This window comes from Scardinius erythrophthalmus, assembly GCF_964197995.2.
Source record: "Scardinius erythrophthalmus genome assembly, chromosome: 18".
Taxonomy (NCBI): Eukaryota; Metazoa; Chordata; class Actinopteri; order Cypriniformes; family Leuciscidae; genus Scardinius; species Scardinius erythrophthalmus.
Genome location: NC_138238.1, coordinates 16,995,779 through 17,067,867, shown reverse-complemented (window position 1 = coordinate 17,067,867; position 72,089 = coordinate 16,995,779).

Genomic DNA, 72,089 nt, shown 5'->3' with positions numbered 1-72,089 from the left:
ACAGCACAGTAGTGCTATTGCAAAAGGAAACAAGTCCAGAGAAATTTCATGTCGGCACGTTTTTTTTTTAGCGGACTTTGCCTTTCCGGTGAGTGTGAGCAGAGCTCGCTACACAAACACACACACACACACACACACACACACACACACACGGAGGTTGCTCGCGGAACATTGAGCAGAACGCGCTGTGAACACGGAGCGGAGAGCACAGCGCACACACACAGCGGAACGCGCTTATAAGTTATGCATCTTCGGAAGCGGACTCGCACGCAAAGTATTAAAACACACTGAGCCAAACCATCTGAGTCAAACCATCGCCGAACACGGAGGGGTGCGGCGGCTTTTTAGTATCTTTCGGCCAAAAAACGAAAATGTTATTTTCGGCCGAAAATTTACGGCAGCCTAAATTTCGTTGCATCCCTAATTTTAAGACACCCATATGCTCTCGCGGGCCATATAAAATAATGTGGCGGGCCGGATTAGGCCCGCGGGCCTTGAGTTTGACACATGTGCTGTAATGCGTTATTAGCCGGTTGTCCTGCATCCTCAATAAAGAAGCTACAGTTAGTCCAAAATGCCGCCGCTAGAGTTCTAACTAGATCAAGAAAATATGATCATATAACACCGATTTTATCATCACTACATTGGTTACCTATAAAGTCCCGTATTAATTACAAGGTATTGCTACTGACTTAAAAGCCCTAAACGGCTTAGCTCCAGTCTATTTAACGGATCTTCTATCGCCCTATAATCCATCTCTTATTCTCTTTTTGGGCTACTAGCTGAACAGATCACTAGGAGAAAATGACAACATTGAGCTACCACATACACATCTGACAGGGTGCAAAGTTTTAGTTTATAGGATGAGAGTAGGCCTAGCGCAAAGAGAAAGCAAAAAAAAAATTTGGTGTTGGTGGTATAAAGTGTCACTAAGAGGACAGGAAACAAGAATCAGGCTGACAGAAAAATCCTGTCACCCATCACACACATGGCTAATGAGCAAGACAATGTCAAATCAACCCTTCATTCTTAGACATAGAGTACATAGCCTATTATATACACATCATTGCCCCCCGCCCACAACACCGTGTTTGTTACACGTTTGAAGACAGCAAATGGATTTCTCACTCTGATATGAACAATGCATTTCTGCATGTTCTTGCCTCTAATGAGAGTCACCCTCCCACTCATATGGACATTGATGCCTAGGTTTGTAGCAGTAAGGGGTGGGTACCAGTTAGCACTGAACAAGATATAGTGCATAATGAGAATACTAGAGGTGATCAGAGACCAGAAGCCTCTCTGGAGACACCTTGCTTCAGCATACTCTGTCATTTTGTCCACCACATCCATAGTTCCCTTCCTACACATTATTGTTACCACTCTTCGGATCAGACGCAATAGACAGAATGCTGCGAATCATGTCCTATTGGCTGACTCCTTTATTTGTCTGTATCTTACTCTTCTTTCAGCAGACTCGCCACACAGGGTGAGTTAAATGACTTGCTAAGCCTTTTCACCGTTGTCAGTGCGATTCAGATCTTGGCATCTGGTTGATCTTTGTTTGAGCTTGCGTGTTGAGCCAGAGCTGCTGTGCTGGTGTGATACAGCATGCTTGTAGAATTGACAGGAAAAGGCGATGTGCCATCTCAAGGCATGACAGATAGAACTCAAAGTGAATAGATGTTGTGCCAGTCATGTAACATGTCACTGTGCTTAAACCTTTGTCCAGCTGAGATTTCTCACAACCTAAGCCTCAGGTTAAAAAATAACATTCACACACACACACACACACACACACACACACACACACACACACACACACACACACACACACACACACACACACACACACACAGAGAGAGACTAGGCCCCATATATGGATTACTGAGTTATCTGAATTTAATTGTTTAGGATTTTATGCAATCTTGAGTTAGCCTACTCCATTTTTTGAAACTCATTTCGGACATGTTGTCAAAGCAACAGGTCCATAAGTTCAAACCAGGTCAGAATCAGGATGAACTGAATATGGAATTAGATTTTAGCGGTTTAAGCACCACCCCACTGAACCATTTTACTCAGATTTGACTCACAGAATAATTAAAGCGGTAAGACGACATTCACACTGATATCAAACACTCCATGCTTCCATTCAGTAGTTATAACAATTGCATGACTTATGTGTGGTCTAAGCATAATGATCACATATAAATATTGAAGACAAGATATAGAATTATGCAGTGTGAATGAATTTTAATTAATCAACTTTAATTAATCAACTAACATTTGTTTTTCTTGCAGGAACAACATTCATATACTTTTAATGTGTCAAAACTCTTTGGGGAAAAACTTGTGACTAACTGTATGTGTGTATAAATAACATAGTTTTGGGAAATGAAACTAGACAGTCTGTTAGAATCTTGTGATTAACGAATGAAGTCATCATTAAGATCAGAGTTTGCTTTTGCCAGTGACAGAGGAAAAGGGTTGGGGCTTTTGAATCAATTGAACCAATCATATTGAAGGTGACATGTTAGTCTTATTTGTTTTCTCGAGTGTATAAAAACTTGTATATGTATTTTTCGGTGGGATTCTCAATGGAATTTGTCTGAGATCCTCCGGCCTTGCTTCTTGGGAGAGATTCCCTGAGAACTGCTCGGGAAGATCTCCTGGCCGTGATTAAAGCATTTAAAGGACATTTGCAGGTCTGTTTGTCAATTTATTCCTGCGCAGGAAGCTAGTTTAGGAAGCTAGTTTAGGAAGTAAGTTAGTTTAGGGGAACAAGTTAATACTGAGTTTAGGGAAAAATCTACCCAAGTGGGGACTTCGATTTGGAGACGAGACCCAGGTAGTTAGACTAGGTGAAATACCCAAGTGAGGACGTCGCCAGGAGACGAGACTCAGGTATCAGGTACCCAAGTGGGGACGTCGCCAGGAGACGAGACCCAGGTACAGAGTTGGGTGTCCATTTGGAGACATCCCAGATAGTTAGGTTTAGAGAAAAAATCTACCACAGCAGTTAAACGATGTTTAGTCATAAGTCCGTCTAGCATTGTTTTGGAATGATCTGATGCATTTGATCATGTAAAAAAAAGTCTCTGTTTTTTTTTTTCCCTGTGGATTTCAATCCTTGTGTTTAAGAGGTCACTCTGAGGTCTTTAAGAAGAGGAAGGTCTGTTTTGCATCTCCGTCATTGGGGTCAAACAACCTCTGGCATTAACCCATGGTTTTCCTCGTGCGAGTCATGGTGTCTCCGTCTCGTCATTTTGACCATCAGTCATGGGTTAACTGCCTAACGTTGACAATGTTCTTCCTTTAGCTAGGATCATCTCTTACCAGCGTGCATGGCCATAAGGTACTTAGCTGGGGGTTTCTAGACTGAATGGCGTCCCAAATTTCAGATCATCTGATTTAGGGTGTCAACACTCAGGGTGTTAATCCGGATACATTTGAAAACGGCGTTTTTGTTTATAAATGCTCTCCGTCCACACTAGCGCTTTCAGGCGTTTTCGGACATTTCAGTGTGGATGAGAAACTTTTGAAAAACGGCTGTAAACGCTAAATTCACATTACTGTCATGCTGAATTATGAGAAAGCAATTCTGCGAGTGAAACAGTCTCTTTATTGAGTAAACAATGTGTGAAGAACAAAGCAGCAACACGATGGCGATGAGTGGCGCAGGGACCTCGACGGACAACACAGATGAAGGTGGTAAAGTGATGAATCCGCTGGTGAATGAGTGAAGTAATCCAGACACAGAACGAGGAACACAGCAACACCAAACGGAACACTGACTCACGAACACCAGACAGCAGCAAGGATCAGGAACGCCAACAGGAACGGGGAACAAGAGACAGCACGTGAAGACATCAACAAACGATCTGACAATGGAGAGGAGAAACCAGTGAGTATTTGAAGGTGAGTTGATGAGCTGCAGTTGGTGCCGCTAACGAGACTCAGCTGTGTCGCTGATCAGCGGTAATGACTTGGTCACGCCCACACACACATGCACCCACACACACATAACAATGACACGAGACGAGAAGGAAACAATGAATTAGTGAACCGTGACAGTACCCCCCCTCCTAGGAACGCCTCCTGGCGTTCCCAGGCTCCCTTACCTGTCGATTGTAATCATCGATAAGAGAGTGATCTAGTATGTCTCTAGCAGGCACCCAACTTCTCTCCTCCGGACCGTAACCCTCCCAGTCCACCAAGTACTGAAATCCGCGTCCCCTCCGTCTTGAGTCCAGAATATGATTTACCGAATATGTGGGTTCCCCATCTACGAGTCCCGGCGGAGGGGGAACCGGGGCTGGCGGATTAATAGGAGAACGGAAGACGGGTTTAATTTTAGATACATGAAAGACGGGATGAATCCTTCTGTACACCGGAGGAAGGTTGAGGCGGACTGCCACCGGTCTAATGATCTTGGTGACAGCGAACGGGCCAATAAATTTGGGAGCAAGTTTATTAGAAACATAGCGGAGAGGAATGTTCTTGGTTGAAAGCCACACTTTTTGACCAACGACGTATACGGGAGGCTTAGACCGGTGGCAATCGGCTTTAGCCTTGGTGCGCGCCCCCACTTGGAGTAGAGTCTCACGGGCTCGAGTCCAAGTGCAGTGACACCTCTGGACGAAGGCGTGAGCGGAGGGAACCGCGACTTCGGATTCCAGACTGGGAAAAATTGGTGGCTGGTAACCTAAACTACACTCAAACGGAGATAGGCCCGTGGATGACACTGGCAACACATTGTGGGCGTACTCCACCATTGACAGTTGTTGGCTCCATGAGGAAGGATTCTTGGAGACCAAACATCGCAACACTCTCTCCAAATCTTGGTTGGCTCTCTCGGTTTGGCCATTGCTCTGTGGATGAAACCCTGAGGACAGACTAATAGTCGCTCCCAGTAATTTACAAAATTCTTGCCAAAATTTGGACACAAACTGGGGTCCTCTGTCGGAGACCACGTCCACCGGGAGGCCATGTAAGCGAAAGACTTGGTGTACGACTGTCAACGCTGTCTCCTTGGCTAAGGGTAATTTGGGCAAGGGAATGAAATGGGCCGCCTTCGAGAACCGGTCCACCACGGTCAAAACTACCGTGTTGCCCTGGTAATACAATCTAGCGCAATATGGGACCAGGGTCTCGAAGGGACAGGCAGCGGCTAAAGTAACCTATCTGGGGGTCGATTGGAAGTCTTACCAGTGGCGCAAACCGAGCAAGCCAAAACAAAACTGTGAATATCGCGAGCCATAAGTGGCCACCAAAATCGTTGCTTGACCAAAAAACTAGTGCGATTGACTCCTGGATGACAAGCCACGTTGGAACAATGCCCCCACTGAATGACGTCAGACCGTAATCCCTCCGGCACAAATAACCGATTCGGTGGGCAACCGGACGGAGGCGTTACCCCTTCTAAGGCCGTCTTGACCTTCGATTCTACCTCCCATGTGAGTGTCGAGACAAATAGGGTCTCGGGTAAAATGCACTCGGGAGTAGACGGGCGTTCGGAACGGTCAAAAATACGCGATAAAGAATCGGGTTTGATGGTTTTGGAACCCGGGCGGTACGAGAGAGAAAAATCAAAACGACCGAAAAAAAGTGACCACCGAGCCTGCCTGGAGTTCAATCTTTTGGCGGTTCTGATATATTGCAGGTTCTTGTGATCGGTCCAGACAATAAAAGGTACCCCCAACCCTTCGAACCAGTGACGCCATTCTTCAAACGCTAAATTGACTGCCAACAACTCCCTGTTACCAATGTCGTAGTTACGTTCGGCCGGGGATAAACGATGGGACAAAAACGCGCAGGGATGCATCTTGTCGTCTGTAGAAGAACGTTGGGATAGCACTGCGCTTACCCCTACCTCTGATGCGTCGACCTCCACCACAAACTGACGTGAAGGATCAGGGGCTATAAGGATGGGGGCTGAAACAAAGCGGCCTTTCAGTTTGTGTCTGACCACCTGAACGTAGTTCTGGGGGAGATCAAGGCAGTCAGAGGTGCGGCTAGTTGGCTGAAGTTGCGGATAAAACGCCGGTAGAAGTTGGCGAACCCCAGAAACCTCTGTAGGGCCTTACGGGAATCTGGACTTGGCCACTCTACCACAGCCTTAACCTTCTCAGGATCCATGCGCACTCCCTCAGACGAAATGATGTACCCTAGGAAAGGAACAGACTGTGCATGAAAAGCGCATTTCTCCGCCTTGACAAAAAGTCCATTCTCTAGCAACCTCTGAAGCACTCGTCTGATGTGCTGAACGTGTTCCTGGAGAGACGAAGAAAAAATCAATATGTCATCCAGGTAGACATATATGAACTGGTCTACCATGTCTCTCAGCACGTCATTAACGAGTGCCTGGAAAACCGCTGGGGAGTTGGACAGCCCGAAAGGCGTGACCAAATATTCAAAGTGCCCCCTGGGGGTGTTGAATGCGGTTTTCCATTCATCCCCCTTCCTGATGTGAACCAAATGATAAGCATTATGTAAATCCAGTTTTGTGAAGATTGACGCTCCCTGCAACCTCTCGAAGGCTGAAGACATTAACGGCAAAGGATAAGTATTCTTTACCGTGACGCTGTTCAGTCCTCGGTAATCGATACAAGGTCGCAGAGAACCGTCCCTCTTCCCCACAAAAAAGTACCCCGCCCCCGCTGGAGAAGAGGAAGGGCAGATGAACTTCGTTGCTAGCGAATCATAAATATATTTCTCCATAGCCTCCCTTTCTGGAACAGAAAGCGAATATAACTTGCCTTTAGGCGGAGACTTACCTGGCAGTAAATCTATGGCACAGTCGTAAGGACGATGCGGAGGAAGAGAAGCAGCACGAGACTTTCTGAACAGTTCCTTTAGGTCACGGTACTCTGCGGGCACGTTAGACAAATCCACTGCCTCCTCCTGAAAAACAGAAACAGAAACAGACGGACATGCAGACACTAGACAGGACTCATGACATTTATTGCTCCAAGCCACAATGGATCTCTGATGCCAGTCTATTTTGGGATTGTGACAGATGAGCCAGGGGTGACCGAGAACGACAGGTGCAAGGGGAGAGTCCATGATCAAGAATGAGATAGTTTTCGTATGATTGCCTGATGTGATGAGAGTGACGGGTCCAGTGGTAAATGAAATGGTGGGTAGTTCTTGACCGTTGAGAGCGTGGACGGAAATCTTGTGTGTCAGTGGTCTGATGGGAATCTGAAGTCTGTGTGCAAAAGTGCAGTCCATGAAATTACCCTCCGCCCCGAAGTCCAGTAGTGCTTGACAGTCATGTGTGTGTGTTGTCCATCTCAGTCTTACCGGGAGGAGCGTAGATGTTGATGAGGTCTTCTCGGCGGAGATCCTACCCGACAGTAGCCTCATAGTTACTGTCGGGCTTGACCCTTTTACTGGGCAGGCGTTAAGATAGTGCCCTGCCCCTCCACAGTAAAGGCAGAGTCCCTGGGATCTCCGCCTTTCCTTCTCCTCCCGGGAAAGCCGAGCTCGCCCTACCTGCATGGGCTCATGATCGTAGGTAGGGCTGACCGCATCCCCGCCGCTGAACCGCTGACTCTCAGCTCCTCCAGGTACTCGGCTGGGAAGGACAGGTTGCTCAACTCTTGACAGTCGTGCATCTACTTTTAAAGCCAGATCAACGAGTCTATTGAGTGTAGTTGGGAGGTCCAGGACGTAGATCTCCTTCTGGACGCGGTCAGCGAGCCCATGCAGGAACATGTCCCACTGCGCCTCCTCGTTCCAGTCAGTGACACTCTGCCGCTAAGGTCCGGAATTCGATAGAATAGTCCGAAACCGATCTCTCACCCTGGCAAAGGTCGGCAAGTATTCTGGCCGCCACCCTCCCAGTGACGGCACGATCAAATACTCGCCTCATCTCAGCGGAGAGTGCCTGAAACGAGGCGCAGCATGGATCTTGGTTCTCCTACACCGCCGTTCCCCATAACGCCGCTCTTCCGGTCAATAGCGTTAGAACAAACGCGACCTTGGCTTGTTCAGTATTGAAGGTTCTTGGTTGCAGAGAGAAGTGCATGGAGCACCGTGTGATGAAGGCTCTGCAAAAACTGGGCTCTCCGGAGTAGGACTCGGGAACAGGCAGATGAGGTTCCGACTGGAAGAGGGTCTCAGGTGGTGTGGGGGGAACCGGCGGCGTGGGCGGCGCAGTGGGGACTCGCAGATGTTGGGATTGGGGAGCTCGGACACCTGCGCCACTAGAGCCTGAATAGCACGACCCGTGTTATTCAGACTCTCTTCCTGGGAATCCATCCTGTTGATACTCTGGGCGTTGAATGCCTCCAGGGAATTCGCTGAGGCACTCGCTGCTTCCATTGACTGGTCAGATCGTTCTGTCATGCTGAATTATGAGGAAGCAATTCTGCGAGTGAAACAGTCTCTTTATTGAGTAAACAATGTGTGAAGAAACAAGCAGCAACACAATGGCGATGAGTGGCGCAGGGACCTTGACGGACAACACAGATGAAGGTGGTGAAGTGATGAATCCGCTGTTGATTGAGTGAAGTAATCCAGACACAGAACGAGGAACACAGCAACACCAAACGGAACACCGACTCATGAACACCAAACAGCAGCAAGGATCAGGAACGCCAACAGGAACGGTGAACAAGAGACAGCACATGAAGACATTAACAAACGATCTGACAATGGAGAGGAGAAACCGGTGAGTATTTGAAGGTGAGTTGATGAGCTGCAGCTGGTGCCGCTAACGAGACTCAGCTGTGTCGCTGATCAGCGGTAATGACTCGGTCACGCCCACACACACATGCACCCACACACACATAACAACAATGACACAAGACGAGAAGGAAACAATGAATTAGTGAACCATGACAATTACTGCGCATGCGTAAAACCACACAAAAGATGACTGATATGATTCAGATGGAAAAATAAATAAAGAAGTTATCGCGCAATTCTTCTGACAGGATAATTTTATTTAGTAAAATATCTCACCATTCACTGACGCGGTCCAGGTCGCACGCAGTCACCATATGTTTGGTCTAAAACGCTACTGCTCTCATGTATTACCGCAGGACAGCAAATGTGAGTAAATTCTGTCTTCTTTGCAGGACTGTGATATGAAGAGTGTGCAATGTAGAATATTTTTAGCAACCGTGTGAAAGTGAACAATACTGGTATTAACACGAATATCTATTGGTCATCGTTTTTAAATACCACCGGTTTCACAGTCCACACTACAACGTGAAAACAGCGTTTTCAAATGTATCCACTTTGGAGTGCGTTTTCAAAAAGATTCGTTTTCATTAATAAAAACGCCGTCTCAGTGTGGACGGAAGGCCAAAACGGAGAGAAAAATATGCGTTTTCAAACTAAAACGTATTACATGGCCTAAGTCTATCTACTGCTCCATTCACTCTTAAAAATAAAAGTCCTTTATTGGCATTTATGGTTTCATGAAGAACATTTAATATATTTAAAAATGTCAATATTTAAAAATGTCAAACTAGCAAGTCCATATATTCGTTTATGTCCAAGACATAATATGGTATATGGTCAGCCGAATATTGTTTACATATATTATAGACATCACTTCTGTTAGAAAAAATTTACCAATTTAGCATTGCATTAGACGAGCATGTCTAGCAAAGATGGATGAGAACTGCACTAGACTAAGAATATACTAATAATATATATGCATATTATTAGGATATTGGCTCTTTATTAGTAGCTACTTATACTTAGAAAAGTACATTAATGCCTTATTCTGCATGACCATATTCTACAGTCGAAAGTCATAGTTAATAGTAAGTTAATAGTGAGAATTGGACCCCATGTGTCAGGAAATAACGCAAATGCAAAAAAGTCAGTTTATTTATGAACAGACAATAGTCAAGCAAGATGGTCAGAATCGTAGGTAGAAGATGGTGAATGGCAGGCGTTGGCAGTGAGGTAGATAGTCCAACGAGAAATCCAGTGAAGTGATGCAGAGATAATCCAGACACGAACAGGGAGCTAAACAAATGGCACAGAGAACTGGAAACAAAACTGGACTGGGAGAAACAGCAGACATGAACACAAAAACGATCTGACAAAAGACAAGAGCAAACGCCACATTTAAAGGCAGTACTGACTAGCTTCAGGTGAGATGAGCTGATTAACACATCAGCTGAGAAGTGTTGCCCAGCAACGCCAGCCGCCAACAGGTGACAGAAAACACAACAAGACAAGCAAGATGAACACACAGACCTGCAAACCGTGACAACCTAATCTAAAGTGTGTTCGAATATTCTTCCACCGATCTTTGGAAATGTAAATGCCCAAGTAATGCTCCCTTTTAGAGAGTCAGTGGAGTGGATTTTTTTTACAAGCAAATGGGCTGATTCCTATAGTGGTAGCTGATTTTTTTTCTTTCTTTCTTACATTTTTTTTTATTTGTTTATTTGCTATATAACAGGCTTAAACAAAAACAATTCTGAAGCCATTTGAAATTAGAGGCAACCACTGCATTTTAATCATGCTCCAAACAAAGATGCTACACACATGTAGCATGAGCAGTTTTAAGTTGGCTTGAGAGAAAATGAGAAAAGTTGGCTCATAAATGAGATTGTTTAATTATAAGATTTAAAGTAAAAACAGAATGGTCTTACTATGGCTTTGTGAAATTATGCATATCTGAACGAAAACAGCAAATGGACTGAAAGAAAATGCAAATTCACTCTCTGACAGTAGGTGGCGCTTACATTTTCTTGGTTACTGCTGTCCACAAAGCAGCGCTGCACTTATAAACACTACTTTAAAGGCATTATACGGAGGTTAAAGGAAAAGAAAATGGCATCAACATTTTTTCCCATTCAGCCATTCTCATACAAACCCTCACCCTCAAATCTATATTTATATTTTTCTTCCAATATTTTGAGCATCACAAACAGTGAGCTTGCTTAGCCTATTTTCTGTGCTTTCCCCCCTTTTTCTTCAGCATGTCCCGTTTCTGTCCTGTGTTAACATCCTGTTTACAGGCTTTGTTATACTGTATTTCCACACAAATTACACTTTGGGAAATGATTGCAATGCAGTTTGTGTGCATGTGTGGATCAGAGGTCGGCCAAAATAAAACAAAAAAACAAACCGGCCAGTTCCGATTGATGGCTAGTCAACTGTTGCATACCTAGTCAAGGGTGAAATACCAACTGAGTTCAGACTAGGGCTGAACGATGAATCGAAATCGAATCACAATCAGCGTGCCATTTATATGACAAAAATAGTTTTTTGCGTGCATATGATACACATTTTATGGCATGTAATACGCACCCCTAATCCTACCCAATGGGTTTACAGTGCGTAGCATATGGACGCAAAAAACATTTTGGCGTTTAAATGGCACGAGAAATAAAATTTGTGGTATAGATACGCACTTTAATGAGATCGTGTTGCAATAACTGCACTTGTGCAGCTCAGACAATAAGTCTTTTTTGCTGTTGTTTTAATAGAAAAACATTTAAAGTAATTTGGAATTATTGGATCACTAGGAATTTCACTGTTTTCATTTTTGAGTGAAGTTTCTTGTTTTACCGGTAGGTCAATAATAAATAATAAAACAAAAAGAAACTAGATGAGGTAAAATAAACCATGCACTTGGGCTGGCATTCTCTTAATTTTTGCTTATAGGTGAAAGTGCAATAATTCTGCTGAAATGTAAAAATACATTTCTCAAATGACAACAATTGTTATGATTAGAATTTTGAGCAAAATAATCGGGAATTATCAATTTAACCATTATGCAGCATGACGAGTTTTCATTGACGAAATCTAGACTAAAATGCTCAGACATTGTTGACTAAAACTTGATTAAATAAAAATAGGACAAGGTTGAGTAAATATGATACCAACTAAAAAGTACATTTGACACAGGACTAAGACTAAATAAAAAATAAATAAAATAGCTGACAAAATGAACACTAATAGAAAGACACACTGCATCTGCTAGACTACAAAGTTGTGGAGGGGTCTACAGTTAAAAAGGCATCTTGTACTCCTTTAATTTAGAGTGTGTGCTGCACACTATTGAGAATGTTATCCGTGAATAGTACAGAAAATGTACTGTTGATATACAGAATTTTCCGTTTTAGAGTTGAATGTAACAGAAAATGTCCTGGTAATTTTCTGCCACACTACATTATCTGTTTTTTACGGAATTATTTTTTTACAGTGTAGAGCTGAAGCTTGACTTTACAAATTTAAAATGCAAATAAAATCGCAATCGCAATATCAGTCAGAAGAATCACAATTAGATATTTTTACCAAATCGCACAGCCCTAGTTCAGACTTATAAATGTATGTATTTTATCACATTGGTCTTGGCTCCAATCGCTACATTGCTGATCACGATTTTCCGTATTGATATATGCAGCCTTTGATGCAATTGAGCACGCAATTTTCACACACAACTCAGTCCAGATATTATAATCTAATCAACACATTTTATGCGTTTGAATAACTGAATTAGCCAGAGAGGCATATGTCATACTATCTTGAGACCTGATGTAAATTGATATTCAGTAGAAAACATTTTACAAAGAGAGGCTATTAGAATAAAAAACACAGGGAATGAGGTGTGTCCTGCAGTTGTATGGCTCGAACAATCTGCCATGTGACTGAGCTTGAGGTGTTGCTAATGGTCTGCAGTCATTTTAAGCTAATTAGAGTGTCTAAGTGTTTAACCCCCCTTGGGTTTATCACATTTTATTATGTTACAGCAGTGAACATTGTATTTAATTAAGAATATTTGGTACTCATGCTACAAAAGTGTTCATTATGTTTCACATGGTTTCACAATAAAGACAACATTGTACGGCAGAACACCCACACATTTTCAAGGAAACAGAGCAATAAAGAACTGGGAACATTCAACTCTAGTCTGAGACAAGGTCCTTTAAAAAAAAAAAAAAAGACCAGTCAGCAAAAGGGTAAAAGAAACACATATACCTTGAAGCACAGGGAACTCCTAAGTCATTAAAAAATATGGAACAAAATATGTTCATCCATCAAATCTTAGTGTCCAAGCAAGAAGGGCTGAGGTAAAGGGGGCCACCAAGAGGCCTGAATAAGCTGTGAAGGAGTTACGAACCTCCATAACTGAAATGGGAGATACTGTGCATGAGACAACAATAGTTCACAGCCTCCGTAAATTGGCTTGTGTGATGGGAATGGCAAAAAGAAAACTTTCTGTTGAGAACATTTCTTATCATGACTGGAGTTCATCCAAAGACATGTGAGAGATTCTATTTAGGGGAACATTCAATGGTGAGACCAAAATGGAAGTCTGTGAAATTTTGCGGTAGAAACCTCATGACAAAAATAAAGATAAAAAGTGTATTTTGTGAGGAAAACAATCTGCATTCTTATACACCGGGCCCATACATTATCTGGACACCTTAATAAAAATGTATGAATGTCATTGTTCCATCCATCCATCCATCCATTCTAATTACAGCAATATATATCATATTGTGAGTGTACTGTATTGACTTGTACTACAATGTCAAATGGTTCACTAACACCTTTCCATCAGCTGGATAAAAGTAACTGGAAAATACTTCAGTGAAGTTAGTCCTGAGAAAATGTATGGCATTTGTTTACTGAAATGTAGTGTACAAATACTTTTTGGGGCATCTGTAAGAACCATGTTGACTTTAAAGACAATTCATCTTGGAACAGGACAGCCATCCATAATTCAAGTCACAGTTCAATGACTTAAAACCAAAGAAAAATCAATTATCAAAACCCTGACCTCTGTCCAATTGTGCATTTGTGGAATGACCAAAAAAAATCTTTTTTTTTTTTTTTTTTATGTCCAACTTGATGGAGCTTAAGCAATTGCCTTAATTCCAGTATCACGTGTAGCAGTCGTAATTACTTAAAACGTCATCGTTCCCAGCTGTAACACAACTATATTTGACTGTTATTTTAATTTAGCCATTCATAAAAACTTGCATGAATCTCATCTTTTCACTTCCTGTGTAGACCACCACATACCTGTTTCTTCTTTTGACATAAGAACCTTTCTTTTCCTCCATCACTCAGCAACAAGACAAAAAAATTAAATGTGGTGTACACACAAATGTATTTTTGAGAATATGTTTCCATAGGTAGGCATGTGTTTTAAGTGTATGCGACTGTGCACATTATTAGTTCAGCTAAAGGGGTTTTCTGGATTTGTTTTTGCCTACTTTAGATTGTTTGTGTATGAAGCCAACTCGGCCTCGCTCAAACCGCCATTGTGGAGTCGATGTGAGGAGAAAGCTTTACAGAGGGAGCTGCTGTTTGCTGTGTGTTTCACATAACAATCTGCCTGGAGTCACAGATAAAAGAGACTTTCCAAACCCTCACGTATGTATGTATCCGGGTAAAAAACGCAAAAGCAATCCTTTATCCTCAACTCACACACTTCAGCTTCACTCTTTTTCACCTCTTAAGTAATCTAAAATAACAGTGTTGCCATAGTGTAGGTGACGAGCGCAGACAACGGAAATATTATATAAAAATGTTTAAAACACTCATTGATTTTAAGAATTCAAAAAAGTTAAACAAATACGTAATATTTGAATTCAGAAATGAAATTGTACTTTATTACCTCAAAAAAATTATATTTTAAAGCTCCAGTATGCGACTTTGGTATTTGACCACAAGAGGGCGCAGTTTCCAACAATAACAAAGGCGAAGCTTGATGACGCTATGAAGGAGGTGACGATGGGAGATGTCGTTTTTAATGCGTTTTCACCATCTAGCGATATATCTACATGGAATTAATGAATCATGATCACGGATGAGGTAATTTATTTGTTTTTGTATTACCTGTATGTCTGATCGTATTATTTTATGTCATCATAATTAATGAACTGCAAGGAACGTGAAATGTTATGCTATATTATCCCGTTACAACATACAGCTATTTGTCAAATGATTTGTTTGGTTAATGTTGTGCAGTTTTACGTTTTTATGGTTAATGCCGTGTTGTTTAACGTGTTCAAACCAATATCTAAAAGTAAATTTGAACGAACATTTGCAAGTAATGACTAAATATATTTTTTTAACATCATATCCGATTGTATTTAATTGTACTGCCATAATCTCGGTCACCACACGTGATAAAAAGCCTTACCAAAGTAAAAAGAGCAATATAGCTTTGTTTATAAGTGCTATTATTGACAGTTGCATGTCTTACCTGTCTATCAATACACTCGCGAGAGAGTCTCTGTCAAGTCCAAGATAGTCGCGCAGCTCTCTCCATCTCGAAAACGCCTGGCCGATATTTATCCGGGTTTTATTCCTCCGTTTGTCACACAGTCTGCGTGTATCAGAATATGGACGCTTCCGTTTTGTTGGCACTTCAATACTCGCCAAAGAGTTCGTGATCCATAACAGCTATAACCATACAGTCTATAGCTGTGTCCAAATTCAGGGTCTACATCCTTCGGAGTACTCATTTGAAGAATGTTACGTCACAGCACCGCGACGAAGGCTGTCCAAATTCGTAGGATCCTTCAAATGCGGCCCACAAATACGTCCTCCTTTTCCCCGAATTGGAAGGATGGGAGTGGTGGATCCAAGCGGCAACCTCCCCGTCTCTCCCTTGAAACCAACACGGAAGTGAGTTAAACTGTAATTCGTTGACTGGCCGCTTGAGGCTGTTGTCAGAAGTGAGTCAAATCTGTATCTCCCCCATGTTAAAATGACCAACTTTACAGCAGAAAAAAACGTGTTTAAAGCCTGGTGTCTGTATGTGGATTTGGTCTATACAGCTAATTTTGCCCTTCATAACAACTGTGAGGGGGGTGAATTATTTTATAACTCGTCCGTTTAGTTGATTAATATTTAAATTTAAGGGTGTGGCCAAGCCACTTGAGTGACAGATGGATTGCCGCTATCAGTGCTAGCCGTTTGTCTGCTGTTACTAGCAGTCACTTCACCTCAGCAATGTTAGCTGCTGAACTTGCCATCTCTGCAGTGTTTGTGCTTTTTTTCAGGATTATCATTTCATACAATTTTAATACTTGGGTAACGTTACAAAGCTCACGTCTTTGGATTCCGTCGTTATCGTTCGAGAGAACAACCAGCGCTGTATTTCAGTTGTTTTCCTCTGTGAACATGCACTAATGGATGTCTGACAATTTCGTTGCTTTTTGGGGTTTTCAAATTTAAAACGTCAATAAATGCTCGTTCGTTCTGCTCCCATGGAACAGATGGAATATAATATGCTTATGTAGGTTACCGTCAGATGAAATCATGCGGGCGTCGGCGCTTTCTCCGTCCGTGAATGAGCGCGGATTTTCTAGCGCATTTACTTGCACTTCAAAGGCAATATATCTATGGTTTAACGGTTAAACCATAACCCATTTGAGAGACGGCCAACATCAGAATTTAAAATGGACTGAATAAGCTCTCTACGAACTTGAGCAATGCCGCGCTGACGGACCGTGAAAGAGTGACGGACATGTATGCACATAAATCACTGTCACACACAAACACTCTCGAAGTAATACACAGTCTCACTTGTAGCCATGTCTTTTAACTATTATAATATTTCGAAGGGCAAAAATAGGAACGTTTAATTGGTTTTACATCATCAGCTAACTCGATCACGTCGAGCTAGGAGATTTCAGATAGCCAGGCCAGGCTCCTCAGCTCCACTCACGCCCCCCCCCCCCCCCCCGCCTGTTTGTCCATTTTCTGTTATCCGGGAGTGACGCCAGGCCAAGATGGCGACGGCCGGCTCCGCCCACTTTAGGCTTCAAAAATGCTCTTCAGAAACCTACGGGTGACGTCACGGACACTACGTCCATATTTTTTTACAGTCTATGGGTGGATCCTTTCCCGTCCTACCTATCCCATAATTCTTTTCGGCAGAGCGTAATGGCGGACGAAGCATGCGGTAGCGGAGTGGGAGAGGAGTATGCTTTTCGATGTAAGTTTTTTAAAAACTGGCTTTTCAAAAAAAAATATTTTTTCAGTGGTTGAAATTTTTTTTTTTTTTTTTTTTTATAAGGAATGGTCAAAGCTCAGGCTTGTCATGTATTTGGCTTTTCATTCTTGGATAAGAATTGTGAACACCCCCATACTGAGATATAATTTAATTTTCACATTAAATTAAATAAAGTTTTCTTATTGTGGGAAAAGCCTATTCTGTCATTGACCCGATTTTAGCAATAACAAAGATAACTGATGGATCCTTTATAATACATATGATATGGTACAACTACAGTGCAATGCAAATAGTAAATATAAGATAAAGTGAGAGGTAGGCTAATAGTAAATAGTTTAGTCAATAAAATAAACAAACAGTATACAGCAAATAAAATAGTAATGAAAAGTATAATTATATAATATAAGTACTAATATAATAATAATAAAAATAATAATATATTGATGATAGCATATAGTTTATGTATAATACTATAATAATAGCAATAGAATATGAGATATCAATTACAGAATATAGACAATAAAAAATAATAAGTTAAATAGTTACTATGAATAGTAAAATAATTTAACAGCATAACTATAATAGATTGATAATCGCAAGTGGTATATTATTATAATAACAATAATAAATAATGTAAATTTATACATTTTAACATATTATTACATAGGGTATATAAAATAAAATGACGCAACCCTGTCTCTTTTTGTTAAATTTCAGTTTTTAAAAGGTATAAGAAGCTACAAGTCAAGAAATAAAGTAAACGATTCAGTCAAACATACAGCAGGCTACACCGTTAAAGTTAAATAAGCCTAAATATATAAAGTTATGAAACTTCACTTTGCCCTCAGCCACAACAATCTGCCAAGGAACAAATTATAGATTAATGAAACCAAAGATCGCCTGTTAGATAAACACAAGACGAATTATTCTCACTAGACTGACAGCGGCGAACGTCTAGAAGCTCTAGCCGAGGCAAGGCTGTTCTCGGCGGGGTACATGAGCGCTGAGCGCCCGGTGATCCCTGGATCTCACAACTCCGAAACCGTCAGATAACATTTTTAAAATGGCGCTCTCTTTATAAATAAACCACAGATTTGAGCTTTAAACAACTACATTGTCTACTGAAAAACTCTTAAAACTACATTTCGTGACACAGTAACAGTAGTATTTTTAAATTTCGCGGCTATTGCCTTTCTCCTCTGAAAATATGTGAAAGAAGGGTAGGCTGTCCAAATTCACAAACACCGGCTTCCGGGCTTTGCGGTCGTCGGAGGACCCCTCCTCCTTCAACCGGGTAGGAAGGATCCTAAGGAGGATGTAGACCCTGAATTTGGACACAGCCTATGGCTATAACGCTTTAACCACCACTTCCGCATTTGACCATGCGATATTCCGGTGTGGTGGGTCATATTTTTTATTTTATTATTTTTTTATTCTTTGTCAGACGTCTTTATTGTTTATTGTGATAAGAAAAAAAAACTCAATAAAGTTGTTGTAAAAAAAATAAAATAATCTGGTGTGGTGGAATATCCGATCACATGGTCCACACCGGAAAAAAAGGATAGAGCGGACATTGCGTCACTGAGGCGCGACATTTCTTTTCCGGGACGGCCAGTTATTTAAAATCGGAATTTCTCTGAAATAAAAAATCTTTGGAGACTTTTGAGATATTGTAAGTACACAACTGGAGGAAATATATCACACTGTGCAAGTTATTTTCGGAAATTTTATTACAAAATTCCTACATATTGGAGCTTTAAGTAATAGCTTTTTCATTATTATAATATATTATATTATATTATATTATATTATATTATTATTATATTATATTATATTATTATTATATTATATTATATTATATCATATGTAATATAATATAATCTGTTTTTATTTAAAAAACATTATTTTGTATTATATTATCTATAAATATGTTATGTAATCTAATATATTTTTATACCCCACCTCTCTGAAATAAAATCAAATTAATTCATATTAGCATTGATTTAAAAAAAAAAAAGTTTTTAGTCGTAATCATATGACCTGTGATGGAAGCTATTTTACAACCACATATATTCCCAGCAAGACCCATGTAATAAATGGCCCAGTGGGGAAAAAAACTGTGTTGCTGACATGGCATTTCAGCAAATGGTTAAGAATGCATGTTTTTGCTGAGGCTATACAGTAGCTCCTTATCTTAAGCTCACACTGAGCACTTATGTGCAATATGTTACTTTTGATAGCAAATAACTACTTTATTGAGTACTGCTCTCAGTCAGATCATTTGTAAAACTAAAATTATCTTTCAGCATGGTTGAATTTTCTCTTTGTGAAGGTGTATCTCTTGAATGAATATTTAATGGATAAACTACAATGCTGAATTGGGGGAAAACCAATCAAGTAGGCCTAATTGCTTTAGTTTTGTGGTAAAGACAGAGCTGGAGACTTAGAGAGCTGTAGGCATTCCTATTGGTTGCTTGGCTGATTTCACCACAAGGGCCTAACCAAGCTATGCTAACCAGCCAAACATTGAACCCATTGCTGTACCTTTCTGTATAAGTACAGTATATATACTTATACAGAAAAGGGGATAGATTTTTACTGTTTTAAAATCATACTTTGGATCAACAAACTACTAGATAACCAGAGAAAACAAGCAGAAACTGAAGTACACTGATGTTTTCTACACAAATCCTCTTCTCTTGCTTCCCTTGTGAAGCTGAAGAAATATTGCCAGATCTGATTATGTGGTCATGACAGCCCGGAGGGAGTTGTTAAGTCAACCAATCAAAATAACTTTTGATGAGTGAGGATGCGGCTGAGTATGCTGAAGAGAGAGAGAGAAAGAGAGATGAAAAAAAGCGAGCGGCGGTGGGAAGCAGAGGGGGTGGGTATGGCATTGAACTGATCATCTGCCATTTATCAAGTAACCAGGGACTCAATATAAGTTTTCCTCTCTCGACAGAGTGGAAAGATGAATTGTGTAGGCCAGGCCAGATTCGCTGGTACTGAATAATAAACACTGCCTCAGGTAACCTAGCCGGCCCTCCTGCTGAGAGCACCAGTGCCTTGAGCACAGTGACCGCGGGTCTTTGTTTGAATAACTAATGCCCTTCTGCCATCTGGTTTCACCCTATCTTCAGATCACTCCTTCTTAACCAACTTATTCCTTGCTTTCGGTTTCTCTTGCTGACATACAGCATAAGAAAGTGACCAGAGCTCAAGCGTGAAATTCTGCATCTTGGGGTTCGATAAATGAAAATACTGCAGCTTCCAGTTTAAGAACAACATACGTTTGGTCTGTTTGATAGATGGAATCAGCCATTTCAGGGGCTTTTGTCAATAATCCTATTGTTTGCAATCTAAAACCCAAGGCTTTTATCATTATAAATGCCATGCAATCATGCACTTTTTGAGGTTAAGTTCAGTACGTCAATATGAAAAATTATGTGGCCATTTTTGTCATTGTCTTTCCTGTACAATGTTTCTGTTCTCTAATCATAACTGCTCTATTTTCCATCAATGCCATTTTTCATGATTATTCTTTTTTAGCTTCCAATTTTCGGCTCCTCCAGTTGGCACAACACAAACCTGTTCATTACACTTTCATCTAATGTGGTGCCATTTAAGCTGGATAAACTTAGTGATAGTTCACCCAAAATTTTAAATTCTGTCATTATTTACCTATAGCTACCATATGGCTTCAAATAACTTGGAAGACAGTGCACAAGGCACATGGACCACTTTTGTAATACTTTAAGTCCTTTTTGAAGCCGGAAGCTTTGTAATAGCCTGGAAAAGAGTGTGGCAAGCAGCAAGAGGGTGAGTAAATGATTTTGGGTGAACTTTGGTAGAAGTATAAGCAAATTCACTAAGTATTTGCCCTTGGCTCTGTGGGAAGATGTGTCCAAATCAATCGGCCCTACACCTGCCAATGTAACATGCAGGATTTTGACAAGTAATCGCAAAAGAAACTATCAATTCTGGATCCTCAATTTGATCCACTACAACAGTCTGATTTGTTTTGTGGTGACATTGAAGAATGCCTCAGCCTGGTCAAGAGAACCAACCTAAGTTATCCAATGAGTCTGGCTTCTTATCAACTGCTACTTCTGCTGTACTGAACTGACGAGTTATGAGATTTGCTATTTTTAGACCACCATAAATCTTTGGATCCCAAAGAGTAAATCAAGGCTTCAACTACAGGATTAACTTATAAACTAAATGACATAACATGTTTTCATTGTGTAGCATTCACATAGCATATATTTCCCCCCTGTTTTTCCTGGCTTTGTGGGATATCACAGCAAAGCTGCCTGACTTGTTTCCAAAAAAGGTGGTGGCTTTGTGTTCTCTGTGTGGCTTTCTTGGCTCGGTGTCCCACATTTCCAGGTGGTTTAAATGATTGGAAAGTGACCATGACTGTTTCATTGAGAAGTGAGGCATTGGTCCAACCATCTCAACGTAGAAACACAAATTGTTGCCGAAAACCGCTTTCTCAGTAACCTCTGAATTAGCCTACGCAAGGGACGGAACTTCCTCTAAATACACATTGACAATCTGGTTATGATCAACCATTCAAACACCATTTATTATATTCATTTTAATAATGAAGCTGTTCTTCCCATCATTTCTAATTAACTGGCTCTGCAAACCTTTATGCAAGCCAATGTGTTGTGGATTTTACAAATCAGAGGGATAACAATGCAGATATGTTTTCAGATGATCACGTTTTATGCCATTAATTTAACAGTAGTGCCTGTGTGAATGCAAATTCTGACCCCCATGCCAAAACCTGATTAAAGTGTCACATAATGAATGCACTCCGAATTTTTACACCTGAGTTGTATTTACATCAAACGAGTCATCATGTTCCAGGCGCAATGTTCAGGCCTTTACACATTTATCAAAAGGAGGGAATATAGACATTCATACCATAGGCAAATGACAAGGTTACGGTTGCTGGAGCATTCAATCATAGCCCCGAAATAAAACCCTGATGCTATTTTTCTTCATCCCTCAAATGTAAATAAAACGCATCCATCACCTTTCTGACAGCCATCAGTGGATAACTAACGGCCAGCATGATAATTTGTCAGGCAATCCCACACTGAGACCGGTAGAGTGGATTTAGGTCAGGCTTTGCAGCTGGTAATTTCAGCGGCTAAGTGTTTGGTTTCATTACACTTCAGAGTGCAACTGCAAGTGAGGCACTGGAGAGGGAATTTTCTGTAAAACACTTCTCAAATGTTCAAAAGCTTCAAAATGAAAGTCTCCTGACAGAGCCAGATTTAGACCTACCATCCATCTAGCCCAGAAATACTAATAATCAGTGTTGGGGAAAGTTACTTTTAACAGTAAGCCATTACAATATTGCGTTAAGGCCCATTCACACCAAGAACGATAACTATAAAGATAACGATAAAGATATAGTTCTAAAAATTGTTCTCCATATTAAAGAATAGCAGAGTTCACACCACAACTATAACGATAAAGATTTGAGGAACAATATCGTTGGGATCACTTTCAGAACGATTTTTTTCCAGCTGTCGAACGATAAAACACTGACAGCCAATCAGAATCCACTCGGATTCAAAGGGCTCGTGCATTTAAAATGTAGACGACATTGTGGAGAAGTTAATCGCAGAGGTACAGAAAAATCCAACAGTTTGACAAGCCTTTTCAAGGGGGTTTGCGGGCGTGCACATGCTTAGAATAAAAAGGCCGTTATCGTTCGTCGGTGTAGGCATATAGTTATCGTTATAGTTATTGTTCTTGGTGTGAACGGGCCTTTACTCCCTTAAAAAATGAACTAATTGCATTACAACACTACTTTTTATGAAAAGTAATATTACAATAATTTTGCATTTCTTTTTCTCATCTGGGCTGAGCTTGCTTGTTTGTTTTTTTATGAACAAAAAAGTTCTGTTTTTCACAAATTTAATTAGTGAAAAAAAAGATTCACCATTTTTCCTTTAATAAAAACAAGAAAAATGTAACTAATTTTGCTCAATAGTATGTTTGTATGGTACTACATTGGCATGTTGTCACTGTCACGTGACCTACCAGTGTCAGTTGCGTCTCTTTACTGATATTCACAAATCCTCTCCCATGGCCTCATGGGATAATAAAGTATCCATCGAATGCGCACTTCAGAATCGCGGCGGAGGTTAAAGGTCATTCAGGGACTTTTTGCTTACTATATTTCAAATACTATGTATTCTGGAAGACTATTATTTTTTGCCTTCTGTTTTTCAAATACTATGTATTCGGGCAAACTATTATTTTAGCATACTGTTTTTCGCATAATATATATTAGACAATTATTTGATTTTGCATGCAGCGACTGTCTTTATGAGTCACTTAATAATTGATTCAACCATTTTGTACAAAAACACTGATTCATTCAGGAACAAAAAAGTGTCTGTTTTTATGAGTGAATCATTGAATAATTCATTCAGCTGATTAATTCAGCAGTGAAACAAGTCTTTATGAGTGAATCATTGAATAATTTATTCAACAGATTTATTCAAATACATTGATTTGTCGGTAACAAAGCACGACTGTCTTCACGAGTGAATCGTTGGATAATTTATTCAACTGATTCATTTAAAATTACTGACAAAAAAAAGAAAAGCTGATTAATTTTTTCCAAAAGCTGATAAGTTTAAAACAGCTGATTCATTCAGGAGTGAAAGACCACAGTGTGTTGCTCTGAGAAGCTGTTAAAAACAGACAATATGGTGTTTAAATATCATAAAATGTTTTAACATCCAAACATTTACAGTACATATTTATCCCCTTAAAACTATATGACATCAACGCAGCTTCTCAATTTTCATAATACTGTATATGTACCTTGTCTTATTGTGCATGACTCGTCAGTCCTGGTTATTATGCAGAAGAAACACATTTCAATCACATTTTATTGTTTGTTTACAAAGCCCTCAATAATTTGCCCTCTTAGTATCCGAACGATTTGCTCTATCCGTATACTCCCTCTTGGACCCTGAGATCTTGCGATTTTGGTTTACTCTCTGTGCCTGGATTTAGACTCAATAAACAAGATGATCTTGCCTCTAAATCAATCGCTGGTCCAAAACTCTTGAACAGCCTACCTCTTCATATCAGATTAGCCCATCTATTTTTTGTTGTTGTATTGTATTGTATTGTATTGTATTGTATTGTATTGTATTGTATTGTATTGTATTGTATTGTATTGTGTTGTGTTGTGTTGTGTTGTGTTGTGTTGTGTTGTATGTTGTCTTTAAAAACACATAATTTGAAGCCATATATTCCATATTAAAGAGGTTAAACACTGTTAATAATATAAACAAACCCAACAATGACCTGTGAGTGTCTGTGATCCTGTGTTGTTTTAGAATACCTTGGAAAATGACACACAAAAGTTATTAGGCAAATTCAGGATGTAATTCTCACCCACAGATTAGCGCGAGAAGGAAGTGAAAACTGAGGAAGGTGGGAATAGAGAGAAAGGATGAATAAGCCGGAAAGCTTGCTTGTACCACCCCCTCACACTCCCACAGCCTCATCATCTTGCTTGAGGCTATTCCCCATCCTTTAGCAATATTAGTAGGTTTACAGAGAAGGAATCAAGTAGTTTCTTAGCACTTCTTCATCTCAATGGTAAATCTCTGAGGGACCAATCAACTCTTCAGTAATCCCACAGTTTGATATCAGAGACTCCTGCTATGAACGAGTCGATCATTCAATCATATGCCCTTACAAGTAGCCAGTCAGAGCTTACATGTTTCTACACATAAAATACGGCAAACAACCCCAAATCAATAATCTGTTTCCCCCCTCCACCTAATGATGATTTTTGTTCTCATAACAATATTATATCATACTAATGCTTAATTTCAACCTATTCAAAGGTTGCATGACTTAGAGTTGAGGTTAAAATTGGTTCTGTTTACTCGGGTGACTCAGGGTAATTTTGTTCAGAGTTTTTTTTTTAACGTTAACTTTAATTAACCCTCAGAGAGTCTTCGGTCACTTCTGACCGAAAAATTTTCTGTTTTGAATTTTAAAAAATCACAGCTTCATCGGAAGGTTATGATACTTGGTGACTTTTATGGCATTAGGTATGTGTATGCAAAAAAAAAATTGAAGTCATGATCCGAGCATGCTAAGTGGTTGTAAAAAAAATAGTCACACTCAGTGCCTTCGGTCAAAAATGACCGACCCATAGGAAATGAATGGGAAATTTACAAAAACACAAAAATTCTCTGAATTTTTGTCTGTACAATCTACAAATCGGCCACGATTCTAAAAAAAAGTACACCGCAGTAAAGGGGTGACACTCTACAACATCAAGAGTGCAAAAAATTCACACCCACCCACACACACACACATAGAAACACACTTTTATACACATACACACCAATAAATTCAGATTACAAAAAATCTGTTTTGAATTTTTAAAAATCACAGCTTCATTGGAATGTTACGAAACTTTATGACTTTTCTGGCATTAGGTATGTGAACACAGAAAAAAATTGAGGTAATGATCCGAGCATGCTAAGTGGTCGTAAAAAAAATAGTCACACTCATGGTCTTCGGTCAAAAATGACCCCCATAGGAAATGAATGGGAAATTGACAAAAACACAAAAATTCGCTACAAATCGGCCACGATGCAGAAAAACAGTGCTCAGCAATGAAGGGGTGAAACTCTAAAACATCAAGAGTGAAAAACATAACATAATTAATAATTATAATTAATATATATATATATATATAATTAATATAATAATTATTAAAATTATTAAAATAATAATTAATAAAATGTTATAAACCTTGGCAAAAAGTATTATTTGAGAATTTCTAAAAAAATACAATCAATCCACATCTTAAAAGTAAGTAATTTGGTCCAAAAACAACTAGAATCCACAAGCATCTCCATTTAGAGCTATTACAGGCATCTAGTGGTAAACCCATGCAATAACATGATTTATTTAATTTTATGTTTAATAAATTGATTTATTTTTTTTATTTTTTATTTTTTTTCTGAAAGCCTAGTCTCTATTTTAACCGAAAATACCGCATAAAAAAATAAAAATAAAAAATAATAATAATTTAAAAAAAAAACATTATTTTCAATGGCAAAAAATGGACTATAAATATTGCATAAATATTAATAAGTTCAATCAAATTGTCTCAAAATACTAATTTAAAAAGAATAAATATTATAGAACAAAAATAAATTGCATTGGTTTTTACTGGGATGGAGGAAGTTTCATTTTTAGGTGTCCGGTCAGTTCTGACCGGGAAGGCACTGAGTGTGACTGCTAAACGAAGACTCTCTGAGGGTTAATATAATGTTTGGCATTATTTGCATGTTCCAGTGTGTCCCTGTAGTGAAAACTAAATGGTATGTCGAGGCCTTGCAACTACTGCCTACTCACTGCAATTTATTGATTATTATTATTTTATATTTATTTACACTGAATGTTTCTCTCGTTATGTGATGCCAGAGTTGTAGAATAAAACCCATTTGTTTGCTAAGGGTGATCCTGTTAAAAAAAAGGCTGAAACATGTGTTACTTTTAGTGTAGGGTTAATGCTAAAGAACTGATTGGTGTAAGTGCAAACTGCTTAGTTTACAGCTGTTAAATCAACTGGAATTTGGCCTGAAATGCTCTCAAAGCATATAATCGTCAGAAGCCGACTGCATAATTCCTCAACAAAGACTCATGACGCAAAATCAAGATTATTGTTGCTTAGTGCTTCTCTGTTCCTGTGCTTAACGAAGGGGAGATTGAAGCTTTGGGGTAAGCTTTGTCAGTATTTACCTGCAAATTAAGGGAATATATTATAAATACTATTATACATTTTTTATGATGTTAACTATTTCCCCGCCATTGACGCAAATTTCTGTCATTGATGAGAAAACGCTTTCTGTGTTTTCACTGTTGTACGGCAGGGGGCGCTATTACACATCTTCTGAAAGAGGATCATATGCATATGTAAAATAACGCGATCATCAACATTAAAGGGACACCAGGCAAGCCTGAGTGTTTTTTCTCTACGAAGCTCCCCCTTGTGTATGGTAGTAAATGCTTTCAAAAACTTTCTTTCAAAAACGAACTGTTGTCTCTCCCCCCTCGCCACGAGCAACCCAGCTGATCTGCTGTCAAGCCAGCTGAGCAGAGGAACCGGCTAGTTCAAAACCAGTTATGTCTACCGAGGCAAGTAAAGCAATATTTTCTTTCCAACTGATGGTGATTTTTTTTTTATTGTTTTGTCATGCATACTAGTATTTTTACCGTGAACGAGGTATATGAACGAGGCTACCTACTGCTTTCGTGTTTGTTTGTTTTTGGGAGAATGGGCATGAGCATAAAATATATATATTGGAGGCTAATATTTGTCTAAAGTTATATTAGCAAGGTCTATAAGTTCATCTGGTAGAATGACGGTTTACTTTGCTTGTCTAAGAAAACATCAGAACGTTTTGTCTAGCTCGATCATGATATGTGCAACATGTTTATTGCCTATTATCAGACGCGTTGACTTAGTGACATAAAATAAAAGTGTAAGTTACACAAATAAAACCGACAGAGGAACGGCCAAACAACTACAGAAATCAAACGTGTTTGCTAATGACAATGCTAACATCAAAGTTATAGTATCTAGCGTACTAGTAAGCCCGTAACAGACAGCGATCATAATAAAAACCTTTACAGACAACAGCAAACATCCTGAGGTCGCAATTACTTGAAATTTAAATATTAAACACAGTTTATTCCAAAGATACTTGCAAGTGCAACAGCAAGAAGGCCAGGTCAGCATCCGTTTTGCAGGCTTCTGTTTCTCTCAGTTCTCGCCATTCTGAAAAAGCCGGTCCGATATTTACTCGAGTCTGACTTCTTGCTCGGTCAGTCTCCCGTTTCCTCTTTCGTTGGTCCTCCGACAAAGATTTCCTAGCTTTCTGCTTCTTTTTTACAGGCTCAGCCATAACTCAATCTATCGTTGTCCTTTGCTTATAGCTAGCCGGTGCTTGAATGGGGGCGTGTACGTGACGTGTGCAGTGCCGTCAAGCAATTCGTTACATCGCGAGACCTGATATCACGCTATACTTCCTGACGGCGAGGCCGCCGACCCACCGGCCCAAAGTTGCAAGTGAGTTTTTTCCGCTCTCGGGGGGTGTGAAACCACCACCATTCAAACCTAAATAAGTAATATAACCATTCCACTGACTCCAAAGCTGTTCAGTTAAAAACTTAATTAGAGCACCTTTAAACAGCATATAAATCAAAACTGCCTAATGTTACTGAATGAAATATCGGCCCAGGACGATAGGACTCTGCAAGCATTAGGGGGAGTTGATGGACTTTATCTACTCCATCTATGTTTTGATCATCTTTCTGAATCCGATCTGGATGTAGTTTTTGACAAAAACACTTTTTGCTCAAAATGTTGCTTTTTTTAATGAAACTTACCCCCATTCAATTGTTGTTAAAAAAATGTTGTTTGTTTGTTTGTTTGTTTAAAAGCAGAGGGTCTGTTATTTCTTTTGATATATTGCATCATCAGATATCCATACAACAAAATAATCGGGGCTATAAAACTTTTGTGAAATTGATCAAAACGCTGGTGGTGGCTGGCAGCTTTTTTTTTAAAGAATGCTGGTGGGGAAAGAGCTAATATTTTTATTTGAAATTTACATTCGAATAAACAAATTCCCCAATGATTCAGTTTACCCCATAACACATGGCACAGCTTTTTCCCAACACTCTACATTCAGCTGGTGTATTGAAATGTTGACCTTTTGGATGTTTCTATTCTTTTTATGATTAGTGAGAATGTAACATGTAGCCTTTATGAACTTATTTAGCAATTACTTAACTTGCCAAAAATGTATCAAAAGTTTAGAAACACTTTGGAATCCATGTGTACTTCTCTAATGAAGGGAATCTTTTTTTCATGCCAATGTGGCCTCAGGCTTGCTGTTAGCAAGCTTTAGGCATAAGCTTTGAAGCAACCTATCAAACATATCATGACTTTTGACATAAAAAAGCCCAGACTGCAGTACAAGTACAGTTCTCATCACATGTTTATAGTCTAAACATCAAGACTGTCAACGTTCCCCTGATACGATCAGCAAATCCTGGGCAGAGTGACAACAGTGCTAACTCAGCATGCTATACCAATGCACTCCTGGACACTAGGAATTTAATATTGTCTTTACAGTTGCCACTGAGGCAATAATGAGATGTTTAATTGAACAACAAACAGTTATCTCTACAGGAAGTATCGAAGTATCACTTTCTGAGTGGTGGTTCTGCATGTAATGTTTTTTGACTATTTGATTTCAATTTAATATTGACAGTATTACAATTCTTATAACATTTATATGAAGTTGAGCTTTGAATTTCGACTTTTACAGTAAAGCTGACGTCCTTGAGAATACCCTGTGGAAACTGTTCTCAGGACTGCGAAGTGGAGTAGCATGGATAAAGACAAAGCACTTGAGTCTTATAAAGAGATTTGTGGTTAACCAAGCACCCGGATGAGATGCTGATCTAAGGGCCATTTTTCCTGCTTATCAACCTGCCTTAGCTTCATGCATGGAAGTATGCTGCTACACGAGCAACCAAACCCTCTGTGTGCAGCATGGGTCATTAATGCACAGCTGTATTTAAAGAATAATCAAATTTAGCAGAATACTAGTCAGCTCTCTGAATGAAGAATAAGAAAAGCGTTACGCATAAACTACGCATCTGAAAAGCATCCCAAAAGGTGACATTTCTCCTCAAATGAAAAAATATGTTCGAATTTTCCAAAAATATAACCCTCCCGGATGTGTTAATGACTATTTATAGTAAATGCTTTGAATATACAAACCAAAGCTTTGCAGCAGAGGGCATGGATTAACTCAACAAAGATACCAATTGCCATGGTAACCAATTCATTCACTGATGAGCAGCAGGTTATTATAGATGTTAGAAAACCAATATTTGTATCCAGATTTTGTAGACACAACATCATTGAATTTCTTGCAGTTCTGGGATACTAGGTAAAACATTTGTCGTATGGTGTGTGTCTCTTCACCTTTATGACTGAATACACATTTTAATAATCACTGAACAACTACAAAGGCAAAAATGATTCATAACACCCATCAGAATACTATCTGTTTGTATACTCAATTGTTGTTTTTGAAGATGCACCCTTGGTTTTCATCATATTTGCTTCAATTTAATTATTCATTTACTGCATTATTAAACAAAGCTATATTTATACCTTGCAGAGGTTTTAATCTTTGCTGGCACCACCTTTGTTTCAATATTGATGAAAGGCCTTTTGGCAAGTCAGCTGACAAAAACATGCATATTGCCTGGCACATTATCATAAAGCAAACATATTGGTCAGGGTTATTTTATTTTGAGAGTATAGCTGCAATACATTTCATGCTGTGTCCGTCTGATTATAATGCAGTGAGCGGCTATTACTTCTCTATATATCATGTCCCACAGGATAAAGGTTAAAAAATAACTTCTTTTATAAAAATGAATGCACCGTTGCTATGTGTGTGTACACACACTTTTATTCAGCAAGGACACATTAATTAAACTGACAAAAGGATGCATCAAATTGAAATAGTCCCACAAGTTCATGAAAACTTAAATTAAACGTTCAAACGTTAAGCCATGTTTAAGTATCGTATGACTTGGAGATAGGTGCTTCCCAGTCTGGTTGAATGCATCGTTTTCGATGAAGCCCCTCCTTCCTAAATATGAAATGTGCTGTGATTGGTTAGCTGGCCCCTGTGTTTTGTTATTGGCAGAGCTTTGCCCGTGTTCGGGAAATGTCACGACCCTTCATAACCGTGAGCGCTACTCAGATCTAAATATTAATGATGGCATCAATTTCAAACCATTTCAAGCTCGATTCAGACCCTGAATGTTTAATGTTAATGAACAAGAGGATTGTGCTGAACAGATTTCAAGCACAGACTTTGCAAGTACGGATTTCACAGGACGTTTCAGAGTGGTATGTTTTTTTTTGTTGTAATTTTCTTATGGATACAATGTTATCCTAGCCTGGGAAAACCCAGACTACTTCCGGCGAATTTTCATTCTCTCTCCAGGATAGTCTGGAGAAGAGCCCATTCAAACTCATTTCTGTGCCGCCGAAATCGTGGCACCAATCAGAAACGTTTGGGGAGGGATTTACATGATGACGACAGCGCAGCGACGCTGAAGGAGTTCTCACGCACACCCAGTGAAAAATACATTGCGGAGCAGAGAGGAGACTGACAACACGCTGGCAGACAGGACAGAGCAGGCTACTTTTCGGTTATGTTTGATATTAAACATATTAAACAAAGTCTCAGCTTTCAAATTTGGTAATTTTTTAAAAGAAATTTAAACAATAAATACCGTTTTGTTGCTCTTTAATGTGCCGTGACAGATCGCTGTAGAGCATCAGTTAAAGCTGTTCTTGTGAACCGATCATCTCTTCCTTCTAGTTAATTTATAGCCTCAAATAAACATGAACAAACATAAGAAGGAATGTTGTTTTAACCACGGAAAGGCGTCAGTACACTCCATTTTTCAAGTTCAAATCTATGTTAATCTACTCTCCTGACTGCTTTGTCGGACAAAATGGCGGATGGCGAAGTATGATTGGTCAGATCACCTGTCAATCAAGCTGAGCTACGTCGGTTGGTGACGCCCCTTTGGAAATGATTTGTCTACATAGCTTCTCCAGACCCTACACTCAGTTTCAACTGAGAAGGGTCTGGTTTTAACCAGGCTAATGTTATCCACCATTTATTCATACATTTGTCGGAAAACTATTTTAATACAAACAGTAATTGATCACAAAATTATGTATAATTTTCCTAAGTGGCGGTGAACAGTCTTACAGAAGCAAGAGCTAACAAAAGCTAAAGTAAACACTACATCAATACTGCAATGATAGTTAGCTGGCTATTGGAGGCAAAGCTTTGCCCTTCCTTTACATCTATCATGTGACTATATAAAGCTTACAATTGGAACTGTTAATAGAAAACACAACTACAAATAATAAGACATACTTACAAGTTGTGATCCATAAACAACATATTGTCATAACAAAATGGGAATGGCTACGTCTTTCAGGAGAAGCTTAGGAAAGGGCACTTATTTTGCAGAACACATTTTTAAGACCCATTCTATGTAAAGGATGTGTGGCTCTTTCATATTTATTCACATTCACACTGAAAGGCATCAAATGTCTTCAGACTCCATTTCTTTATTTGCATGTGGCACAGAGTGTTAAACATAGACACACATTACACAACGTGCTGTTTTTGTGAATGCCAGCAAACACAGATGGATAAAAGAAGAGAATAAAAAAAGAAAAGGTTTTGGCAGAGGCACCTCACTCAGAGGCACTTCCAGGGGACCAGCACATACTGGGCTTGTCTCCTTCATTGGCACTTTTTTCATATTACTGCCATCATCTGTGCAATTGACTGTGTAATAATAGCTGTGGTTGTGCTGGTGGAAGACTCAAATGAAGCCTAATTGAACTGTAATGACTCTGCTATCCGTCAGCCAATGGCTGTGTGAAGGGACTTGCTCTTCTGCCCTGTGGGTTGTTTGCCCCCAGGTTTCTCACGGCAGCGGTGCCCTCAAAACAGCACAGTCAAGGTCCTGAGCAGTTCCAGACATCCTGCAGGAGCCCTACAAGTGGGTTTAGTTTGTCAAGAGGACTGTGTGTTACAGCTGTGGTACATCTTCAAGTGAAGTATTTCTTTGACAGATGAAGCAAGGGAATTAAAGTTGGATCTGACACCTGCTTGTATGTAACTCTGACACATAATTTATGACTTTACTTTTTTATTTGAAAGTGGAATGGCAAAACACATCACCGAATGGAAATTCATCAGATAAGGCATGGCAGAGAATTCATCTTAAGATCTCGTTTTGCATGTCAGGTCCCTGGAGGAAACAAAACATAAATAAATACACACACACACACACACACACACACACACACACACACACACACACACACACACACACACACACACACACACACACACACACACACACACACACACATATATATATATACACACACACACTGTATGTATATGTACACATTGATGGATTGTTAATGATTTATTAATGAAGCTTTTAATCATTGTAAACCATTTGTAGATTTAAAAAAAAGCATGATAATATAAATTGAAAGTTTAATGACATTTGTAAGCAATTCAATTGACATTAAATAATGATCTGTTAATGAATTAGGTTCATTTGTTAACATTAACAAGCACATTATCATATTTCTAGCTATGTGAATGTATATTAATTAATGATCTGTTAAGCATAATGCAATATTTTTTTAATGCTTTATTAATGAAAGTTATTATGAAGTGTTACCTATCATTAGGGCTGGGTATCTTTCAAAAATTTCCGATAATGAAATTGATACCAATACCGATACCTTGACTTCGATACTGGTTCCTGAACAATACTTTTTTTTAATACCAATTTTATGAAATCCATTTTAACATGATTACATTACATATTACCTAAAAGAAACCTTTGGTTCCCTTTCAAGGGAACTCGCGTTGCGTCGAGTTTGACGCTATGGGAACGCTTTGCGTGATGATGTCTTGAAGCACATGTAAAATCAGTCCAATGGCATGGCGGAGCGTCAGATGCGGGCAGAGGTGGGTAGAGTACCCAAAAACTGTACTCAAGTAAAAGTACAAGTACTTATAGAAATATTTACTCAAAGTAAAAGTAAAAGTAATAATCTTAATAGTTACTTGAGTAAGAGTAAAAAAGTATCCAATGAAAAAACTACTCAAGTAGTGAGTAACTAGTTACTTCGGATCATATAGGCCTCTGTATATAGGCTATACATATATATATATATATATATATATATATATATATATATATATATATATATATATATATATATATATATATATATATATATATATAATAATAATAAGTTTATTTTATATAGCGCCTTTCTCAAACCCAAGGTCGCTTTACATAGTAGGAAGGCAAGGAAACACAACAACAACAACCAAAACAATATACATATATGAAGACTTCATGATGCAAAAGCCTCTGAGTGCCATCTGAAATTTTCTTCTAAAACAATCATTTGTATCAAGCTCGTATATTTAAGGTTAGTAATTTCACTTTAATGACAATTAATAGGTAGGCTACTTTTCATTGCCATTTAAGTGTGAACATAAACATACAAGCTTGATAAAAATGCTCTTTTAGAAGAAAATTTCAGATGGTACTTAGAGGCTTTTGCCTCTTAAGTCGTAGGCTATATATAAAATGATATATTTAGATTTTGTTTATTTAAATGACTATTATTATCAGCTATCTTTGCAACAAAAACAGAAGAGAGACATAAGCATTATTTCTGCCATCTGTATAGCTCGAAAATGATTGCCTGTCCTCTGGTTTGTATAATATTAACTTATACAACTACATTTGGATTATTAGAAAATTTCGAAATAAAGTGAATCTGCAGTGTTGCATTCAAAGGTATTTACAGAGAAGAGTTAAAAACTCTTCACATGTGCTCGCGCTCATGACTGCTACTGAACATCTGCACACACAAAAAAAAAAAAAAAAAAAAAAAAGTACATCGACGGTTCTTCTTCTGACTGTTCTCCAAAAATATAATCAAATGTATATTTCTGCAAGCATGTTTAAACTGGTTAACTGTCTACGGCAGGCAAAGGCATTCGTTTTCAAGTCGAGTTCGCACGCCACTGCGCAACAATACACACAAACTACCGCGGGATGGCGGGTGTTCATTAACTGTGAACAATGGTAGCTTTATTTAATGTAAATTAATTTATATGTCCAAAAAACGGGTAATGTCATACTTTCTAGTATCGTGGCGTAGTAATCTGTTTGGTTGTAAAATGTATTACCTGAGTGAAATGAAATCGAATATATCGTCCTGTGGAATCATTCATTCACAGACAGCTTACGAAGATGTTCAACTAATAAAGATCTTCATCGCTGGCAAAAAGTTGATGCATTTGAAGATTTGCTCTCACTTGACTGTAGCTAGTAGCTACTGTAGGTCCACTGCCACTTCATCTAACGCTCTTGATGTGCTTAAATCTTCCTGTTACGACTCCGAGTCGAGTGTGAATTGAAAGGGCTTCAGATGATTCAGTGCGTGCAGGAACTGAACAGATCATTCAAACTGATTCGCGAACCGATTTAGACAGATCTGCCAACTTGTTTGATGAAGTCTTTGAACAGAATCGACTCAAAAGAGTCATTCATTTGTGAATTGAGCATCGCTCAAGTCCAGAAAAAAGATACAGCGCGCTTGGAATAAACTACGCATTTAACAACACATATTGCATTAAAATAAAGTAACGAGAGGAACATCGCCCAATGTAACGAAGTAAAAGTACAGTTTTTTCATTAGAAATGTACTCGAGTAAAAGTAATAAGTACCCACATTCAAATCTACTCTTAAAAGTACAATTTTTCTAAAAAAGTACTCAAGTAAATGTAACGAAGTAAATGTACTTCGTTACTACCCACCTCTGGATGCGGGTGACGTCACGTACCAGGAAACTATAAAGCCTGCTTAAAAACAGAGAGCGACAGCTTCTGTGTCTTCAGTAGCGCTCTATGTGAAATCTGTCTCTGTCTATTTATTGTTGTCTTGTCACTGAAAGCAATTATGTCCAGCGAACAGTTCAGAATGTGTGTGCATCCCTGCCCACGTTATATTACGGGTAGGGACACTCATGTTCTGTGCATTGTTTGTTTGGGAGAGGAGCATGCCCAGTCAGCACTCGAGGGTGCTGGCTGTGTGCATTGCGAGGCGCTGTCCATGCGCTCGCTCCGATCCCGGCTGAGTTTCTTCCGGGAAGCTCGCGTTCCCCAGGGCTCGGGTCCCGCTGCTGCCGAGGCACAGGGGCGATCTCAGTCCTGGGGTTCGCAAATGGATCTATCAGCGGGGTCTGAGACGGGCTCTGCCCTATCTCAGCCCTTACCTGATAGACCTGATGTCTGTCATCAGGGTTCGGAAGCACGCGCTGCGGTTTCTTCCGCCCCGATGATAGAACAAACACTGCAATTGTCCAGTTCTGAGGAACTGGATGTTGTTAGTGTTGAGGCTGAGTCTGAGGAAGCCCCACCTCAGTCTCATGCATTTGAAGAATTGCTGGATGTAGTGACGAGAGCAGTTGATAGATTATGTATTGAATGGCCATCTGATAAGCAGGACGTTCGTTCAAAAAGTAAACTTGACGAACGCTTCCTGCCCTCACGTGCACAACCACAACGCCGAAATCTGCCGTTTTTCCCCGATCTCCACACCGAGGTGTCGAGATTGTGGGAGAGACCAGTTTCTTATAGAGTTTTTAATTCACAAACCACGAATTATTCTGCTATATCTGGGTATACAGAACATGGTTATGGGGAGATGCCGAAGGTGGAAGAGACGCTTGCGAGCTATCTCTCTCCAGCGACGGCATCTTCACTAAAAACTCCGGCGTTGCCTAATAAGCCCCTCAGAGTAACATCTTCTCTGGTGGGCAAGGCTTATTCAGCTTCTGGTCAGGCTGCAGCGTGTCTTCATACTATGTCACTGCTGCAGGCTTATCAGGCTGAATTATTGAGTGATGTGGATGAGGGCGGGGGTATTAGTCCTGAGGCTGTTGCTGAACTACGCAGAGCCACAGATCTGTCTCTCAGGGCCACCAAGGAGACCGCTAAATCAATTGGGCGGTCTATGGCAGCCCTGGTGGCCACTGAGAGGCATCTGTGGCTCAACCTCAGTGATATTAAAGACAAAGAGAAAAATGTTCTGTTAGATTCTCCTGTTTCTATGCATGGTCTCTTTGGCAACGCTGTTACTGCTGCTGTTGATAAGCTTCAGGAAGCATCTAAGCAGGCAGCTGCTTTGCAAAAACTTCTCCCCCGCCGATTTTTTCTTGAGGCTGCTGAGCGGGAGCAGCCTCACTCATCTAAAAAGAGCACTGAACATCGTGCAACTCAAAAACAGAGCGTGTCCGCCCGTGCTCCCCCACATAAACCACGGGGACATGGAGGGCACGCTCAAACCCAGCAGCCTTCGAGGGGTAGAACGGATCTGAGGACCGTTATTACCGCCAAGAAGGCTGCTGGGAAAAAGTCCTGACGTCCGAGGGCTCAGGACAAATGAGGGTAGTCCCCCCCGAAGTGCAGCGGTCAACACCTCTTTTTACGGTGCCCGTCTCCCTTCGGTACCCTCAGGGGACCGTTCTGCCAACCCTGCCACCTCCGGTGTTTCAGGGCGCAGCGGTCTCCGGCGAGCACATATCTCAAGGACCACCCGGAAACGTAGTGGCCTCGGGATGCCCGCCCCCTCTGAGGAGGGTGTTAGAGCAGTCCGTTCAGTCGTTCCCTGCCGGTGCGCCGCTACAGGGCGACGAACTGACTACTCAACAACAACAAAATCCAGAAACCAGTCTCGAGAGGCTGGTACCTCTAGTAGAATCTTTGACAGCGTGGAAGCTACTGTCAAATGTTTCTCATTGGGTCCTGCAGACCGTGGAAAAAGGGTATCAGATTCAATTCAAGAAACGCCCACCTCGGTTTATGGGGGTCCTGCCCACAGTGGTGGGCCCCGAGCAGGTTCTGGTTATGGAACAGGAAATAAACACTCTGTTAGAGAAAGGGGCCATAGAATATGTACCTCCCTCCAACAGGGAAACCGGGTTTTACAGCCGGTACTTCATAGTTCCAAAAAAGGACGGGGGATTGCGTCCCATTTTAGATCTTCGAGTTCTGAACGAGTCAGTCATGCAGCTCAAGTTCAAAATGTTAACATTGAGACAAATCGTGCCACAGATCAGGTCCGAGGACTGGTTTGTCACGATAGACCTCAAGGACGCATACTTCCATGTGCTAGTAGATACGGACAACACTTCGGTAGTCGCCTATATAAATCACCAAGGGGGTTTGCGCTCGCGCCCATTATCCAATCTGGCACGCCATATCCTCTTGTGGTCCCAGGGGAAGTTGCTGTCTCTCAGGGCAGCCTACATCCCCGGGGTCCAGAATTTAGGAGCAGACACTCTGTCGAGACAGGGGCTGAGGCCCGGGGAATGGAGGCTCCACCCCGAGGTGGTGGAGCTGATATGGAGGGAGGTTGGCCAAGCACAAGTGGATCTGTTTGCGTCTCGAGAGACGTCTCACTGTCCACTTTGGTTCTCCCTCACGCATCCAGCTCCTCTGGGACTGGATGCTATGGTGCAGACGTGGCCGAGGCTACGTCTGTACGCTTTTCCCCCAGTTGCTCTGCTCCCGGGAGTTCTGGAGAGAGTTCGCAGGGACCGGGTTTGCCTGCTTCTTATAGCCCCACGCTGGCCGGGCAGAGTATGGTTTCCCGATCTTGTGTCGCTCCTCGACGGGCATCCTCTGGAGCTACCCGTCAGGAGGGACCTTCTGTCCCAGGCGGAGGGCTCGATATTTCACCCTCGGCTAGAACTGTGGAACCTGTGGGCTTGGCCTCTGAGGGGGCCCAGCTCATAGAGTCAGGTCTCTCAACTGAGGTTGTTGAGACCATTCTACAGTCCAGAGCTCCCTCCACGAGGAAACTTTATGCCCTGAAGTGGAGAGTATTCACTTCTTGGTGTAGTGACCGTCGGTTGGACCCAGTTCACTGCCCAGTTGGTACAGTGCTGGAGTTCCAGCAAGAACGGTTCACTGCAGGTCTGACCCCATCCACTTTAAAGGTTTATGTGGCGGGTGCTTACCACATTCCTTTGGGTGGAATGTCTGTGGGGAAGGACCCTCTGGTATCTCGTTTCCTTCGTGGCACCTGGAGGCTGAGGCCTGCAGTTCGCTCTAGGGTGCCACCTTGGGATTTGTCCATTGCGCTGCAAGGCCTTTCCCTCGCCCCCTTTGAGCCTATTGAGGAGGTTCCTGAGAAGTTTTTAACATTGAAAGCTCTGTTCCTCCTAGCCATTTCCTCTCTTAAGAGGATAGAGGACCTCCAAGCACTGTCGGTTGCCCCGTCATGCTTGGAGTTTGCTCCGGGTATGGTGAAAGCTTTTCTGCACCCAAGACCGGGCTATATCCCCAAGGTCCCCACTAACGTGGCCAGACCTATTATATTGCAGGCCTTCTGTCCTCCTCCCTTTCAGAATGCGGACCAGGAGACTAATAATTTGCTTTGCCCAGTCCGGGCATTAGACGCTTATGTCCACAGAGCTGCCCTGTGGCGTAAAAGTGATCAATTATTTGTGTGCTTTGGGTCCCCTAACAAGGGATCTCCAGTGTCTAAGCAAAGGATGAGCAAGTGGGTGGTTGAGGCCATTTCGCTTGCCTATGAAGCAGCCGGACAGCCTTCTCCTATGGCTGTCCGGTCGCACTCTACTAGGAGTATGGCGGCCTCCAAGGCCCTTATATCAGGAGTTTCCTTACAGGACGTTTGTGATGCGGCAGGCTGGTCCTCACCGCACACATTCGTCAGGTTCTACTCTCTGGATTTGGACTCTACACCAGGGTCTCATGTTCTGTCTTCCTAGTGCTGCTCACTTGATTTCACACAGGACAGACATTCGTAGCTATGGTGGCGTTGGTATAGACGTTCCCATAGCGTCAAACTCGACGCAACGCGAGTTCCCTTGAAAGGGAACGCCTCGGTTACGACTGTAACCTCGGTTCCCTGAAGAGGGAACGAGCGTTGCGTCACCTTGCCATATCTCCTTCATGCCTGTCAGCGGCTACTTCAGACTTTTTACGAAGCTGTCGCTCTCTGTTTTCAAGCAGGCTTTATAGTTTCCTGGTACGTGACGTCACCCGCATCTGACGCTCCGCCACGCCATTGGACTGATTTTACATGTGCTTCAAGACATCATCACGCAAAGCGTTCCCATAGCGTCAAACTCGACGCAACGCTCGTTCCCTCTTCAGGGAACCGAGGTTACAGTCGTAACCGAGGCGTTTTATTTTTTCAGTTTGTTGACTTTCTTTACAGACTCAATGAATCATATAGGCCACTGGGGGTGAAGAATATATGCCTCACGCTCAAGCGCACACAAAAAGCTTGCTGCAATGTTGTTGGGATGTGTTGAAAAAATGTGTCGGGAAAAATAGCAAGGAGACATTTTAATTGTTTATTAAGTGTTTTCTGATTCAGTGTTGGCTGCAAAGATGAATTTGACATTGCTGACTCGTCATCTCCACAGAGAAATGCACCTTTCATTTGGATTACACAATCAGAGAGTATTTATTTTCGATTCAAATTTGTTTGTTTAAAATTAGACATTTCAAGCTTTCTATATGCCTATTTCTCATGTCTGTGAGGCAAGTAGCCTATACGCTGAGTTTCAGTTAATTTATGTGACTCGCAGTCGAAGATGGAGCAACTTTCTGCACTGAAGTGCCTTGGAACACGCAGCTTTGTATGACACGTTGACGTAATTTCCACTGAAACAAGAAGCTAGGGCGGGACATGTTGAATGGCCCCTCACCCTTTTCAAATAACCAATAGCGTTTAGTTTACCTCACAGACTGCAAGTCGTCCTTGACAGCAGCTGATGATACGTTAGATTCAATAGTGAATAAATTCTAGCCATTTCATTCTTAACCAACGTACAGTTGGAAAACGGAATAAAACTTGAGCGTTTGAGCAACTGAACACACATCTCCAACCCATATTGCTTTGTGACGTGTCAACGGTCGCTTTGGCCAGGTGGTATTTATAGCATAGAGAGTGGGACGCTTTAGATTCTAGAGAGCATTTGATTGGACAGAAGATGTGATGAGAAGCTGAAATCCGCAGTGATGTCATCATGATCCATTTTAGTATAAGTAAGAAACTGTAAGTTTTGAATGCTTATATCTCCCAAATTCGAAATTTGTCATTGTTTTGGAACACAACACCAGCTTATTCATAACCTTAAGGCTAACATATTCATACTAAAAGCAAAAAACTTTTTTTTTTTTTTTTTTTATTTCAGAGAGCCGGTCTTGGCAGCAATTATCTTGTCGCAAATACCGCATCGGACGCTTTTGGCCCTGGTGAAATGTAGCCACACTATTGATCTTTTCCACATTTTTTACATATATGGAGGTCTGGAAGCTTAAAAACGACAGCCTCGTGTGAGCCATGTCTCTGGGCATAACCAGTTGTTTTTCATTGAACAGCCAATCATATGCATGCTTAATGTCTCACTGACATTAATGAGATTAACCCCTTAGGTATCGAAATTTGGTATAGAACGACAAGACATTTTTTGATACTCAATGGTATCAAAGCAATTCGGTCGGTGCCTGAAAAATATCAAAATCGATTCCCAGCCCTACTTATCATTTTTGGTGGTCTTCAGGTTTGAGAGTGAATCATGGTGTAATTGTGTACAATGCATTTGTGTGCCTATTTTCTATACTTTTAAAATACACTGACCTCACTGCACTTGTCATCTACAGTATTTGTCCAACATTAATAGCTGTAAAATATCAGGTTTCAGTTGCTTTGTCACCTGAAAGTCCCTGCTGAAACACTGAGGACTGTCAGCATCTCGCTTATGTTCAGAGAGAGGAAGGTTGATCGTGAACTACGGTTGGTTTTAATGCTCTGTGTTTGATTTATCTGCGACTGCCACCATGTACCCTGCGCAATCACCCCAGTCTGTCAGACTGTATTGTGAGGGTCTTGTGTGTGTCACTTCAGCTCAATGTCTCAAAGAAATGAAGAGTGATTATTCTGGCATCTGAGCTGAGTGCTTGGGTATTTTTTTATTTATAATAAAGAACAGGAAGGAAATCACAAGCTCAGTGTCAGTTGCCAAGCAATGGATTGGTCCTACCGTATCTTAATGGCCATTGTGGGTAAAGAAAAGCTAGTCTATTTCAACACCTCTGGGTCATTGTCCTCTCTTTGGAGTAGTGCAATCTCTAATGGATTCATGCCACCGGCGGTTGTATGCTTTGTAAACCTCAGAGATGTTGAAATCACAAAATGCCCATTCCCAGAATGTGGATGAATTAGGTCAAAGAGATATTATCGGACTTTAACTTTGTTCTGTGGCAATGAGTCAAAGCGAAGCCACAGTGTAGTTGTGATGAGGAACAATGTTGAGTACAATCCCGGTATTCCATCTCAGCCCCTGAGGGTGCAAGATAAGGAGTAATTGCCTATTTACTCATCAGAACCCTGAATGAACTGGACAGCAGTATCTGTCTGAGGTCTTTACCGTGACAGGCCACCGAGAGAGTCAAAAACATATGACGAGAAGGAGGAGCCCCATTTAAGACTGGGATTACTGAAAAAACAAAAACACTCTCTTTACTAAATACTAATTTACATTATTTATGCATAATAGTAATACTACTAGATGGAACCGCGAGCTCGCACACGCCATGTATGAAATAAATGTGTTAGAAAAGTTGTTTAGTAATTGTTTGCAGCAATTTCAGTGGGGTTTACGCTGTCTTCTCTCCCAGGTCGAAAAATACAGAAATCCTTATAAATATGGAAAAATCACTGAAGAATGCATCACGTGTTTCTACATGTATATTGTAGTGTAGTGTATGATCCTTAGTCCTGTAGTGTATGATGCCCAGCTTTTCTCTCTAACCATTTATAAAAGTCGGCAAGTGTATGATGCCTGCTGTTTAAAAATCTGTTCAGATTTTAAAAGTCGTGTAGTGAATTTCAGCCTTTAGTCGAAGTATTATTAACTTTTAATAATAATTACTATTATCTATTACTATTATTATTTTTTACAGAAACACTGAATGACCAACAATATCTTAAGCACCACCAGCAGTCCTAAGTTAAGTTAAAACGACAAATGTGCATTTATACATGGTTACTAAGTTTTAGTTCTAAGTACTAAATTTCTATCATTAAATAGTGCTTGATAATCATAATCTCATAAATATAATGCTTGATTGACTGATGTTAAGAGTGTACGTTCAGATATTTAAAAAGATGTGCCATTTTACAAAGATAAGCTGATTTGGTGGATATATACAGTATATATCAGTCTGGCAAGTTAACTAAAAACTAGCCAATGGCGATTCCATTGCCAAGTTGTGTGTAGAGGGTTAGGTGTATCAATGTAACTGTAATAAGGACTGAGTGGGATATATGTGCGGTTTATTAACACAAAGCAAGTTCAGAGTACAGACAGGCGTGGGTCTAAATACCAGGGAGGGCAAACAACAATATCCAAGGCAGAGCAGTAAACGTGGTTATAACAGGCAGAGGATCAGGGCAGGCAGCAAACAACAATAGAGGCAAACACTAGTGGTGGGCAGAAAGCAAAGAATCGTACAAGGTAATCTAAAGCAGTCAAACACCAGCAGAACAACACAGGGAAAATAGTGTTCAGAAATGTAGCCAGGGGAAACAAGACTTCTCAATGAGTGTTCACACACACACACACACACACACACACACACACACACACACACACACACACACACACACACACACACACACACACACACACACACACACACACGCACAAGGTTTAAATAGTCACAGTGAATAGGGACAGGTGTGCAGTAATCAGTCCAGGTACAGTATGTGGGGTCTTGGGAAATGTAGTCCAAACTGAATGCTAGCACTCAGGCGAGTGAGACCTCAGATGGCCGATTGAGGAATCTTCACCGGCGTTCATGACAGTAACCTAGTTGAATATTTTTTAGGGGAAATCATCAAGAGTTTTAAACATTTTTATTGTAATTAAGGGTACGTTTATACGACAACTATGCATTTAAAACATAAATGTTTTTTCTTTGCATTTTTCACACACAGATGACAACATTATCAAACAAATCTCTGTTCACCTGCAAAAACGACTAAAACGCAGTTTCATTACAGTAAACTAACCACTACATTCCAAAGTCATAAAGAAATTACAACAATTTACGCTTCACTAGGAATTACATTGAATTTTAGAATGGTTACTTTTCTGAAATGACATCCTTTATGACGTATGTGGCCGACAAATGTGACCTCTGAAGGATGCAGTCTTTGAAACCAGACATGCATACGCATGACTTTACAGGTTCAACAGATTTATGTGTTTGTAGTTTACACAAAGATGATAATGCTATCGTTTTCAAAAACGTACACTTTTAAAAACCCATTTTCAAAAGTTTGCGTTTTCAGGCCCTCAAAACACAATTGTCATGTAAATAAATGGTCACAATGCATAAAAAGTTTCCTTCTTTTAGTTGAAAACAGTGTCGCTTAAACGGCCCATTAATCTACAGCAGAGTTCAGCACCTTCTGTTGTAATTACTCAGGTCGGAAAGAGTTGTGTAATGACATTGGAAAAGTCTAAGCTGAAAGCAAGCAAGCCAGAGATATTACTAATCTGTAATTACATGTTTACATTTGAGGAGGAGCGATGATATAGATATTAATATATAATTACCTATCTGAGGCTTGAACACAGCTTAGTTTCATTCTGCTAGTCTCATTAATTTTGAAGGTTAGGAACTCGTTTAATGACCTGGAAAATTTCTGAAGTCTTTATCTCAGTTTGTTCCACTGGTCCTTGCAGTTCAATTTGTGCCCTATTCGGCTGCCTTAATTATATTTATAGGATGCTCTTGTTGTTGGCACTAAGCTAAGATATGGTGTTTCTGTGACAAGCAACATACTGTAGTCATTACAGTGTGGAAATTGTTTGGAAAAACATGACAAGGGTAACATTTAATAGTTTTAAAGCATTTGAACCCACATTAGTATTCAGTGGACTCTGTATTACATTGAATTCAGCAAAAAGGTGAACTTATCAGTGCAGAATGCTTTTATTCTAATATTAATAAGTATATTGCATTTAAAGACTGCTCTAGTGATGGAGTATTTATCTAGATTCATTTTACAGGTCTCATTCTTATTCTAAATGTTTGTGGTAAAATCATTGATGAGTGCATGGACTTGTGGCTTATTACTTTATTTTCATGCATTTATTCTTGCACTATCAGTTCTGTGCTGAGAGACCCTAATTTAAAGCAGACAGGATAATGTGATATCTATTTATTCTTTACATACTGCTGTCTATACATATGCAAGTTGAAACAGACCAACCTACTTCCTCCATATTTCTCACATTTTTGGGGCAACATCAGATGCATACACATTTATTTATGAATGCATTTACTGTCAAGCACAAGTGTAAGTAAAAACAAATGTGCACATTGAAAAACTTTTTGCACATTGAAAACTCTGCTTTCATTTTATACTTTAAATAATATACTAAAATACTTTATACGTTTTTATAATATACTAAAAACCAATAATTGACACTATATAATTATTTTAGTGTAGCATACTGAAAGATTCACAACACAGTTGTGATCACTGCGTTAAAAGAAAAATCGCAAAAGAAAAAAAAAATGCATTAGAATCCCAGTGCTGCTTTCTGATATGACGCTGAATGTGTGAAGAAGTTATTGAATAATAATCAGCCCTGGGAAGTGACTTCTCACCCAGAGATCACCGTGGTTCTATTGACCCGCATGTCCATGTCCCTTCTTTAGCGCTGTCTGTCACACCAATCCAAACCTTTTACCATCAATATCTTTTACAACATTTGAACCAAGAGCACATATATAGTTTAATGACTTGCTAAATAGACAGTGGGGTCCACACTGAAAAGTTTGGATCCAATAAAAAGATTTAGTATTTTGAAAAATGCTAAATAAAGAATGTAATGATATGTTTAAGATCCCTCACTGTTTCTTGGCAACTAATTAAATAAATAAGTTAGCTCCTTTGAAATACTTGTACAGAGACGGTCAGATGTTCTTAGTTCCATTGAAATTCAAGATGCTATTTTGTACATTTTTACATAAAACTAAATTAAAGAAATTCTAAAATGCATGTAAATTGTTCAGATCGTGCTAATTGTTATGCAAATAATATTTAATTTGTAAAGGAAAAAATATGTAAATTAGAAAAATGCTAAACAGAAACATTTTCACTAGAAGTCTCAGACTTTTGGACTCCACTGTACTACTGAATATACTACATTAGCATAGATAGTCTTCTCTCCATTGCCTTCATTCATACTCCTTTAGCAGCTTTCGGCCAAATAATGAAGGCTGTTTCAATGAGGTCAAAGCATTTTAAACTGTATTGGTGTAAAGAGTATCAGACTGTGTCTGTGCAAGAGCACATAACGAGTCTGCTTATACGGACTCACGCAATTATAAACTTTATAGGCTGGCAAGAATCGTGGCAAAACAGAATCTACCGAATATAAATTATTTTGAGTTTCTGATATTTTGTACAACAATATTATTCCATGTTTTTCTTCTGCGTGTATCTAGTTGATGAAAGTTAATCTGTGAGATGAGAAAACAAACAGATCTCCATCTGTATGAAGTGATTACAGTATAAGATTGTTCATAGCGTTTGGACTGACTTCTTTATTTATTTCAGCTCTCTTACTATTCCAGTTTGTATAAGTAGCTGGTGAACTTGAATAAAATTGTATTTTATTAAAGGTCCCGTTCTTCGTGATCCGTGTTTCAAACTTTAGTTAATGTGTAATGTTGTTGTTAGAGTATAAATAATATCTGTAAAATTATAAAGCTCAAAGTTCAATGCAAGCGAGATATTTTATTTAACAGAAGACGCCTACAGCGAACGGCCGATTTGGACTACATCCTTCTACTTCCTTCTTTAATGATGTCACTAGAACAGTTTTTTGACTAACCTCCGCCCACAGGAATACACAAAAAGGGGGGCGTGGTCTTGTTGCGCTCCCACGGAGAAGAGGAAGAGTTGCGTTTGTAGAGTGTGTTTGTCGCCATGTCGTCGAGACGCTGTTATTTTCATCCCGGAGTCAAATCACCTTTGTTTGGCCTTCCCTGAGCGCATGCATCTCCACGTTATGGTAAGAGGCGTGACCTTTCCGGGCAACGTGCGCTAAGCTGCTGTCGAATCACAACACAGGAACCGCTGGCACAATCAGAACTCTTTACGTATTTCTGAAGGAGGGACTTCATAGAACAAGGAAGTCATCAGCCCGTTCTTAGGACAGTGAAAACAGCGGTATACAGGTAAGTAAATTGTGTATTAAAAAAATACTGTGTTTTTTTACACGCGAAACATGAACACGCTATATTGCACACTGTAAACACAATCAAAGCTTCAAAAACAGACGAAAAACGGGACCTTTAAAAAAAAATGAAAATAGTAACTGTGAATCTATATAATATGAGAGGGGCACATTTTATTTTGTGATTTGCTTATCTCCACCTGTACTGTACTGCACTCAACCATCACTCCACCCCTATGTTTGACTTTTAGCAGAGAAAGATATTTTTTTATGGACAGACCACTTATCCTATTTCTATGGTGCAGACAGATAACAGCCAAAACTGCTTGGGAAAAAAGTTAACCACTCAAAACTTACCCTCTTAATTCATTTCCAATGAGAGAGGAAAAGAGAGTGGGTGGAATCCTGTGAAACTGGAGAGGGTGTCTGAGAGATGTCTCCACACACAACGCCTCACACCGCACCGGATAACGCTGACGCTCTGTGACTTGATACACCACTGCTCAGAGTAAATAGTTTCACAACTAATTTATATATTTATTCATTTTCTAATGGAGTCATACACTGTAAATGTTGAACTGAATACAACACATGTAAAACATATATAGACCAATAAGCCAAATCCCGCCGAGGCATGGACTCTTATAAGATCCTTGAAGGTGTCCTGTGGTATCTGGCACCAAGACGTTGCAACAGATCCTTCAAGTCCCATTGGTTACGAGGTGGAACCACCATGGATTGAACTTGTTGGTCCAGCACATCTGGCGAATTTTGAGGCCAGGAGCAGGAGAGAACACCTTTTACTCTTCATCATGTTCCTCAAACTATTCCTGAACAAAGTGTGTAGTGTGGCAGGGTGTATTACCCTGCTTAAAGAGGCCACGTCCACTGACTAGCGAACACCATTGTCATGAAGGGGTGTACTTGATCTGCAACAATGTTTAAGATAAGTGGCACATGTCAAGTCCACACAAATGGCTGGACCCAGGGTTTCCCAGCAGAACATTGTCCAGTGCATCACACTCCCTCCACCGGCTTGTCGTCGTCCCACAGTGCATCCTATTGCAATCCCTTCCCCAGGTAATTGCTGCACACGTTCACAGCCATCCATATGATGTAAAAGAAAATGAATTCATCGGACCAGGCGACCTTCTTCCACTGCTCCAAGGTCCAGTTCCTACACTCGCATAGCCATTGTAGGCGCTTTCAACGGTGCAGGGGTCATCATAGGCACAATGACTGGTCTGGGGTTTGCGTTTCCCAAAAGCATCGTTAGCCAACTATGTTCGCAAGTTCCGTCGTTATCAGCATAGTTCAACGAGTCAGTGTTCCCCGTGGTTGCACCTCAATAACAGCAAAAGTGTTTTAATTGCAATACAACATGAACACAATAAGTATATTGTACCTAATTATTTTTTGGATATAAGTACATAGTAGTTAAAGACAGTGTGACCAAAAATATTTTTTTAAATATTATCGCTTTCACAAACTAAGAACACAAAGTCAACAATTCATAAAGATATCTGTCTGAAGTCTGAGCACAGTGATTTTCAACACACATTTGACTATATTATGTTTTGTAAATATTTCTTAAATATTTACAAAAATATATATATTTTTTATTTATAGTGGTTTTCACCACTATTTAATATTTTTCTTTATTAAATATTTTTTTTAATATTTACTAAAAATATTATTTAAAATGTTGTTTTCACTACTTTATAATATTTTACTAGATTATATTGTTTTGTAAATTGCAAAAAAAAAAAAAAAAAAGCTTTAGAAGAATTTGAAAACAATATTTTTCTAAACTTTTCCAAAATGAGAGCACAAATTCTACTCCATTCATAAATAACTTTGTAGAAAAGGGTTTTAAAAAAAGAAAGAAAGAAAGAAATGTCAAGTGGCTTATAAACAGCATTTTATTTATACATTTTTTAAATGCCAGTTTAACGTTTTGCTGAATAGTGAGGGCAGGGTCTTTATCAGTATTTGTCCATTATTTTTCATCAGTAGGATAAATGTACAGTACATGCTGCTTTGCTGTGTACTGTGACCCAGCAGTTAGTGCACAAAGCTACATTTAGTAAATGCCTATATGATGATGGACGGCCTTATGACAACTGTCATTATGAAAAATAATGATAATGGAACAAAGTGTTTGCTACCTCCAAGACTAGCATTATCCTTAAAAGCAATGCATTAAGAGCACTATCCCTTGCTGTGCTAATCGTTCACTACGCAATAATTCAGTATACAGTATATGTTAAATAATAATTGAATCTGTAAAAGAAACCCACGCTTTAGTATAGATGCTTTTGAGGTGCTAAAGGTACTAAAGATATGTGCTTTTTAGTAAATCCATTGTAAGAACGCACAATTTATGCATCACAGCCAACTACGGAACTGCCAGCATTGGATTTATGCAGTGAAAACCGCATTGAGACTGTTTGGCAGCTCAGAAGTTGTCATTTCATGCTTAGTCCTCACATAAAGTCTAACTTTAAAGTTGTAATATCAAGTTCTGATATAAGGTGACTCTTACAAACAATTTGTTTAAAGCTTCACAGCACCTCTTCAATAGCGTACAGCAATTATAAAATACTACATTCACACTGAAGGACTGGATGATAGCTATAATAGGAATATGAGAACACCTGGGTCCATTCTTGTTTCAGTATTTAAAACACCTTGAATCTGTTCCTCGACATGCCATACCTCATTCCTCATTTTTAAGGGTGGCACTTAAAACAGTGATAGCACCTTACGCAATGAAAATTACTTCTATCATCGACCGCTTCCAACAGGACACGCCATCAGAAACGTTGAGATTTAATATTAGCGCTGAGCGAAGACATATGACAAGCCTTCTCTAGGGGATCACACATCATCATTGTTTGGCTAATGGACTTTGTCTGAGCTGCACACACACAAAAAACCAAAACCAAAAAACAGGATGATTAATGATCAAATCAAATGTTCAAATTAAAAGTAATTAAGAGAGGGCATAGATGTGGAAGCAATTAACTCCCATAGTTGGATTCTCTTGTTGGCATTCAGCATTATTATTTGCACTCTCTGCGCAGTCACTCCAGTGGAGTCCATGTGGACCTCTATGCCCTTCGTCTTTCAATCCCCTACTGTGCAACTTCCCGGAGCCCAGAGGCCATTTGTCAGAGGTTGGCATGGGTTGTAGAGACAAAGTGTGGGGCATCCCAGGGCACAGTCTATAAGAACTGCTCCCCAGTAATGCAGTAATACCCCTGCAGTGGGACAAAGATGTATCTGATCCTTACCAGACACCCACTGGGAGCATTTGTTGTACTGTAAGAAAAAAGAACAGGCGTCGATCTTGAGGCAAAGATGTTGTCTTTATTGTTGTGTAGCGGATTCAGACTGATCCTGAACATTGAAAACCCAAATCTTTTATGCCAAATCAGTTTGCACACCACAATAAAAAATAAATAATGGAATGGTTCCCAGGGCTCAAAAAAAAAAAAAGACTAAGGAGCCCCTAGGTCCTACAATTAAACAGATATCTTTTTATATCAGTTTATGATTCATGGTAACTGACTAAATCGGTTCATAAATCTTTTGTTTACGAATCTTGCTGTATGCTTTGTTGCATGCTGCAAAAACTGTCTGGCATACGGTTAAAGGGGCTCAGTAACTTCGGGATTTCTTCGCTGTATTCTCGGTTTTTGCTCGCAGGTTTCTCTCTAGAGCTCCCCCCACAGCTTCGGAATAGATATTTGACAACACTGTTGTAAAAACTCGTAGGCGATTCTCGGACACCAGAGGCTAGTAGATCAACGACATCAAAGCAGATGGGACATTCTTTAAAACGTCTTCTTCATTCGGGTTCAAACAGCGTGAGGGAGCGCAATAATGACAGCATTTTAGCAGATTTGTTTTGGCCGTAAAGCAATTGTTTACATCGCGAGACCTGATATCAAGCGAGACTTCCTGACGCGGCGGCCGGCGACCCGCCGGCTCAAAGTTGGAAGTGTGTATTTTCCGCTCACGGGCACCAGGGGGGTGCGAAACGACCACCATTCAACCCGAAATAAGTAATGTAACCATTCCAATGACTCCGAAGCTGTTCAGTTAAGGTAAAAAAGTTACTTAGTTCACCTTTAAAACAAAAATGACATCGGACTGAAACTCATGAAGGCACACCAATTTTACTATTGGTGACCACCCTTTTTCTGGGTTTACCACCCTAGTTTTGAAGGGACACACAAGTATGGACCTGTCTTTGTGTTTATTGAAGTGAAACCACCTGGGGAATGACAAAAAAAACAACAACAATATATACATATATATATATATATTGTTTGTTCCTGCTGGTGAAATGACAGACTTGTTTGCACCAATAATATTAGTCCACGATTCTAGGTTATCATGCTTTGGTTTATCTTTCTTTCTTTCTTTCTTTCTTTCTTTCTTTCTTTCTTTCTTTCTTTCTTTCTTTCTTTCTTTCCTAAATTACTTTCTTTCTTCATAAGGGTTTTCATTTTGTTTGGATGGATGGTCATTTATCATCTGACTGTAAGGGTGTGAAGGGTTTGCTGACCTGGGAAAAAAATCAAAACCATAACTTATTTAATGTGTACAGTATATGTCTCTGGAAATCTAATATGAAGCTAAAGTAACTGTGCAGGCTTAGTGCAAAAATAAATAAGAATGTGGTAAATAAGGATGGAGATTTAGACCATAAAATATTTTTTTTTAGAAATGCACACCTATCAGCTCAGTTTCCCATTGTTATGACTGTAACCTCGTTTCCCTGAGGGAACGAGACGCTGCGTCGAATGACGCTAAGGGAAATGAGCTAGAATCAACCAGGTGTCGATGTAGTTCATGATGCGAATACCCTGCAGACGCAGTGGCGCCAGAGCTGCATCTACGCATTTTGTGAAAGTGCGGGGTGATAGTGCTAGGCCAAACGGAAGAACTCAATATTGGTATTTGCCCACCGAAAGCAAACCTCAGGAAATTCCTGTGATAAGGATGGAAATGTGGAAGTATGCGTCCTTGAGATCTTTCGTGACAAACCAGTCCTTGGATCTGATCTGTGGCACGATTTGTCTCAGTGTTAACATTTTGAACTTTAGCTGCATGACTGATTCGTTCAGAACTCAATTTAGAGCTGCTTCACTAAGGGTCACAAAAAAAAGGGTCACTAAGAGTCTCTGTAACATTAATTTGTGATCTACAGAATCTAAAGCTTTTGATAGATCAACAAATAGAGTAGCACATGACTTTTTACTGTCTAAAGAAGTTATAATATCATTTGAGACTAACATAGCTGCAGTAATGGTGTCCTGTTCTAAAACCTGACTATAATTGTGAAGAATATTATTAACTGACAGAAATTGTTTTAATTGGTCATTTATCAGTGATTCTGAAACGGGCAATCTGGAAATAGGAAGGTAATTATTTGGATCTAAGGGATCTCTGCCCTTTAGTAATGGAGTAACCATTGCCGATTTCCACATTTTTGGTATAACATTGGAGACGCGGCTTAAGTTAAATATAGAGGCTATAGGCTCTTCTACAAGATCAGCTGCCAATTTTAGGAAATAGGGCCTAATTTTAATTCCTGCTTTTTTTTTTTAAGTATCTAAATTTGTTAGAGCTTTGTAAACCTGTGCAGTGGTGATGGGCATGGAATTAAATGATTGTGAAAGGCAGTAGTGAGTAAGTTCAGCAGTTTCCTTAAAGGTATTAACCCCCAAATTAATAGACTCAGAAGTGGAGCCAACTGAGGTAAAATAATTATTAAAAGTATCTGCAATAACTTTTCTGCCCTTAACTACAGTATGATTAATGATCTGGAAATTTAAATGATAGATTTGGTACTGAAGTAGACTTGACTAATTTTCAAAACTTTCTGTCCATATCCTTTTGATTCATCCGGGTTGTTGAATTAATCAACTGTACCAAGCAAAGAGAGTCACAGATCTCTTTAAAAAGATCAGAGGATGACGACAGCCAGTCCCAGTTAAAATCGCCAAGTATAATCAATTCATATTTATTCAAATCATGAATAAAATCTGCAAGTAAAGAACATACCTCACTTGAAGATGTTGAAGGCGTGCGATAAAGTCCAGCCACAATCATATCGGAACCAGAAGGAAGATTTAGTTTGAGCGCTAAAAGTTCAAAGCCATTTGGTTTGCTGAGTGACAGTATGCAGGAACAGTTTAAATTAGATTTCACATATATTGCAACTCCCCCTCCTTTTTTTTTGCACGATCAGATCTGAAGACATTACTGTATATGCATCAATATTAATCATATCATTTGTGATTGATGCTTTTAGCCTTGTCTCAGTAAAGACCATTATGTCTGCACCAGTCGTGTCGGCCCAAACTCTTAAAGAGTCCAATTTATTAATCAGGCTGCACACATTCAGATGAAAAAAAAAAAAAACTTAATCCATTTGAAGATTTGAATTCCTCTGGCATTTGAAGTTGGGCTAACGTTGGACCCGGGTTGGGGTGAACATTACCCGATAATAGAAGCAAGATGAGAACTAACCATGATCTCCTTGCTGGGCCTTCCATCGTTGGATCTTTACAACAGGTAGGCGTCGTATGGGCTGAGAATCTCCTGTTCCCATGCAACCACAAGCAGCGTACTCCACACAATATATCTCCAGAAGAGAATAACGATTCACAAGAAATGTCTCTCCAGTATAGCCAGACCATCGGGCTATGATCACTAAGCAATCCCGGTGCAGTCCCAGCAAACAGATCATGCCACTGAGGCTGCTGACAAAGCGCAGTTACCTCACGATGACTCTCGCTGCTTTCGTCAGTATCCACCAAAAGGCACACCAGTCCCAGATATCCACAATTCAGCAACACAAATAAAACAAAACAATTTATATACGCATTTTAATTTTTAAACATTGTCTGGCCGCACACTATAATTATAAAAAAATATAAAAAAACTATAATTATAACACTTTGATTAAACAATGGAAGACAGACCACCGAACAAGTCTACAAACAAGTCGCCATCTTGGATACGAGGAAACAAGATGCCATCTTTGGCATCTCCCCATAACCGTGCTCTTTATAGTTTGTGATAGAGGAATAGTGAGATGTTTGTGGACTATAAACTCTAAATGAAACTGGTTTATCCCACGTTCTCGACACCTCGTTTTGGAGATCGGGGAAAAATGGAAGGCCCTGGCGTTGAGGTTGTGAACGAGAGGGCAGGAAGCGTTCGCCTAGTTTGCTTCTAGAACGAACGTCCTGCTTATCTGCCAGCCAATCGATGCTTAATCTTTCAACCGCTCTAGTTACAACCTCAACAAGCTCCTCAAAAGCATGAGATTGAGGTGGTGAGTCCTCAGCATCTCCTGCTTCGGCACTAAAAACATCTAGTTCCTCAGACCTAGATAGCTGCAGTGTCGGTGCCTCAATCAGAGCAGTAGTAACCACAGCGCGTGCTTCCAAACCCTGAGAGAAGGCACTGGGTCGCCATCTTTTTATATATTTAGTGACAATACAACACCAAATAGACAAAAACAGTTTCACACAGAGCGCTTGTGAAGACACAGAAGCTAGCGCTGCTTTGTTTGGGCAGGCTTTATAGTTTCCTAGTTCATGACATCACCCAGCTCTGACATTCCGCCACACCATTGGACTGATTTCACATGTTTAAAGACATCATCACGCAAAGCGTTCCCTTTGCGTCAATCGACGCAGTGCGAGTTCCCTTCAAAAGGGAACAGTGAGTTATTTAAATTCAGCAATACATCAATATACATGATTTATGTTCACACACAGTCTGTCAGTAGTTTATTTTTCATAAGTAGAGCATTTTCATGCAAATTCCTTTCACTTTCCTCTCAAGGATTACTTTTACTTCAAGTAGTTAGACAGTCAAAATATTTTACCTTCAATAATCTTTGAAATTCCTCTGGAAACTTAAAGTTTCCAATCAAGTTTCCAAAGTTTTTTATATGTAAATGTGGTGTTTTCCAAGTTGTTTAAAGCATTTGTAAGGATGCTGATTGTCAGAAGGCTGCTGTTTGACTCCGAGATGATAGACAAGAACATGGCTTGTGTAACATTAGCAACACATTATTAGCTGTTTGATAACGTAGTCAAGTAAAAGGCTAATTATATTAATTACCGTTATGTGTCTGACGTTGTAAAGAGCGATACCATTGTGCAGCGTTTATTACAGTAAAGTTTAGCGAGTGAATCAGGTATTCTGAGCTAGTGTGAGTGAGTGGAGGTGGGGCTCATTTGCATATTTATGTATTCATGTATACTAAATGAAGCAAGGGCGTAGAGTTACACTCAAGCAATTTTAAGGTATGAAGAAAAAAAAAACTTTGTCATATTGGTGATCAAAGATGAGTTTTAAGGAATAAAATTATTGACTACAGGGGGACTTTAAGGTTTGAATGTCACGGCTGAATGAACGAGAGACGAGGATTCAAATGCAGAGGAGATTTATTCCACACAAACAGATAGGATACAAACTCAAGACACAACTAGCCAGCGGGAAGGAACATCAGGAACAGGTAACTCAGACAACGAACCAGCACAGGACTACAAACACAAGGAAGCTAAATAGGGGAACAAACAAAGGAGGGTAATGAGACTAACAGGTGGGATAAATTAACCAATAATCAAATAACAAGCTGGGAGGGGCTAGACAATAGACACGAGCACATGGCTCAACATAACAAACACCCATGTGCAGCACAAGACAGGACAGGCATGTGACATTACCCCCTCCCTACGGAGCGGCTACCAGACGCTCCATAAGACCAGGGCGGGACGGGAGGGACAGACCAGGGCGGGACGGGAGGGACAGACCAGGGCGGGACAGGGGAAAAAAAAAATGTCTGGGACACCAGAGTGGTCCACAGGGTTCAGGAGGCCAGGACGGGGCAGGCTGTGCAAACGGCCAGGGTGGAGACTTTCCTTCGGGCGGCCAGGGCGGAGACTTTCCCTCGGGCGGCCAGGGCGGAGACTTTCCCTCGGGCGGCCAGGGCGGAGACTTTCCCTCGGGCGGCCAGGGCGGAGACGGCAGTTCATCGGGCGGCCAGGGCGGAGACGGCAGTTCATCGGGCGGCCAGGGCGGAGACTTTCCCTCGGGCGGCCAGGGCGGAGACGGCAGTTCATCGGGCGGCCACGGCGGAGACGAACCCTCGGGAGACCAGGAAGTAGACGACCCTTCAAGCGACCATGGCACAGGAACCGACCCCAACTCAGGAACAGGAACCGACACCGGCTCAGGAACTGGCACCGACACCACCAGCTCAGGAACTGGCACCACTGGAACTGGCCCTGGAACTGGCACCACCGGCTCAGGAACTGGCACCGACACCCCCAGCTCAGGAACTGGCACCGACACCACCGGCTCAGGAACTGGAACCACCGGAACTGACAGTGGAACTGGCACCACCGGAACTGGCACTGGAACTGGCACCAACGGCTCAGGGACTGGAACTGGCACTGGAACTGGTACCACCGGCTCAGGCACTGGAACTGGCACCACTGGAACTGGCACTGGCACCACCGGCTCAGGCACTGGAACTGGCACTGGAACTGGTACCACCGGCTCAGGCACTGGAACTGGCACCACTGGAACTGGCACTGGAACTGGTACCACCGGCTCAGGCACTGGAACTGGAACCACCGGCTCAGGCACTGGAACTGGCACCACTGGAACTGGCACCACCGGCTCGGGCACTGGAACTGGCCCCTCTGGCTCGGGCACTGGAACTGGCACCACCGGCTCGGGAACTGGCACCACCGGCTCAGGAACAGACACCACCGGCCCAGGAACAGACACCACCGGTCCAAGTGTGTGCGTAGCCCACACACACCACATGGCTGTGGCCATAATGGCTAGTGTCGCGGTCACTAAGGGCTCAGGAACAGGCACCACCGGCACAGAAACAGACACAAGCACAGACACTGGCTCCGGCTCAGGAACAGACACTGGCTCCGGCTCAGGAACAGACACTGGCTCCGGCTCAGGAACAGACACTGGCTCCGGCTCAGGAACAGACACTGGCTCCGGCTCAGGAACAGACACTGGCTCCGGCTCAGGAACAGACACTGGCTCCGGCTCAGGAACAGACACTGGCTCCGGCTCAGGAACAGACACTGGCTCCGGCTCAGGAACAGACACTGGCTCCGGCTCAGGAACAGACACTGGCTCCGGCTCAGGAACAGACACTGGCTCCGGCTCAGGAACAGACACTGGCTCCGGCTCAGGAACAGACACTGGCTCCGGCTCAGGAACTGACACCACCGGCTCAGGAACTGACACCACCGGCTCAGGAACTGGAACAGACACCACCGGCTCAGGAGCAGACACCACCGGCTCAGGAACTGGAACTGGCACCACCGGCTCAGGCACTGGAACTGGCACCACTGGAACTGGCACCACCAGCTCAGGCACTGGAACTGGTACCACCGGAACTGGTACTGGAACTGGCACCACCGGCTCAGGCACTGGAACTAGCACCACTGGAACTGGCACTGGAACTGGCACCACCGGCTCAGGCACTGGAACTGGCACCACCGGCTCAGGTCCTGGAACTGGCACCACCGGCTCAGGCTCAGGAACAGACACCGGCTCGACAGCGGCCATCTTGTCAGGGGACACAGGCTCGGCAGGCATGATGTGAACAGGCTCGGCGGCGGCCATCTTGTCCAAAGACACAGGCTCGGCAGGCGTGACGTGAACAGGCTCGGCGGCGGCCATCTTGTCCGAAGACACAGGCTCGGCAGCCGTGACGTGAACAGGCTCGGCGGCGGCCATCTTGTCCGAAGACACAGGCTCGGCAGGCGTGACGTGAAAAGGCTCGGCGGCGGCCATCTTGTCCGAAGACACAGGCTCGGCAGGCGTGACGTGAACAGGCTCGGTGGCGGCCATCTTGTCCGAAGACACAGGCTCGACAGGCACCACCGGAACTGGGACCACCGGAACTGGGACCACCGGAACAGTTACGGAGGGAGCCTTTCTCCTCCTCCTATGTTTCGGGACCACCGGAACTGGGATCACCGGAACTGGGACCACCGGAACTGGGACCACCGGAACTGGGACCACCGGAACTGGGACCACTGGATTCGGGACCACCGGAACAGTTACAGAAGGAGTCTTTTCCCTCCTCCTGTGTTTCGGGACCACCGGAACTGGGACCACCGAAACTGTGACCACCGGAGTTGGGACCACCAGAACAGGCATGGAGGAAGTCTTTCTCCTCCTCCTCCGTCTCGGGATCAGTGGTGAAGGCTCTCCTTTCCGCTGATCGTCATCGGCCATGGTCCTCTCCTCCTCCCAAGTCCTTTGAGCGCATCTGGCGAAGTACTCAAATAAGGAGATTGAAGAACCCTTCTCCTCTCCCTGAGGAAAAACCTCACTCCGCTGAATCCACATATTGGCTGGTTCGTTCTGTCACGGCTGAATGAACGAGAGACGAGGATTCAAATGCAGAGGAGATTTATTCCACACAAACAGATAGGATACAAACTCAAGACACAACTAGCCAGCGGGAAGGAACATCAGGAACAGGTAACTCAGACAACGAACCAGCACAGGACTACAAACACAAGGAAGCTAAATAGGGGAACAAACAAAGGAGGGTAATGAGACTAACAGGTGGGATAAATTAACCAATAATCAAATAACAAGCTGGGAGGGGCTAGACAATAGACACGAGCACATGGCTCAACATAACAAACACCCATGTGCAGCACAAGACAGGACAGGCATGTGACATTGAAGGTCCATATCCAAGTGGGTATCTGTAACATGTTTTGTTGATCAGGGAAGGAGGAGGCTTTATCCTTCCAGAGCTCCTTCATCGGACTCGAGACCAGCGTCACACCACCGGCCTCGCTCTATTTCCACGGCTCTCAGCCCTGTCCTGCTTGCTACAGTAACTCATAACTATTTAAGCTGTTTCCATGGACTTGCACTTTGTTGGGTTATTAGCTATTGGCTTAAGATGCATGTAAATGAAGGTGCTGAAACCCTATTGTTTTTTGTTAGGCTTTTTTTATTCTACTATTCATTTTCTTCCCTGAAAGTGTACCCGACTTGGTGGGATGATCAGAAATCCCCACCTTAAATTGCTAAATGATCAGCCATTTTTATCAATGTGAATGGCAAAGTCTGTAATACCAATAGACTAAATGTCCAATAAGAAATCTTTTTAGGTTTCAGTTTGGCATCAGTGTAAACGGTTCAGTAGCTTTTTATAAAATTCAGTAGCTAATATACAAAGAAAATGTATGGCAGAATATATGGCAATTGTATCACTGATTCATCTACATGAGCTATTGGTGTTTAAACCCTGAGGATTGCTGCTTGCCCCCAGATTTTAGTTTGTTTAATTACACAATTTATTTGTTTAAAATTATGATGCATTTTGGATGTTTTATTATTGAAAATTGCAGCATTACATTGACAAAGGTGACAGCATGGCAATGACAGTCTAAGGAAAGGCAAAGGTAAACATTTATCTTTTTCCTGTCTTCTAATCGCAGATCGGCTAAATCCCCTGGCAGTGACTTCCCTCGAGCTGGAATTCCAGTTTCTGGAAATAAAGCTGCTGATGGTAAGTGCTCAGTGCATTCCCAAGAGAAGATAAATTGATTCAATACTGTAGGTTTAGAAGCTGCCGCAGTGGCCGTTGTGGGAACGCTGGTGACAGATTTGCAGTGCTAATTGAGCATACACATAGGTGCAGGATGCCTGTTTATGAAAGGTAATTGTGACACCGACAGGCAGCCTTTAGCATGTCGTCTTTCATAGAATAAATAATTTGGTGCAGATATTAGTGTCTTTTGACTGTTGACTCTAATAGGCCTCCTACTGTACGTCTTATTCAACTTATTCGTCTTGCTACTTACTAGGCAGTGGCAGGTGGCATTATGGTATTTAATTGGAAAGAACAGAGCAGACGTTTACTGGAGGAAACATTGACATTTTTTTATTTCAATGCTTTTGCGTTCTCTCACAAAAGTTTTGCTTTCCTCCGAGAAACTTTGCATTCGAATGCAAAGTTTCTCGGAAAAATGCAAACAATTTGCGAGCGAAAGCTAAGTTTCTCGTGGGACATAACACATTTTTGAGAGAACACAAAGTTTCTCGGGGAACGCAACACTTTTACAAGAGAACATAAGTCATTAGGCTTTGACTTATTTTTTTTCCTCCCATCTAATTTTTTTTTCCCATGTCCCTTCAGGGGCTCCGTAGAAATCTGTAAGCAAGCTGAGTCATCAATATTTTGATCACTTTTAGAGAAAGACTGTGAAATTTTAATGTATATGTTTGGTAATTAATTTAGTTAATTTTGTCAACTTTTAGGAATAGATAACTAAAAAACACAAAACTCTTTTTCATGAGATTTCAATCGACAGATTTCAAATTAAAACAAATATACAATTTGCCTCTGGCACCTATTTAATCAGAAAGTGCAATAGATCAGATGAGCTGTTTATATTTTTAGCATTTAAAGACAGGATCTGTGTAGAGCACATGGATGTAGTCGTAAAATGCACATCATCTAAATGCAGGCTAGCTTTAGGGTAAAATCCATGTTATTTCCACAAAATTATATATAATATCGACTGCATTATGTTAGAACAGCACAAGTCCAATCTCTGTATTTATGAAGACACTGCCGTCTCCTGACATTAGGTTTCTTCTGTATGGTGGACATGATTGCTGTCATGGGAGGAATGAGCGAATGCACTGCCATGAATAATTGAGTTTGGCAGAGAAAACGCTTGCTCTTTATGAGTTGGTCTTGGCAAGATGTCATTGGGAAGAACATTATGCTCCACAGTGAGATTGAAAGTACTGACCAAATAAAGGACAGCTTTGTTTTAGCCTAAAATAGTCCAGTGGCCTAATTATGCAATGATAGTGTTATTTTTGGAGTTAAAACCGAGATGACCAGATGTCATTCTGTCACATACTGGCTCTAGTTTTTGAAAGACTTTCTGAATGCAACTTTAGAAATAATCAGCAATTTTTAAGTTTTCTGCAGGGGCAGTTCTAAGCGTGTCAACAAGCTTGACTTGAGCGATCCATCTACTTCAGCAACTCCAAATCCAGTGTCTCCAAATCCAGCAATCTCATATGTTTGCTGCTGTTATAATCAGAGTATTTTTTAGTTCATAGATCATTGTTTCATTGTGTAGCAATTCATCAGTGTATCTGTAATGATACAGGTTTTATAATTATTCCCATTGCAGGAGCTTTATTGTATAAGACACAGTGAAGATTCGTGGAAGCTGCATAGGATTACCAAAGGCAATTATTCAATGGTAAGTACGATCACAGTCTTTAGTATGCTGCAGATGACAGAACACAGGTAGTCTTCACAGGATGGAATATACACAGTCTAGAAACCGGGCAGTGGAACATAACTCAGGCAAGTATAAAAGATAGTGATAATCACTGTCTTTTCAGTGTGCAATCCATATAAAGCAGAAAGCTGCATTAACAGGAGGACATCAATCTAGAACTTTACTCAGGTTAGTATCCACAGGTTAAATAGGCCACAGACATTGGCACACAGCAGAAAGCATAACTCTGGAGAGTATTTACAGGTAGATTCCACAAAAGTCTTTGCAACACATCAAAACTAACTACGGGCTGTGTCAACAGGTCACTTATTTTAGTCCTTGTTAAATGATATTAAACATAACTCAGGGCTGAATTCTCAGGTAAATCCATGAACTGTCTTTGCAGGATAACACCTCAGGTTGATATTCATAGCCAATGTCTTTCAATCAGTCAGAAAACAGAGGGCAGACTGCATCTCTAGCAGGTACACAAATAATTAACTTAACTTGAAATCCATTCGGAGAATAATACAAATGTCACAGTGTCTGGTTTATGTTCCCTGAGTGTCCACTAGAGGTCTTCTTCCCGCACGGTGTCCTACACTCTGTTACTACATTTCCCATGATCCTGTCTGTCACTGAGTGTTCATTGTGTTCAGCTGTTTCTCGTCACCTCGTTCAGCACTTGTGTATATATACCCTGTCAGTTTCAGTGTTTGTCACGGAGTCCTTGTTTAATGTCCTCACACTTCTGGTCCTGTTTGCTGCCTGTTCTTGTTCGTGTTTTATGTTCTTGGATTGACTTATTGGATTTTGACCATTTGCCTGAACTGATTGTGAGTACGGATTACCCCAATAAATTAACTGCACTTGGATCTCTGTCTTTTGTGTGTGATCCGTGACAGAAGGACTCCGTCACCTAAGAGATCCAGCATGATGGGGTTCTGTATCCTCCCTCCTGCCACGGAGAAAGAGAGGATGGGGCGTGTCCAAAATTTGATGAGCTTTCATCAGCAGGGCCTGCCGGTGGGTGGCCTACTTCAGTAATTTTGAACGCTCTCGAGGGGAATGGGATACAATGAGGCAGCATTAAAAGAAATTTTTAATACCTGTCTTGATGACCCATTGCCAGGGTGGGAGATGAAGGGTCTGGAAGTCTTGGACTTTTTAGGATTTACCAGATACCTTGAGCATCGGAGTCAGTGGGATACAGCAGTCACGTCTGGGTCTCCTGAGAAGATGACCGACACACCTGAGCTGGTGAGTGGAACTTCCCCTAAGGCGGTGGGCTTGATGCTACCGTCTTGCCATCGTAGGCGGAGAAGGAGGAGGAAGGTCACGTCTGCCGATCCAGAGACTGAGCTTCACGTCACGTCTGCCGACCCAGAGAACGTTCACGTCACGTCTTCCGAGCCTATGTCTTCGGACAAGAGGGCCGCCACCGAGCCTGTGTCTTTGGACAAGATGGCCGCCGCCGAGCCTGTTCATGTCACGTCTGCCGAGCCTGTTCATGTCACGTCTGCCAAGCCTGTTCACGTCACGCCTGCCGAGCCTGTGTCTTCGGACAAGATGGCTGTGTCTTCGGACAAGATGGCCGCCGCCGAGCCTGTTCACGTCATGCCTGCCGAGCCTGGGTCTTCGGACAAGATGGCCGCCGCCGAGCCTGTTCACGTCATGCCTGCCGAGCCTGTGTCCCCTGACAAGATGGCCGCCGTCGAACCTGTGTCTGTTCCTGAGCCTGAGCTTGTGGTGTCTGTTCCTGAGCCTGAGCTGGTGGTGTCTGTTCCTGAGCCTGAGCCGGTGGAGCCAGTTCCTGAGCCTGAGCCGGTGGAGTCTGTTCCCGAGCCGGTGGAGTCTGTTCCCGAGCCGGTGGAGTCTGTTCCCGAACCGGTGGTGCCAGTTCCAGTGCCCGAGCCGGTGGTGCCAGCATGATGGGGTTCTGTATCCTCCCTCCTGCCACGGAGAAAGAGAGGATGGGGCGTGTCCAAAATTTGATGAGCTTTCATCAGCAGGGCCTGCCGGTGGGTTGTCTACTTCAGTCATTTTGAACGCTCTCGAGGGGAATGGGATACAATGAGGCAGCATTAAAATAAATTTTTAATACCTGTCTTGATGACCCATTGCCGGGGTGGGAGATGAAAGGTCTGGAAGTCTTGGACTTTTTGGGATTTACCAGATACCTTGAGCATCGGAGTCAGTGGGATACAGCAGTCACGTCTGGGTCTCCTGAGAAGATGACCGACACACCTGAGCTGGTGAGAGGAACTTCCCCTAAGGCGGTGGGCTTGATGCTACCGTCTTGCCATCATAGGCGGAGAAGGAGGAGGAAGGTCACGTCTGCCGATCCAGAGACTGAGCTTCACGTCATGTCTGCCGACCCAGAGAACGTTCACGTCACGTCTGCCGAGCCTATGTCTTCGGACAAGAGGGCCGCCACCGAGCCTGTGTCTTTGGACAAGATGGCCGCCGCCGAGCCTGTTCATGTCACGTCTGCCGAGCCTGTTCATGTCACGTCTGCCGAGCCTGTTCATGTCACGTCTGCCGAGCCTGTTCATGTCACGTCTGCCGAGCCTGTTCATGTCACGTCTGCCGAGCCTGTTCATGTCACATCTGCCGAGCCTGTTCATGTCACGTCTGCCGAGCCTGTTCATGTCACGTCTGCCGAGCCTGTTCATGTCACGTCTGCCAAGCCTGTTCACGTCACGCCTGCCGAGCCTGTGTCTTCGGACAAGATGGCTGCCGCCGAGCCTTTTCACGTCACGTCTGCCGAGCCTGTGTCTTCCGACAAGATGGCCGCCGCCGAGCCTGTTCACGTCACGCCTGCTGAGCCAGTGTCTTCGGACAAGATGGCCGCCGCCGAGCCTGTTCACGTCACGCCTGCCGAGCCTGGGTCTTCGGACAAGATGGCCGCCGCCGAGCCTGTTCACGTCATGCCTGCCGAGCCTGTGTCCCCTGACAAGATGGCCGCCGTCGAACCTGTGTCTGTTCTTGAGCCTGAGCCGGTGGTGTCTGTTCCTGAGCCTGAGCCGGTGGAGCCAGTTCCTGAGCCTGAGCCGGTGGAGTCTGTTCCTGAGCCGGTGGTGCCAGTTCCAGTGCCCGAGCCGGTGGTGCCAGTTCCAGTGCCCGAGCCGGTGGTGCCAGTTCCAGTGCCCGAGCCGGTGGTGCCAGTTCCAGTGCCCGAGCCGGTGGTGCCAGTTCCAGTGCCCGAGCCGGTGGTGCCAGTTCCAGTGCCCGAGCCGTGGCCGCCCGAGGGGTCTTCGCCGCCGCGGCCGCCCGAGGGGTCGTCTGCTTCGCCGCGGCCGCCCGAGGGGTCGTCTGCTTCGCCCTGGCCGCCCGATGGGTCGTCTGCTTCGCCCTGGCCGCCCGATGGACTGTCTGCTTCACCCTGGCTGCCGGCTAAGCTGTTCCCCCCCTATTCCTGTTCCCCTCCATGGACCTGGCCCCCCATCCCGCCCCCTGATTCTCCACCATTTCACCTTCCGCCTGGACTCTTGTTTTGTTTGTCTTGGAGCGTCTGGTAGCCGCTCCGTAGAGGGGGGGGTTATGTCACAGTGTCTGGTTTATGTTCCCTGGGTGTCCACTAGAGGTCCTCTTCCCGCACGGTGTCCTACACTCTGTTACTACATTTCCCATGATCCTGTCTGTCACTGAGTGTTCATTGTGTTCAGCTGTTTCTCGTCACCTCGTTTAGCACTTGTGTATATATACCCTGTCAGTTTCAGTGTTTGTCACGGAGTCCTTGTTTAATGTCCTCACACTTCTGTTCCTGTTTGCTGCCTGTTCTTGTTCGTGTTTTATGTTCTTGGATTGACTTATTGGATTTTGACCATTTGCCTGAACTGATTGTGAGTACGGATTACCCCAATAAATTAACTGCACTTGGATCTCTCTCTTTTGTGTGTGATCCGTGACAACAGAGTTCGGTCCAGACAAGATGAGCAAGGACACTCATAACAAGCGTTAAAGCTCTGGGAAGTGCGAGCATGTGAATCAACATATGAGTCCAGGGTGATTGTGACAGTATCATTGTCAATTAATATATACAGTCAAATAAATGATGTTATTTTGAACTTTCTATTCATCAAAGAATTCTGAAAAAAATGTATCATGGTTTCCACAAAAATATTAAGCAGCACAACTGTTTTAAAATTTTGATCTCCAAATCAGCATATTAGGATCATGTGAGACTGAAGATGGGAGTAATGGCTGCTGAAATAATAACACATACATTTTAAAGTATACATTAAAATAGAAAACAGTTATTTTAAATTGTAATAACAATATTACTTTTTTACTTTTTTTTTTTAGCAAATAAATGCAGCCTTAGAGAGCATAAGAGACTCAGAAATAATATCTATACTCCAGATGTTAAATGTTATAGTCTAGAACCACCACTGCCTTTCTAAAACCTTTAAAACATTGTCTTGAACAATACTGTAGATAAGTCTTTCTTTTGGTCAAAATTTTTAGATTTTGTAAAAGGATCAGCCATAGCTCTGTCTGCACTTATCCTATATCTTTGAGAGAAAATCTCTTAATTGGGCTTTCATGGCACCATATTTCTATGTAACTCTTAGACAGCTGCCTCGCACAGTGGGTGGAAAAACATCCACACCCTTCAGCCATTATTGCTCTCTGATTTCTCTGACAGGGAAATTACCTTTACACCCCCGATTAACATACGACCATTAACTCCTTTTCTGTCGTGGCCTTGGTACTGTTAAATCTATATCTAGGAATTGTGACTGTCTCGACCCCATGTCTCTTTTCCATGCTCTAATAATTATAGTTGAAGATGTAATGGATTGCTACAGTGTGAGTCGCCAGCATTAGTTTGGTATTAAAGGTCACCACAGTGCATTCAGCGTAATTTAGCGTTTGTGTGTGATAGGAATCACCTGAATGCATGCACTGCATTTTTTGTATGGACAGTTGCCATGCACATTTTACTGCCATAGTTTTATTCCACTACAGGTGACAAAAGTGACTTGGGAATGTTCAAAATGTTCCTATTTCTTTGAGGGAGTCAGTTCACGCTTTACATTCTCATTGCATGAGAAGTTACTATTAACGTAGTAGTTCATGCTTACTCGTCCTTATGTTGTTTTAATCCTATGACCTTAAATAATTTATAGTGGCACATGTATGTTCTGTTTAGTTCAGTTTCTGTCATGTCTGTATTAGTTCTCATTAGTCACCTATAGTATCTAATTAGTTGAGTCTTGTCAGCTGTTCCCGTTTAGTGTCCTCATTTACTGTGTATTTATACTCCCTGTTCTGTTCAGTCCTTATCGGTTATTGTTTGTGTGAACGTGGTCGTGTACCCTCTGAGTTTCTCATTTAATTAAAATACTTTGTATCTATCACCATCTCCTTTGTCATACACCTTTCTACAGCCACCAGACGCGTTACATGTATGGGCCTTTTTATTTCAATTTTATTTTCCCAATTGTAATTTTGGAAGAAAAAAAAAATATATATATATACCTGGCAAAAAAAGAAAATGGAAAAAAAGGGACCAAGCCAAAAATAGCAAGATATTTAGGGGTCTTTTAATGGTGTTAACCATTTTAATCACAAATGTCTCGTCAGGAAATTAGCAAGAATTGCACAAATACTGTAGATAAAGTAACCTGGCACAGAGACGCCTTCCCAACGGCTTTTTACAGGAAGAAGAGTCAGTGTTTTTCCACTCAATGTTAATGGCTTCAGTCAGTTCATGAGTAGTTGAAAAATGTCTCCCAGTTCATTCGAGTTTAATGTGAGACCAAATATTCACTATTGGGTTCAAATCTGGACTCTGACCAGGCCAAAACGTGAGCTTGATGGACTTGTCTCAAGCCATTTCTTGGTTGTCTTTGCAATTTGGGCAAGAGCATTGTCATGTTGAAAAATGACAGCTGATCATTGCTCTTTAGATAACAATATACACCGATGAGCCAAAACATTATACCACCTGCTTAAGATGCTGTTCACATGTCGCATCTTTTACGTGCTCAAGTTCGATATTTTAAATGTAGACATGTGAAAAGCACGCTCAAATAGAGAGCAACAACTTTGAGACGCTCATGCGGTGCAGCACGCTCGTTTTTTTCCAGGCGCATCAACATCTCATTGCGATGAAAAAATCTAAACTTTTCAGAATGCTGTAAGCGCACCACAGGTCATGTGACAAGAACAATCCAATCAGCTTTCCATAACAACATCGGAAGCTCAGCCAAGATGGACAAACTGCGGATCATAGCTGTACAGGGTGTGTGTTTTATTGCTCATCTCCATTAATATAGTAGTAGAGCTAATGCAAGGGCTGGAAATCCATTTATGCTTTGCTTGAACTTCTTCATCTTCATGGAGAACGCGGCTCATGGTTGCTTGGCAACAGCAGACACCACAGGAGCGCGCTTTTGAAAAGAGGAGAAAGTGGTGCAGTCGGCATATTCCACACGTTTTTAAACGCGACGTAAATGGCCTGTGATGATCCAAGGGGCTGTGGTGTTTTGTTTTGTCCAGTAGGTGTCTCTGGGTAACACTTTTTGTGTCTTCAGGTTGAATGCTTCTACGCAGGTGTGGAAAATTGACGGTGATTAACCATGCTGCTTATAAGATGCTGGCTTTCTCACCCTTGGGGGGTGAAAAGATTGGGGCTTGGTCTCTGTTGGTCTTGCTGCTTGGTGGACATGCTGACTTTCTCACACTCTCCAGTCCAAGGCTTGATGTTGTTGTTTTTGTATCTTTAGATTTTGTCTTTTACTTATGTCTGTTTTCTAATCAAAATACTTATTTGTGCAAATTTGATTATGTTGTTTGGCCTCCCCATTCATGTTACTGCTCCTTGAGCCAAGGGGTTGTAACATATGGGGGCTCGTCCGGGAGCAACTAAATTGGCTTAGGGTTTGGATAATTCTTTAATTAGAATTATGATTTGGATTTTTTTTTTTGATTAGTGGTTTTTGGACTGGAGAGAGAGAATTGTCCAACAGTTGCATCAAATTGCTTAGATGTTGCGGTTTAGACTGCATAAGCCAAAAATAACCCCGCGTTAGGCTGAAGAGCGCTTAATGTTTTTTGTTATTTTAGTTTGTTATTTTTGTTCGTTGTTTTTGGTGCGTCGGACGCGGGTAGACTGGTTAGCAGTTGAGCTGCATGTGGGCGTGCCGAAGACCAGGGTTGAGTATAATTAGTTGTGTATATATTATTTAGATACGGGTTGGCTTTAACAAATTTTTCTGGCAGTTGAAGTGTGAACTGTTGGCTTTGGTGAGTATTAATATTTTGTTGTTCAAATGTTCTTTTAGCAAAAAAGTCAGGTAAAAATGGATTTGTTACAGGACTTTTTTGTTGCTCCTACGATGGGTAAATTAGAGCGTCTTTCAAAAGAGCAATTATTTAAAGTAGCTGAACATTTCGAGTTTGAATTGGCTTTAACAAAAAGTACTAAGGTAAAACCTCTGCAAGGGGCTGTAGAGGAGAAATTAAGAGAGATGTTAGTTTTGACTTCAGAGACACAGTCTGATGAAGAGGTGACACCTGAAGGTACTTCAACACCTCATGCGTTGTTAGATCCTAACAGGTTAACCTATGAACAACAGTTAGAAATCCTTAGTATACAAAAATAAAGAACGTGAATTGGACAGACAACTTGAATTACAGAAATTGAAAAGCCAAGAGCGAGAACAAGAACGCAAAATTTGAAACATTAAGAATGTAAAAAAAATGGAAGAGGTGAAATTAGCTCAGGAGGCGGAACAGTTAAAATTGATCGGACAAGGAAAGTTTTCTGGTGGTAATGTTGATTCCTCAAATGATCAGGAAATTGCAGGGGCGAGTGGAAATCGAATGACCAGTCTTGTACAGATGATTAAACTCTTACCTAAATTCAATGATCGAGATCCAGATGTGTTTCTTTCTCTATTTGAAAACTTGGCTGAGGATAGGGGATGGAATGGTGCTGAACGTACACTCTTACTACAAAGTGTTTTGGAAGGAAAAGCTCAGGAAGCCTTCATTTCACTCTCTTCTGAAAACCGAAAGAACTATAAAGTAGTAAAAGAGGCTGTTTTGAAAGCCTATGAACTTGTCCCTGAAGCGTATCGGCGACGTTTTAGAGGTTGGAGAAAAGATGAGCATAAAACACGCGTTGAAGTGGCAAGGGAATTGGCAAGTCTTTTTAATCGTTGGCGTACATCATTGTGTGTTAGTACCTTTGAAGAGCTTTCTAATCTAATAGTTTTGGAGCAGTTTAAAGATATTATTCCAGAGCATGTTGCTATGTATAGTAAATTAACATAAAGTGACAACGGCTGCTGAGGCTGCCATTCTTGCGGACGAATATGTACTAATCCACAAAAACACCAGTGATTATTTTTATAAAAAGCCAAGTAACAGCGGAAATGCAGTGAGAATCCGAACAAATCCGAGTACATTGGAAAAGTAGATCCAGTTTCGAGTTGCAGGTATTGTTTGGAAAAGGGTCATTGGAAAAAGGAATGCCCTATATTGAGAAATAAGTTCAAATCCATGGATACAAAGGCCGTTGGTCTCGCGTCTAATACCGCATTAAGTTGAAAATTAGATACCTTGTCACAAGCTCACGAGTAATCTATAACACTGCTGTTGGTTCTTGTCTTTTGTTTCTTTCACCCCATTTGTGTTCTTAAGGCACCTGAGAGCATTGAGAGGTGGAGTTGATAAGGGGTAAGTGGTGAAGGAGAGAGGGTAAGTGGATCCAATAGTTTTGTTTGAATTTTAAGTCTGGTAAAATTTTTATCCTGTGATGGATTATGTTCTTTGTATGTGTTGTGTTTCATGTATTATGTTTACAGAGTACCTTTTTATAAGGGCCTCTGTCTTTGGGAGGGAGGTGTGATGATCCAAGGGGCTGTGGTGCTTTGTTTTGTCCAGTAGGTGTCTCTGGGTAACACTTTTTGTGTCTTCAGGTTGAATGCTTCTACGCAGGTGTGGAAAATTGACAGTGATTAACCCTCTGGGGTCTAATGTGTTTTTGGGGTCCTTGAGATGTTCTGACATGCCCTGACATTTGTGCTTTTTTTCAGTTGCTTATAAACATATTAATGGCAAAAAAAAATTACACACTATTTAGCACAAACAGGGCTACCATAATATGTGAGCAACAAGAATGTACATGTCTGCATTTTTGAGAGAATAATGTTTATGCGTGGTTATTGAAAAAAACTAAAAACTAAAGTTTCTGAAATAAGGCCATAAAACACATTCTAAATATGTGCCAATAAGACTTTTGTCTAATGGATGTCATCACCTAGTGTTTTTTCTTCAAAATGATGTGAAAATCACCCTGCCTTATCATTCACATAACACAATACATTGATTTGAATTTTGCAAAGCACTTTCTGTTTGGAAAGGCAATATGCGGAGTGGGCGTCAGCGATCATGCATATTTAGTGGTTCACACCTGAAGAGACAATGGGGCCTGCATACTTAATTAGCCATTCATTCAGGTGAGTCACTGAGCCACAAGAATGCAAGAGCAACAGTTGGAAGCATCTCAATTCTTTTTTATTTTTCCACATATTGTGCTTGCAATTTGGCCTATAATATCCAAGGAAAACATGTCTAGTAATTGTGCAGTTAATTCTCAAACTGTATTTTCAGTTTTGGAATATTTATCCTCTCCCCAAATTTGTCACTAATAAAACACAATAAAAATTATTTAAAGAAAATGCTTATATTTACCTTTTAATAGTTTGTTTACATCTACCTTGTAAATATATATTTTTTATTAAAAAGGTTACAATTACAACAACAATTCAAGTGTAATCTTTCTTTGTAAAAACTAAAGTATGCATTTTATCATACATATTTCAAAGGTAAGGATTTGATTGATTATTTGATAACTTTATTTTTGACAAAACATACTATATTTAACATGAGCAAATATTGGCAAACAAAAGCTTATTTGAGGTGGCAGATATTTTACAGTAAAAATGTATAATCTATCCAAAACTAATCAACGAAATGTTGTCTTTCATATGTCTGTAACATAGGTCTTTCATTTTTATTATAAGAAATATAAATGTTAATTTGCAGTTTAATACGTTGCTTATACAAATACATTTTATTTCAACATATTTCAGTCGATTTTTACTCAGTATAGCAATACAGTTTGCTAAAACCGAAACATTCATTCACAAACAGAAACGCCTGACTGTAACATTGTTTTTATGAAATATTAGGGCATTTAAATGTTAATTTTCAGTTTAATACGTTGCTTATACAAATAGCCTACATATTATTTCAACATATTTCTGTCGATTTTTACTCAACTCAGTATAGCAATACAGTTTGCTAAAACATCATCATTCATTCACACAGAGACGCAATTTAAATTTAAACTGTCTTTTTGCGAGCTGTGATAAACAGCGCGCATCTCTGCGGCTGCCGTTCATTCATTCACAGAAACGCGATTAACTTGAGAAGGAAAAAAAACTTACTACATATTCGGATCCTCTCTCCTGCAATACCTGCACTCTGAGGTAGATTTTCCATTATTATTATTCCTCACAGCGCTGCCAGATGGTGTAAACACGTAGGCTACGATGATATGATTCAACTTGTGTTTTCTCGAGCTGATATGGGGGGCGTTCACAGGTTTGCTTGGATTGCTATAATTTGCGTTTGAATAGCACGCGCTCTCCGTGGGCGGAGTCACATTACCTTTGAATGAGCTCTAATTAGCTCGACTGGAATCGCTCT